We start from the raw sequence: 72,089 nt of genomic DNA, 5'->3' as shown, positions 1-72,089 counted from the left end.
AAAGGGTCATTGAAGATGGGCAGAATCAGCCGACAAAAAAATGAAAAACCAATAAAACTAAATTAAACAAATAAACAGAATAAACAAACACAAACTGGACACAAACAGGAAAAGGGAAAATACCTCAAGAACTCAGAAACTGGACGACCCTGACTTGGACTTTGACTCGGACCTTTAATTGAGGTCGAACGGACCTTAATCGAGTGTTCTCAACTGAGAACACTACGACTAAGGTCCACTAGACACCCAACTTCCTTTGATTTGGACAGATTTCAGCCTTTGGTTTTTTAGGCTTCTTGGGGGTTCGATTTGGGGTTCGAACGGTTCTGGTCAGATTCGAACCAAACCAAGTGTGTTTTGGGCATGAGGGAGGTCAGGGGTGCCAGGGTGTGAGTTCAGGGCGGATTGGGGTAGGTCCAAGCTTTGCTCGAATCTTCAAATGAAGATTCGAGAAATTTGAGGATGATTCGAAGCAAATGGGTACTGGATTTGCAACGAGGGTGGTCAGATGGATTAGGGGTGTTAATTTGGTAGTCATCAGAGGAGGTGAGGTTTTAGGCTGATTCTTCGATTGAAGATTCGAGACGTTGGGTACTGATTCGAGGGAAATCGATACAGGATTTGGAAAGAGGACGTCGTGGGGAGGCTATGGTGTGATTTTGGGGCTGTTTGGACCACCGGATCCGCCGTGAGGCGATTTCCGGTGGGCGGAGCACGGTGGTTGAAGGCGGCGGATCTGTTTGGTCTCTGAAGCTCAGAGACGAAGAGGTGGGGGGTATGGCTTTAGGGGCGTGGGGGTAAGGGATTGGACTTATATACGTATGGGGTGTTTTAATCCTGGCCGTTGGATCAAGGGTGATGGAGGGTTCATATCAACTTGGGGAAGGGAAATGGGGTCGTTTGGTTTAGTGTTGGGGTTGGATCGGTTATTGGGATGGACAGGTCGGGCTATGAGAGGGGTGGTCTGGACCGTTGGATTGGATGATTGAACGGTCGAGATTAATTGGCGATGAAACAACATCGTTTGGTATGGCCTCTTGGACTGGCTGGTTGGGCCTGGACATGGGGTGTGACTTTGGGCCTGAACATTTTTCTTTTTTAAAACTAGCCCAGTTCGGTTCCTTCTTTTTCTTTTATTTTCTTTTCCTTTTAAAAAACTAAAATTCTAAGTCAAATTAACTTATTAAAATACTAATTAGCTCTTAATAATAATTATCAAACATGATTAAGTACCAATAAAATATAAGATCACACAACTAGACCTTAAATGCCTAAAATGCAAAGTACATTAATTTTTGTGATTTTTTCATTTTTGACAAAACAATAATTTTCTGATTAACTAAACAAATGTAAAATCAAATCCTAAATGCAAATGCCATTTTTTTGGTATTTTATTCTTAATTTAACAAATAAACAGGCACGAACGAATGCAAACAATACAAACAACACAAAATTTATTTTATTTTGAATTTTCTGGGAGTAGTTCTCGTAGGGCAAACATCACGTGCTCACAATTCTCATATGGCCAAAATTTCCCTTTCACTATCAAAATTAATCCCTAAACCAGTTAGCCCATTTTGAGTTTGAATCTCATTCTCAATCTTAACATCCTTGGCCAGTAGCTCATATAACACGTTACCAAACAAACACTAATCAAAAGCAATACCAAAACCCATGAAAAATGACAGATGACATGCATCCGTTCAGTTAAAACAAGAAATTTTGCCTATTTGGTGACTGCAAAGTAAGTTAGACACGCGGACATGAGCTCTTCACTTTAAATTGATGCCTTCAGCAAATGAACTGGAAGACGCACTCTTTAAAATTGTGAGAAAAACAGTTGTAACCAAACTTAAAAGCTGTACACAAACGAGTGGTCTTTCCAATTCAAACGTGATAGGAGATTAAGATAATGAATTCGAACTGATAAAGTCAAGATGAACCAAAGGATGAACATTGAAACCTGATAGTGAATATTCAAACAAAGGACAAACATTGAAACTTTGCAACATGTAACAATATACTCAAATTCACCAAAATGACAGTTAATTCACGCCAAAGGAAAAATGACTACTGAACTTATCAATGCATATGACATGCTCGAAGAACCTAAAATCATCAAGTTCAATTAATACACAAGCTAACAGGTAGTATCAAGCTCGCCAATCACTATTTTCACGTCCAATTGCAGAAAAACACAAACAAGACCTTTTCAAAAGTATACAAATGAAGCGTCGGTCATCAGACTCAAGCATCAAACATAAAGTCAGTCAAAATCCAATCACCCCTTCAAGCATGATAAGCCACAAAGAGCACACATTATCAAGGATAACTTTGGCAATTTCAAACCAGCAGCACGTGCAAAATAGTCGTGAAATCAGAAAACATGACACTTTAGTGATTCAATGTGCAAATATCAAACTCATGTAACACTTATCATTTCATAGTTACTACATAATGTTGAAATAGTAAGAAAAAGAGAGAACACTAAATTGAACACAACTTGTATTCCAGCAAGTTTTACTCGAATTACACAGTCAACATGGTCCAGAGATATACCTGGAAAGCAAAAATAATAGAAAGTGAGAAGATCAGCAACAAGCAATAGCAGTCAACCCAGATTCAACCACTCAGCAATGAAACAGTGAAATCCACTCAGAAAACTCAATAGAGCAGTAAACCAATCAACAAACTTAAACCAGCTCTTTCAATAGCCAAGTTTAATCCATTTCAACCTCAAAGAGAATCAGAAATTGTTTCAGTAATTGAAAACCTCAAAAATCATAGAAGAAACTGAATGGAACAGTAATGTTATGAAATTTTCAGCTGTTTTTGGTTTTTCTCCATTTTCTATCTCTTAAAATCTCACTTGAGCTTGAAGAAATGGATACCTTTATAAGCAAGGCACTAGGGGAGCCTAGAAAAATCAGATTTTTCATTTTGACCCTTTTGGAATTTTGGTTTTTGCTTAGAAATCCTTAGGTTAAAATTCAGAAGTTCATTTGAGTCCCTACCCCCACCTTCTAGGCAACTATTCAGTTACAAGAGATTCTTTCACCTAGACTCCCTGAACTACCCATTAAACAACTGTTAATTACCTTAAAAAACCAAACACCGATATGGGTCAAAGTTACCCCAAGGTCGAATTAACCCGAAACCCTGCCCAATACATGAATCTGTATACTAACAGCTCAAACCTACAACTTAAAATGAATAAGGGAGAAGGAAAGCTGATTCATCAAGCCTTTTAATAAAACTAAGCACCGAACTTACATAATTTCGGCCAAAACAAAACTCAAACAAAACAAACTCGAATAGATATTAGTCCCAATCACTCAAATGAACAACTAGAACTACTGATTTTAATCAAACTGAAATTGATTCAAACACACAGAAATACAAAAATCAAAGAAAAAGAAAACAAGAAACAGATGCGAAGAATGGAATAGAGAAAGGAATGATACTGGTCTCAGCCGGAACAAATCGACGAAGGCGACGAGCTTGGCCAGGCGTCCTTGGTCTGGTATGGAACTAACGAATCTTGGAATGTACCAAAACTATCGTTAGCCGATTATTCCGAGCAAGCACAATCGTTTAACGGAAGTCCTGAGTCAAATCAAGTCTTGAGAGCGTAGGAATCAGAACTTTTCTTCTGATTTTCAGGTTCAAAATTGAGGTGAGATGTGGGGATTTTGGGGAGATTGACAACGACTTAATGTTTGAGGGTGTATGGGGAGTGGGCGGTGAGAATTTGGTGTGATTTGGAGTTGGACCGCCGGTGACAATGGCGGATTAGGTTTTTGAGATGGAGGAGACGAAGTGCAGAGGCGTTGTGAACTTAATGGTCTCTAAGGTATCTCGGACATTCTTATGTGATTATGGTTAGGCTTTGTTGGTTGTCCAATGAAGATGAATGAAAGGCTCAGATTGATTTGTCCTCAAGAAACTCAAAACGGCGTAATATTGGCCTTATACTACGTCGTTTGGATGGTCTGAGAGACTAGCTGATTTGGACCAGGTGGGAATCAATTTGGGCTTGTGTCAGCCGGTTTTAAAGGGGAAAACTAATTTGATTTTGGGTGAATTCGAATTTTGGCCCAGCATCTGACCTCTTCTATTCCTTTTTCTTTTTTTCCAAATTAATTCTTTTTCTTCTTTTTTTCAAAATTAAATTAAAATTTAAATTAAATCCTAGAACCTGAAAAACACTAATTAAACCTAAATAAAAATTATGACAATTAATTAAAAACAAATTAAAAGAGGACTACTCAAAATCAAAGTTAAAATTAAAGAGTGCAAATTAAACTATTTTTGTGATTTTTCTTTTTTATAAAATAACTAATTACTAATTAATTCTTAAAAATACAAAGTTAAATCCTAAATGCACATGTAACATATTTTTTGTATTTTTCATTAATTAAATAAAACAAACGTGCATAGACAAATGCAAACAATTGACAGAAAATGCCACAAAAATCCACAAAATTGCAAACAATGGGAAAAATTATTTTGTTTTGAATTTGTGGGAGTAATTCATATAGGGCAAAAATCTCGTATTCACAAAGGTGTTGAGAGAGAGTTGGGAAAATTTTAGGGAAGAAAATAAGAGAAATGGGGGGAGGGGAGGGGTGAAACCCGTTTTTGAGTCTGTTATTAGAAAAGCGACCAACGTTGGTTGCTATTTCTAAAAAAAAGTTAATTTTTTTTTTTTTTGGTTTTTAAATATTATAAGCTGTAAAAAAATTCTTATTAGCTATAAATATTTATTTTATTTAACTACAATTATTATAAATAATTATAAACTATAAGCATAATCTTTAAAAAAATTATATTAACTAAATAATTACTTTTAATGGATTATAATAGCATGTATGAAAGGAATTTTTTAAGTTATATTAAGTATATGAGTAATATCATACACACGCATAAACTATATTTTAATTGATGACAATCTTATACATTACTACGTACGAATAGTTACTGAATTGATAAACAAATATAATATTATTCTATTAATTAATATAATAGTATTCATTATTTGTATTATAACAGAGTTAATGAATTACATTCATTCATCACTAGGTTATAAGTCGATGAATCAATTATAACATACTTGTGAAATGAATCTTGCGTTTCGATACCTTAAAAACCTCTTTTAGCATCACCTCGATTTGCATGTGTAGTCATGGCGCGTAGCCGAAAAACCATTATGTGAAAATCTGTGAAAAATGATGAATTTTGACTTTAAAATAGATTTAAGTTGACTTCGGTCAACATTTTGGGTAAACGGATACGGACCCGTGATTTGACGGTCTCGGAGGGTCCGTAGGAAAATATGGGACTTGGGTGAATGCCCAGAATCACATTTTGAGGTCCCAAGCCCGAGAAATGAATTTTTGAAGAAAATTATTTTTTGGAATATTTATGAGTTTTTGAAAATGAAATGTGTTTAAAACTTGATGGTATCGGGCCCGTATTTTGGTTCCGATGCCCGATACAGGTCTTATATGTGATTTAAGATAAGTCTGTGAAATTTGGTAAGAAACGGACTTGAAATGACGTGAATCGGGTCGTATTTGAGGAAATTGGGAAATTTGAAGTTCTTAAGAAATTTCATGATTTTGATGCTAAATTCATAGTTGTTGATGTAATTTTAGTGATTTGAATGCACGAGCGAGTCCGTATGATATTTTTAGGTTGGTGTGCATGTTTGGTTTGGAGCCCCGAGGGCTCGGGTGAGTTTTGGATAGGCCATGAGGTGGATTTTGGACTTGAGAAATTGCAGGCTTCAACTGTTTTATTGCAGGCCTGCAGGCGAAGCCTGGCTTGCAAATGCGAGTTTGCAAATGCGAAGGCTGAGTCGTAAATGAGAAACAGCCCAGGCCAGCCCTTCCTCGCAAATGCAAGATTTTCCATCGCAAATGCGATGCCCCCCAGTTACTACCTTAGTCGCAAATGCGACTCCTGTATCGAAAATGCAACTTCGCATTTGCGAGAGGTCTGTCGCAAATGCGAAGAAGACCGGAAAATAGACTGGGTCGCAAATGCAAAGGTCTTAGAATTCTGAAGGGTTCGCAATTGCGAACCCTGTGTGTCACGACCCCAAATACTGGTCGTGATGGCGCCTATCACATTACTAGGCAAGCCAATAAATCAACTAACCACAACCCATTTCCTTTAGTAATACACCATTTTCAACATAGGTTTTAAATACCGATTTCATAATAAACGTCTAAAACGATAGAAAATATGCGGAAGTCAAAATAACAATAACCTACACAACCCAAACTGATTTGGTGTCACGAGTCTAGAGCCTCTAATACAAGTTTGAATAACTAATACATCAATAGTCTAGAAGATGCAAAAAAAAAATAATAAGATAGGAGGGATAGAACAGGGCTACTGACACCATGCAGCTACCTTGAAGTCCCCGTCAAATACTGAAATAGCTGAAAGCCGTCACTCGAACGCTCGGACATCTGGATTTGCACACAAGGTGCAGGGAGTAACGTGAGTACGTCAACTCAGTAACTAAAGTAAATAAGGGCTGAAAGCAGTGACGAGCAGTTCAAAAATACATAACTGGATAATCAACAGAATATCATGTCATCTTTCGTTATAAAATCACATTTCCAGTTTAAACATTTGGAATCAAATACTTAGCGGTATATCAAACAAAGACTTATTTAAAAGAAGAGTGACTCGACTCTCGTCACTTAGAAGGCCTCTCGGAAAAGGAATCACTCAGAATATGGCCCCTCGGGCAGCCTTTCAGTCACTCGTGACTCGACTCTCATCACACAATACTCACTCTCAGCACTCCACTCATTAGTATCTCATAATAATATAAATCATAGTACCCACTGCGACGTGCAGCCTGATCTATATATAATAGTCGACTACGCTCACTGGGGGTGTGTGCAGACTCCGGAGGGGTTCCTACAGCCCAAGCATCATATTGTTGCGGCGCACAGCCCGATCCAATATATATATCACTGCGGCGTGCAACCCGATCCATATAAGTATCGCTGCGGTATGCAGCCCGATCCATAACACTCCCTCCGTTTCAATTTATGTGAACCTATTTCCTTTTTAGTCCGTGCCAAAAAGAATGACCTCTTTCCTTATTTGGAAACAATTTACCTTTACACAATGGTTTATAACCACACAAAATATATGTGCCTCATTTTACACCACAAGATCAAAAGTCTTCTCTCTTTTCTTAAACTTCGTGCCCAGTCAAATGGGTTCACATAAATTGAGACGGAGGGAGTATATAAATATAATATCCTTACCATTAAGTTCTCAACCTCTCTCAGTCATTAACCTCACAGCCTCTCAGGGCACATCAATAGAAATTAGGCATCTCAGCCCAAACAGTCCTCACAATTAGGAGTAAAGTGATAAAACCAGTTTTAACATGTAAACAGGTAAAACATGACTGGGGATATGCTTTTAGCAAGAAAAATAGTCAAAATACCCCTAAGGGTTTCTACAGATCGACACAAGGCCCCAAATATGGCATACAGCCCATAATATAGCATAAATGATTGAAATAAGGGATAATATAAGATTTTCAAATCAAATACGTGGCTTAATAGTCGCTATGGGACGGACCAAGTCACAATCCCTATCGGTGCATGCCCACACGCTCGTCACCTAGCATGTGCGTCACCGCATTTAGCAAAAACAAGTCAAATACCGGGGTTTTATACCCTCAGTTCCAGATTTACAATGGTTACTTACTTCAAACCGATGAAAATACTACTCTACAATGTCTTTGCCCTTCGAATCGGCCTCCACTTGCATCGAATCTATTCAAAATCAGAATCACGGCATCAAAATATGCCAAGGGAACGAAGCCCAAGCGAAAGAAATCGGAAAATACTAAAAATCCCGAAATTACCAAAACCTGACCCCCGGACCCACGTCTCGAAATTCAGAAATTTTTGCATCAATAGATTTCTCATCTCCCCACGAGTTCTTACATATCAAGAACACTAAAATTGGAGTCCAAATGCCCCTCAAATCCTCAATTTAAGGCCTCTTAACCTCAAGCCTTAATCCTCCATTTTTAGCCCTTTAATTCCTTTAATTTCAGCCTTAATCCATGAAATACTACTATAGAAATGTGTTTTAGGTCCAAAAATCCTTACCTTACGAAGTTCCCTTGAAATCCCTCTTCCAAATCACCCAAAAACCTCCAAGCCGAAGTCTAAAAATGGTGAAATAACTAAATTTCGCGAAATGGAATAACTTATATGTTCTGCCCAGACATTTTTGCATCTGCGACTCTCCAACTGATTTTGCGGTACCGCATTTGCGGTCATGCCTCCGCTTCTGCGGAAATCACTTAAAGTCTAAAAATCGCATCTGCGATAGTCCATCCGCACCTGCGACTCCGCAGGTGCGGTCCCACACCGCATCTGCGGTTCCTGAAAAATTATCAACACTCTGCTTCTGCGGTTCATCTTTTGCATGTGTAGCGCCGCACCTGCGGTCCCCAAACCGCAGGTGCGAAAACACCAGAGACAACAAAGTTTCTACACTTTCACAAGTCTCAAACCTTCCCGTTAACCTTCCGAAATCACCCCGAGGCCCCCGGGACCTCAACCAAAAGCACAATCATAACCCAATACGTTATACAAACTTGTTCCAATCATCAAAACACTTCAAACAACATCAAATCAATTAAAACACCTCGGATTCAAGCCTAAGTTTCTAAAATCTTCCGAATTCCGTTTTTGATCAAAAACCCAACCAAACCACGTCTGAATGACCTGAAATTTACACACACATCCCAAATGACACAACAGAGCTATTGCAACTCTTGGAGTTCCATTCTGTCCCCTATATCAAAATCTCGCCTTTTAACCGGAAATCGCCAAAATATCAACTTCGCCAATTCAAGCTTAATTCTACTCCGTACCTCCAAAACTCATTCTGATCACACTCCTAAGTGATAAATCACCTCCCGAAGCTAACCGAACCATCGGAACTCGCATCCGAGCCCTCTAACACACAAGTCAACATCCAGTTGATTTTTCCAACTCAAACTTCCTTAAAAGAGACTAAGTGTCTCAAATCTTACCAAAATTATTCCAGACTCGATCCGACCAACCTGATACCATAAAACATGGATAACGAAGCATAAAGAAGTAGAAATGGGAGATTCGGAGTGGTAACTCATGAGATGACTGGCCGGGTCGTCACACCCTGGTCGCAATTACGACATCAGAGACCTGTAAATTTATAACTTAGATGTATTTCAACCATTTTTCACACTCTTTCAAAACCAAAATACCCTAGGGCGATTTTTCAAAGGCAACTTCTTCTCCAAATCAATTATAAGTGACTTCTAACTAGTTTTATTTAATCCTTAACATCTTTTCACATGATTTCAACTCAAAATCAATGATTTTTATGGGGGAAATTGGGTATTTTGGGTAGAACCTAGGTTTTTTCAAAAATTAGGGATTTGGACATCGATTTGAGGTCCGATTTCAAAAATATATATATATATATATATATTTGTGTCCGATTTTAAAATAAATTATATATTTGGGTTCGTGGGGGAATGGGTAATCGGGTTTTGGTTCGAACCTCAGGTTTTGACCATGTGGGCCCGGGGTCGATTTTTTACTTTTTGGGTAAAACTTTGGAAAACTTATTTGTATGCATTAGAATTGATTCATTTAGAGTCTATTGATGTAATTAAGTAACCTGTGGCTAGATACGAGCGAATTGGTGGGGGGAATCAAGAGGTAAAGCGATAGTAAAGACTTGGATTGTGTTCGTGGCATCGAGGTAAGTGTTTAGTCTAACCTTAGCTTGAGGGATTAGGAGTCGTGTCTTATTTGCTACGTGTTAATTGTGGAGTAAGACGTATAGACATGGTGTAGAGTATCTATACGTTGGTGTCAAACATGCCCGCGAGTCTTGTATTGTAATTGTTATGACTCTGTTGTGATTTATTGCGCTTCACATGTCAGTATCATTATTGTTTCCTTGACGGGATGTTATTATCGTTAATGTTCCCTTGCCGGAATATTATTATCATTATTGTTCCCTTGCCAGGATGTTATTGTCATATTATTGTTCCCTTGCCGGGATGTTTGTTTGATATTATTGATCCCTTGTCGGGACCCCTTTTTTTGATTGGTGTTGACAAAATAAATGGGAGCGGGTTGTACGCCTGCAACGGTAATATGTGAAATAGGAGTGGGTAGCATGCCTGCAACGGTAATATGTGAAATAGGAGCGGGTTGCACGCTTACAATGGTAATATGTGAAATGGGAGTGAGTTGCACGCCTGCAACGATAATATGTGAAATGGGAGCGGGTTGCACTCCTGCAATGGTAATATGAGAAATGGGAGCGGATTTCACGCCTGCAACGGTAATATGTGAATTGGGAGCGGGTTGCATGCCTGTAATTGTAATATGTGAAATAGGAGCGGCTTGCACGCCTGCAACCGTAATATGTGAAATGGGAGTGGGTTGCACGCCTGCAACGATAATATATGAAATGGGATCGGGTTGCACGCCTGGAACGGTAATATGTGAAATGAGAGCGGGTTGCACGCCTGCAAAGGTAATATGTGAAATGGGAGCGGGTTGCACGCCTGCAACGGTAATATATGAAATGGGATCGGGTTGCACGCCTGCAACGGTATTACGTGTGTGCCTGTTTCTTCTATTTCCTTATTTTTGCTGGTAATTGATTTATGACATTCCTTATGTTTCTCTACTGTCATTCTGTTGTTACTTGTTACTCCCCACAACATGTTTCCCCCACCCAATTTTAATTGTAATTATCTGCTTCTATTTCCGATGTATATGATTTAACTGCACAGATTTATTTGGTAGTTTGGTCCTAGCCTCGTCACTACTTCGCCGAGGTTAGGCTAGGCACTTACCAGCACATGAGGTCGGTTGTGCTGATACTACACACTGCTCTGCGTGCAGATACTGATATCAGAGCGCTTGGACCACAGTGAGGGTGCTGTCTTCAGTCTACACAGGCGACCCGAGGTATTCCTGCAGACGTCCGCGAGCCTTGGCGTCACCTCCTATCTTTCCTTTATCCTGTTTCCTTTACTTATTTCAGAAACAATGTATCTTTTATATTTCAGACTTTGTATATAGTATTCTTAGACCGTTTGTGAAACTGTGACACTAGTTCTGGGTAGTTGATGCTCAAACAGTTGTATTAGATACATATTCCGATAATTTATTGCTTTTCTTCTGCTTATTATAAATTCCACTGTCTACACGTTATTGCTTTATAATTGTTAAAGAATATAAAAGGGTAAAAAGGTAATTGGTTCAAATAGTCGACTTGCCTAGCTCACATTAGTAGGCGCCATCACGACTCCCGAGGGCGGAAAATCCGGGTCGTGACAAGATTAATTGATATAAGTCGAGACATTTTGTTTTTAATATTCAACGATGCATCTGAGTAGGTTATAAGTCGATGAATCAATTTACAAGTGTATCAATGCCTAAAAGAACCCGACCATGTGTTCCTAGCGCTTCATGTTCTTATATATAGACACACACACACAGACACTTCACTGTAATACTATAACGCATATATAACTTGTTATAGTATATGTTAGTGTGTGTGTGTGTGTATATAACACACACACTTCGTGCTACTTTAACTACATATATAGCATGTTATAGTATATGATATTGTATTCATTATTTGTATTATAACAGAGTTAATGAATTACATTCATTCATCACTAGGTTATAAGTCGATGAATCAATTATAACAGATTAATTGATATAAGTCGAGACGTTTTGTTTTTAATATTCAATGATGCATCTGAGTAGGTTACAAGTCGATGAATCAATTTACAAGTGTATCAATGCCTAAAAGAACCCGACCCTGTGTTCCTAGCGCTTCATGTTCTTATATATATATATATATATAACACAGACACAGACACACACAGACACTTCACTGTAATACTATAACATATATATAACTTGTTATAGTATATGTTAGTGTGTGTGTATATATATAACACACACATTTCGTGCTACTTTAACTACATATATAACATGTTATAGTATATGATATTGTATTCATTATTCGTATTATAACAGAGTTATGAATTACATTCATTCATCACTAGGTTCTTTTAGGGATAGATTGACTTGTCAAGATCCTAATTAGTATATATAATTTTTCATCAAATATATCTGTGTGTAAATTGATTCATCGACTTATAACCTACTCAGATGCATCGTTGAATATTAAAAACAAAATGTCTCGACCTATATATATATATATATAACACGCTTTATTGTACTACTTTAACTATATATATAGCATGTTAGAGTATATTTTAGTATATTCATCCTTTGTATTACAAAAGTGTTAAGGGATTACATTTATATTATTTAGATAGTAAATACAAAAGTGATTTTTAATTTTGACCAATGTTGACCTGAAAAGAGACCAACTTTGGTCGCAAATTATCCAGAATTAATAATTAGCGACCAACGTTGGTCGCCAATTTTAAATAATATTTATTTATACTTTATAAAATATTTTAAATAATAATATAATTATTAAAACGTTATAACTAGGTCCCACATTAGTGACCGAAGTTGGTCGCTAATTTCAATATTTCTTTGACCAAGCAAGTCTGACCAGCCCAGTCAACATGTTGATCATTTTACCGACTAAATAGCGACCAACCTTGGTCGGTAAATTATTTAAAATAATTATTTAATATTTTTCTCCACATTAACAACCAAAGTTGGTCGTTTTTTTTTACCAACCAACTTTGATCACAAATTTTTGATCGGTAATTCCCAAATTTCTAATAGTGCTCGGGGATTTAGCTAGTTCTAGCTCAAACCCCTCCCCTCTTTTTGTCACCCACAGCAAGGTCGTTTCTTTAATTCTGTTACTTATGCAGGTCCGACGTATCCCGTGCCTATGTCACTTTAGCTCTTTGTACTACGCACTCTTTATCTTAATATAACTAGTTCCTTTTGGACCAAAAAAAAAAAAAGAAGCTTCTAACTAATTTCGCAACCAAAACAGGAGAACCTGTAAAACGTAATACAATATTTCTGAAACACAAAACTAGAAGGTACAAAAACAATCATAAAGACCAAATTTTACTGTAAGAGCTACAGTTATTTATATGGGACAAGATTAATAAAAAAATAGATCAGGATATTTTACGTAGGTATACATGGGTGACGATTAATTTGAATACGTTAAACTATTTCAACTATGACCAATACTTCTGTATGAGATACAGAAATACTCACATGCTTTCTGATTAAAACTTTGTGTTGACCAGAACCGCATATTAAGTGATTTTCTAACAAGTTTCTGCATAATTTGATTTTCTTTTGTATAATAATCAAAAATATATATTTTCAAAATATTTGTGCGCTTAAGAATTTAAAATATTTAGATATAAAATTTTATAATAATTGACGTATATAAAATAATGTGTAATAAATATAACTTTTATATACCTGAATAATAAATAAATATTATTGCATTCTTTTAAGTGATTTTACAACTTTAATCGCATAGATCTGACTTCAGAATGTTTAGTTTCATTTTCGTTTGAGTGTGTCAAACCCTAATTTATGAGTTAGTTTGGATTACATATTACACTTTTTTTTTTTACTTTCAATAATTGATTATTGTACTTCGTACAATTTGATGGTGACAATTATTTAGAATATATGTGCATGCAGTTGAAAATTTAACATATTAGGTAGGCTTTTGTGATATGTGACGGAAAGTATTCGTGCAAAACACGAACATAGATACTAGTCTTAATGAAACAAGGAACTCTACTACATATAAGTCCTTAAATGCCTTATTGAAACTTTAATATATGTAAATGTATTTGTTTTGAAAGTCAAGGCGAACTTATCACATATTTATAATACGGGTGTACATGGACCGGGTTGGCTCCGTTTTTATCCAAACCAAACCAATTATATCGGTTTGGATTGGTTCGATTTTGTCGGATTTTTCGGGTGTTTTTTGTTACATGAATATTATTTCAATCTTACTTTGTTAAAATTATAGATAAAGCTTTGATAAGTGAATATATGTTTAATAAATATGGAAAAAAAAATTGGCAAACATATGATCTATTAAAATATTCTAATGGGAGAATTTTTTTAGTAACACATGATAGTTATTTTCTTAGTCGTCTAACAAGAATTTTTCGTTAATTTACATTTTCAAGGTTAATACATGAGAGGATCCCAAATATTTCTATATTTTCTAAAGAAAATTCATTATAAAGTCTCAAAAATATAAATAAATTTTATATATTTATATGTCGGTTTGGTTCGGGTTTTTTTACTCAATAGCAAACCAATTCAAACCAAACGTAATCAAAAATTTTAATCGGTCTGGTTTGGTTTGATTTTTCGGTTTGGTGCGGTTCTGTGATTCGGTTTGAACGCCTAGTCATAAGAGTAACTTTAGTGATTCCATGATCTTTACACTTCTTAAAAAAAATTACTCCAAAAAGCTACTTCAGTTTGAATGTCACAACTCACAAGCACATTTAACTTTAATAGGACAATATTAAAAAATATATTTGAAGAAAATAAATAAAAATGTTTTTATCAGGCAAAACATGTTCGAGCTAATTCCATAAAGCTAGAAATTGAGTAAATCTCCTATTATCTAATATCTATATAGGATATTAGCGCATAAATATAGTTACTTTTGATTGAGTTAGATATGAGGTGCGTCGTTGTAGTAACATTCCTTCTTTTTTATTAGCTGTTATCTTCCCATATGTATCATATCGTCTGAGTTTTCTTTCAGAATTTGTATCTTCTGCATATGAATGTTTGTTTCTTTGGTGGAAAGGCAATTCTTCACAATTTTATTACCGTGAGATATCAGCATTTCATACAGGAAAATACCTCAATAGACTTAAGCAGTTTATTGTTTTATTGTACTGGCAATACAAGGTAGCTAACAACTTTAGGCCAATCATTTACCTTTAATGTTGCCCCTGGATTAATCAAAAGAAGAATCAAATTTGTATACCAACTTTTAAGCATATATGATGTATATAATAAAATATACCTCTATTAAAAAAATGAAAAATAAAAAAATACCTCTATTTTGAATAATTATTTTGTGATATATGGACTTCTATAAGAGGACTTTTTGTTTTCCATGTAAAAATCTGTAAAAATACCACGGGCTGACCATTTTTCGGATTGGTCATTCAAAAATAGCAAGTATTTGCCAAGTCATTGAAATAATTACTATTTTGCTGCAACAGAGACCGGTCCAGCATAATATATTGGAGTTCGGTGCACCTGTGTATGAACTTCCAGCATATTATGCTGGAACTCCAACACACGGAAAGTTCCAGCATAATATACTGAAGATTCGAGCACTTGTGTATGAACTTCCAGCATATTATACTGAACCGGTATCTTTGCTGGAACTCCAGTATATTATGCTGGAGTTCTAGCGTACTTATGCTGGAACTCCATCATATTATGCTGGAGTTCTAGTATACTTATCCTGGAACTCCAGTATAATATGTTGGAGTTCCAGTATACTCATACTGGAACTCCAGTATAATATGCTGAAGTTCAAATATACTTATGCTGGAACTCCAACATAATATACTGGCGTATTTTTTGGGTTTTGAACAGTGTTTTCGCTCAGATTTATCTTTACATAAAAAGTGGCTAAACTTCGATTACTTTTGAAAGCGTGACTATTTTTGAATGACCACTTGTAAATCTGGTTATTTTTTAATTTCTTCCCAAAAATCTCTATCATTTTGGATGGGGAGATTTGCAGAAATAGGCTATTTCGTACCACAATTTAAATTTTAACCCCATGTCGATCAGAACTTGGCCACAAGTCCTGACGGAGCACCAGAAGTTTGATGGATAGGCAACCTTGTCACTACCCGGTTTACTAATCAAGAGCTATTTTTATTCAAAATTGGATATCTAGCTTAGTAGAACTGGATAATTTGCATTACAGGTTGGATATAGATTAGTGGCAGAGAAGAAGGGACAATGGACCTATCACTTATATGAAAGCTGATTCAAACATGGTTTTTTTATGTAATATATACTACGTAGACATGCTACTCGAAATAAATCGAGATAGGCTCGAAGTTTGCACATTTAGCCATGTAAGTTAAATCAGTATTTGAATCAAGCATAAAACAGATTTACAACAACAACAACAACAAAAAAAACCCAATAGTTTCCCACAAGTGGGGTTTAGGGAGGTAGGATGTAGTAGCCTTACCCCTACCCCGGAAGGCAGAGAAATTGTTTCCGATAAAGGTAATTGCAACAAGTAGGAATAACAGCAAGATGAAATCTGATCAAATCCAAGAATGTAGTCAAAACTCTAAATAGTAATAGTCATCTATGGATAAAAGATATCATACTAACACTAATACTAGCGAGCTGAGTAAGACAAAGAGAAACGCTCGACTACCTGCGAACCTTCTACCCTAATCTTTGACCTCCACACCCTCCTGTCTAGGGCCATGTCCTCAGTCAGCTCCAGCTGCGCCGTGTCCCGCCTAATAACCTCTCCTTAAGACTTCTTTGGTCTACCTCTACCCCTCTCCTACCCGCCGAGGCTAACCGCTCGCACCTTCTAATTAGGGCTTCTATACTTCTCCTCTTAACATGTCCGAACCATCACAACCTCGCCTCTCGCATCTTATCCTCTACAGGGGCCACTCCCAGCTTTTTTCGAATAATTTCATTCCTAATCTTATCCAACCGGGTATGTCTGCACATTCACCTCAACAACCTCATCTCAGCTACTTCTCTGATGCAGCTTCATAATGTAATTTCCTTATTTCCATAACTGAAATCAAGGTGAGACAAAATCTTGGTACTTTTTCCCTCACACTAAGTCCATGTTTGCAACAAATTAATACATGAAACCTTAATGTTAGCCTCAGATTTGCCTACTACTCCCCATTTTCCAGGAAATGCTCTAACAAAAGTTAGTTTTGCAGGTTGTTGTGTAAGTACTTCTGCCTTATAAATACCCTTGTGGTGTAACAGTATAACATCATCACTCAAATCAAAGTCTTTACTTAAAGAAATTAGCTAAAATGGTAGCTCCAAAATGGTCTTTCATTTCTTTTATGATTTTGCTAAGCTTAGCAATATGCTCTGGCCAGCCTGTTACCTTTGATGCAATTAAGGCTAAGGAAGCTGATCATGACAACCTCAAAGCTCACACTCTAAGTAATATCGACACCAAAGGCTTTGGAGGAGGCGGTGGATTTGGCATTGGTGGTGTTTGGGCCAGAGGTGGTGGTGGTGGTGGTTCTGACGCCCCTAACTACGGTTATAACCCTGGCTGCAGTATCCGTGGTTGCACTGTCCCTGGCTTTGGTTTCCTACCTAATCCTGGTTTTGGTGTTCCAGTCTATTCCCCTGGTTGTGGCTATGTGTGTCCAGCCGATATTTCTGCTGAAGGAATGACTGAATCCAAAATCACAGGAATATCAGAATCGGCTAGACCATATCGATGCAGGCCTGGGCCAAATATGTGTGGCAGTAAAGATTGTAATGAGCTTCTCCTACACTTTGTTTTCCCCATGCAAGACAAACATGAGAATAAACAAGAACATCTAAGATATGGAGGACGTCGAGGTATAGGTCTCAGTGTGAGTGAATCTAGTGGTTTTGGAATTGGTTTTGGTGCTCGGGGTGGTGGTGGTGGCGGCGGAGGAGGGGGTGATTCTAATGCCCCTGGCTTTGATATCCCCGGATTTAACCCCGGCTTTGGCTGTCCCTCGGGCTGTGGTTATGCATGTCCTGCCAACAATCCTAGTGGAGGAATAACTGAATTCCATATCTCAGGATTATCACGAAACAATGGACCTTACAGATGTAGGCCAGATATGTGTGAGAGTGAAGATTGTAATGAACTTCTACTACACTTTGTTTCTCCAAAGCAACACAAACACGAGAACCGACATGATCATACAGTAGAAAGAAATGAAGAGGAGGAAGCTCATCATCAGTCAAAGCATCATAAAGACGAAGACATCATAAACTAGGCACTCCAAAAACCAAGAAAAAGAAACTATATATGTGTAACTTCAGCCACAAAACTGTATGCACTGTCTAAGAATTTACTCACTTCCAAGGAACATAAATAAAACTAGCTTACAGTGGATTGGGATATAAGAAGTTGGACTATTTGCTAAACCTGCTCATTCACCGTAAAAATAGACTTGCTAATAGTATTTTGAATATAATGCTGAATATATTTGTTGTTACTTTGTAATGTCATTCAACACTGAGCAATTTCTCAGTAGTTAGAAAGTGGAAGGAAGAAGCAGGAACTTGGGAGGTCGCTAATCGACTGGTCATGTGGACTTACTTTGTGAAACTAACTTCTCTTCAAAAAAAATCTCACCTCTAAAATTTTCTGTTTAGCTTCACATATCTATAGCTGCTATATTTAGAAAGGAAAACAATGAACCTCTAATTTAAAGGATGAAAGAATTTAAAGATCGCGAATTTATGTCTTTAATCTTCTAAGAGGAAACTAATCTACAGGAATCCAGCATTTAATTTATCAAATTAAGGAAGCAAATTGAGAAAAAATGAGATGAATGAACATAGTGCTGAAAGATATTGATAAGATGATTGGATTAATTTGGTTGCAGCAACATATGATTTTAGATTATTTCAACAAGATGGCCATAAAGTAGCATATCATTTGTGATTTAACATTATTACACTCAACTCGGGAAGATTGTCAATTTACCCCAAAACAAAGTTTTAAGCCTTCAGTCTCCTTCAACTGCAGTGGCACCTGCCCAATTGGCAGCACTTCCTCGGCGTGGAATGCTGTGGAGTTTGGTGTACAAATCCACCTGGAAAATCACAGCATTGATGTTTCCTTCATCATCTTCGCGTGCAATTGCTTTTACTTTGTGCAATGGATGATCAAAGCTTATTAGCCCAGTGTCACTTATGAAGATACATCCTGTTCAATCAGCTTTATACATTAAACTCTGCTTTATATCCGAAAAATATTGAATCAAACTTGAGGATATGATTAAGAAACCTGGAGGAAATGGGGTATAGAATTTCCCACAAGAAGCTTGAATGAACTCTGAATCATCCGAACATACTAATGACCCATCTGCAGCGGTTCCCCAGTGTAACGGCACACATCCATCACGATCCTAGATTGTTTTAGAGCAACATTAAGTTTATCCTTAAAAAGGATTCAAGTTATATAGATTGACAGTATAAAGATTTTTTTAGTGTAGTTTAACATGTTATAGAAGGTTTGTTACCACTTTTACTTGGTTACCAACTAATGCTTATCATAGAGATTAACACGTACAACAACAACAACAACAACAAAAAACTTAGTATGGCCTCCCTATACAAAATCAGTATAATCCCACAAAGTGGGGTCTAGGAAGGGTAGAGTGTAAGGCTATTTCTATTAGACCTGGGCTCAAGGAAAAAGTGAAAAAGAAGCAGACACAACAAGTAGTAATAACAGCAAGACAAGGGTATAATGTGACAGGGTAATAGAATAATCAATGCGAAAGAACCATCATAGAGAAAAACATGTAATTACCTTATAAGTGACATGATTGCGTAAACATTTTTTATGTCATCAGGGCACAAAACTTAAATTCTTCTAAAAATACTATGTTGATCATGGCGTCTAGTTTGCTTAAACTTAAGTTTAATTAAACACACCAAGTTATCGATCATGGAAATGGTTAATATGAATGTTCAATAAGCTAAGAAAGAGATCAATTATGTGACAAGAAGCATTTGTAACTCACCCTGGCAAGAAAAAGAGTAGAAGCTTTTGAATCAAACAGAATGAAAGCAAATTTGCCTTCTAGTTCTTTGATGACTTGATCAGGAGGATATGGTGCCCGATCCCTTAAAACTTTGTAAGCTTCAACCATTATCATAGCCTCAGTAGCTTGTCTTGAAAGACCATAATGTTTTCTCAAATCAAAAGTGTTATCTAAAGCCCCAGAGAAGATGCAGAAGACATCATCCATCACAACAATAGACCTGATGTAAACAAAACAAAACAAGCTCAGACAAATTCATTTTTTAGTCACCTTTCTATTGCTTCAATCTTGAAATACAATACTAGTTTTCAAGAAAAGTTCTCCCTTTTAATCAATGTGCCCATAAAGAAAAAACAAAACATAGGTACTATTACTAGTACTAAGCATCAATACCTTGGCTGTAGAGGGTTTTCATTTCCATGAGAAAAAGCCATGAAATTCCCATTGAAAAGGTGGTAAAAAGTTGAGTCTGGCTTCCATGTTTTGAAACTTTCTGCAATCTCTTCCCTTGTTTTAGCCTCCTTTTTCTGCCTACTTGCTTGAGGAAGACTCAACTCTGGAGGTGGCTTACCAATGGATTGCTCAAACACAGCCAACATGTTTGGACAAAGTAAAAGCTAAAAACTTTTCAAGAATCCCAATCCAATTTTTTTTTCAAGAACCATAAATATCCCAGGAAAGCACATTCTAGGTACATAATATAGAAGACTTGCAGCTGACATGCTTATCCAAAGGACTGTTGTAACTGAAAACAAAGTACTGACGTGGCATCAACAATGGTGATAGTACATCTGTCACATTCTCCTTTGTTCAAGATGGTATTACTTTAATATTCTATGGGCAAATAATTACTCTGGGAATTTGTAAACTAAATATCTTTATTTCTTTCATTGATGGGATAGATGTCTTGGAACATGGTTTTGAAGTACCAGAAAATATGATATACTAGCAGATTCAGGCAGGGCCGTATGTGGGTCAAGTGCGCACATAGCTATTCGGAGAGATGCTTTGCAAGAGATCAGTCAATATTTATTTTATATTGAAATTTTTTAAATTAAAAAAGTTAACTTCACGATAATTCAAGATATTTTATCTTGAAACATTAAATTAAAAAATTGAAATTCAGGACGCACGAACTAATTCTTAAATAATAACCCTTTAGAAGTGGTTATTTGGTACCATTTCTACGCCATACGTAGTGTGTTACCAACGGATTTAATTAAAGAGAATTTTTCATAAAGCACCATCTTTTTTGTCTAATTAGTCATTTATAGATACCCTTTGCTATATTACGTGTTATAGATACCTTTTATGTTTTTATACAATGTATTTCATGTATTTAAGCTGTTGTATTTATTAATACAACAAAAAATATAGGCATAAAATCTGGAATTTCAGGTATTTGCGCTAAAAATGAAAGGAAATAAAATCACATGATATTCTCCTAATTTAACTCAACGAACTAAAACGATCCCTCATTAATCTGTATTTGAAAGATACATAATAAGATTATAGCTGAATAAAGAGAAATACATATGAATAATACAGTTGAATACAACAAAATACACCTTAATTCATCTGAATAAAATACTTGATTACAACAAAAATACAACTGAATACAGTTGAATAAACTCTTAAATGCATCAAAATACAACTAACTTCTGCTGAATAAAATAGTTGAATATAACTAACTACAACTGAATACAGTTGTATAAAACACTTGAATACAACTAACTATTGCTGAATAAAATAGTTTAATACAACTGATTAAACCTGAATACAAGTGAATACAGCTGAAGAATACATTCGAATACAACTGAATATAAACAGGCGATTTGGGCGATCTAGAGAGAGAAACAGCCTTATGGCTTCACCGGCCGGCGGCCAGCCATTAATTTCGGCTGGTCAGCCCCCTAACACATCTACAAAAATTGAAAAGGTACGTGAAAAGGAATCTTTCCATGTTATCCTCTTGGCAAAGTCTTGGGGGATGTCTCCGAACAAGACGTATTTGCCGCCGTCCGTGAAGCCTTTCGCCTCAGAGTCAATTTCTTTGATACTTCCCCGTACTCAATCTCTCTCCTTCTCCTCCTTTTCTTTGATAACAGATGCAAAGAGATATGTCACACTCACTGCATTGGACTCTTCCACATATATGTAATTGATGATTTTGATAGTTTAAAGATTGAAAATTGAGAATTTGGGTGGGAAAAGAGTTAAGAAACTAGGGTTTGTGGGAGAAGAGAGTCTGGTTGTATGCAAACAGAGAAAGATTGTATTGGTGTTTACAGATATGCGGTAATTATGTGAGAGAAAATACAAAAAGGGAGAGAGAAAAATAATATTTAGCATATATGATGCCTTAATTGTAGGATGTAACTATATTTAGATTTTTTGCTATAAAAGATAAAAGGTATTTATAGGATGTAATATTTTAAAATGGTATTTATTTAAAATGTACTAAGGTTTTCTATAGGGTGTAAAAATTACTTAATTAAATCCATAATTTTTTATACGGAGTAAAACTTTATTAAAATTGCATAAATAATGGATATAAACCCATAATCTTAAAAATATAATAGATTCAATCCTAAAATTTTTAAAAGTTGAACTTTAAACCTCAAATGTGCGTTTGATTTTAGATCATGAATATGACAGTAGAAACAAGCCAAGAAAGTTTTATCTAAATACAGAAGGCTGAAGCTAGCAGTATATGACTTTACGCACTTCGAGAAGCAGGTAATATTGGACTCTTCCAAATAATTGATCCACTCAAACCCAAAATTATTTGCCTATGCAATGGAGTCTCAGAAAGCACGTAATAATGCTATTTCAAGCTTTCAGTTCTTTCAATGATGAAACTAATTAAGCTTTTTTTCAGTGGAGGTGGACGTCAAGGTATCTTTCATATATGCATTATTTTGATGTAACTTGACTAATAGGGAAGAGATATTAAGATAATGTAATTCCTGATTGAGACATTATTTGAAAACAGCGAAATCTGTGGGACAGAACCATTAGCAGAAATGAGAAAACAATTGTTTTTTGTTTGAAAGTTGCCCCTACAAACGATTATCCATTTTAATTTTCACATTGAAAGCTGCTCAACTAACTTGTAAGCAGTCCAAAAACTAATAAACCCACACCGAGTGTTGAATTAGAAATATTCAATAGAAAAGCTTTATCCCATTATATTGGAGAAAAGAGGGCAAGCAAGTTTTGGAAATACAGCAATTGATTTAATAGGCATTGGAGTTGGACATAAAAATTGTAATTTTTGAAAAAAAAAAAATAGTATTTGATGTTAAGTTGAAAAATGGTATTTCGAATTTAAAATTATGTTTGAACATGCATTTCACTTGAAAAAATATTGCAGCTTTGTGTGTGGAGAAAAACGTTTTTCTGAAATTTTTTAAAAAGTAGTCATTTTCAAAAAAATTAAAAAAACTGCAAAATTTAATGGACAAACACATTTTTGGAAAAAACAGAATTTTTTTATGGACAAACAGGGCCTTAGAGAACACTTCCGTGTTTCTTGGTTTTTAATAAGTGAGTGAAAGAGAGAACAAGCCCAAAGGATAAGCCTTTTTACAAGAGAATTGTCAGAAAAACACTATTCAGTGTGTATATTACCTTTTACCTGGGTTTGCAAAGTGTTTCATTTGATATAAGCAACTGTACAGCCATAATTCATAGGACTTTCCTGTTCAAACTTAACAACACGAGGATGATCTCTTAGTAATTTATGTGCAGATTCTTTTACAACCCCAGTTCCCATCCCATGAATAACAAAAAGAACAGAATTAGGCGCTCTTGAGTCAATAGCCATGTTGAGCTGGTGCGAAGCATCCTCCACTCTCAGGCCACGCAAGTCTATGGTGTTTTTAGATGTCTGCAGCACAGGGCCATAAGAATCCTGCTGATTTTTGCTTGCTTTAGAGAGACCTCCAAGGTCCCTAAGACTCCTGATCCGCTGAACCTACATCATAGGTCATGATTAACTTTTCTTCATTCCCCATAATTTATAGCAAGAGAGAACCAGCCTAGCATGAGTTCGTATATCAGATATATGTGAAACGCAACCTAGCTCACACGCGAAATTCTCAAGATACTCGTCTTTACTGAAACATGAAACTCCATTCATTTTATACACTAAGGCAGGCATCGAAGCTAGGCTTATAAGTTCCAAGCTCAACAATGAATTGCCTAACTGTTATATACACTAAAAAACTAGCCTCATATGCATATAGTTGATAATCAATTTATGTTATCCCGTTTCTACCAGTCTCGTTCGAATATTTAAGATTTTAGGTTTTCTGGCACTGCCGTTCTCTATGAGGCTAAATGACTCCTGGCAGAAATTGGAGCTAAAGTAGCACACCGCCATGACTAAATCTCAATCAAAACTAATTGCTATCACCTATATGAATCTAGATCTTCCATTGTACCTTACTTTTCGCTAAGTCAACGTGGAATCCAAGAGATTGTAGGTCTATAGAGACAACTTTCTTCCCTAAGATTTTAGGTCTACCTCGTTTCTTTAAAAACTTTCAATCACCAGTCTCATAGTGGTGCCTATGTTTCCATGCATGTGAATGGTGTATTATGTAGTATATGTATTTATATTTAAAATAGAAAGAGAGAGAAGAAAGAACTCAGAGTTGGCAAACCTGGGTTTTCAGGACAGCTGCACTGGAAGAAGCATCAGCGGGAATGGGTCTTATACTACGTTTGTCCACGCGGACTCTGATTTTCCCATATTGAACAAGGATACTGTCATCATCCCCAGGTTCCTCAACTACAGTGGCTAACTTATTTCCAAAGGTCTTCACATATACTTGTTCTCCAACCTGAGGTGTGTACTGGCTCTGGCCTATTTCTCTGAAAAGAAAATCTTTACTAGGCTGATGAGCTTCAACTATCGATGCAATAGCAGATTCAGCTTTTTTCACAAGTGGATTAATCTCGTCAGCACTTGCATTTCTGAGTTGGCTCTCAAACTTCTCTACTATAGTGTGGATCTCATTTTTCACAGTCCTCACTTCCTGTTGGATTTCATGCGTTTCCTTTGCTTTGATAGCTGCTTCACGTCCCTCTAGATCTTGTGCTTCCTTGTTGATCTTCATTGCATGAAAAAGGAAAAAAGAAAATACTGAAGATTACAGGAAATTCAAAATAATGGTTAACAACAATATCTCTAAGGTTGCCCAGCAGCATCTTCCCAAAATAAATCTAATGTCTCGTGCCTATCCCTACAAAGATGATATGCAATCAACTCAACCTTGACTTTTGTAGGGCCTTTGTCACAGCCTAGATGGAAGATCAAGAAGCACCTAGATGTGATTATTACTCCCTCTGTTCCAGTTTATGTGAACCTATTTCCTTTTTGGTCCGTTCCAAAAAGAATGAACCCTTTCTAAATTTGGTAACAATTTAGCTTAAAGTTACAACTCTACCCTTAATGAAAAGCTTTTATAACCACACAAATACTCTGGGCCCCATTTGGACTTGTTTAGGACCACATATTCCAAAAGTCTTCATTGTTTTCTTAAACTCCGTGCCCAGTCAAACAGGTTCACATAAATTGGAACGGAGGGAGTATTTTTTTTGGGGGGTGGGGGGGTGGGGAGGGAATCATAGCAGCCACAAGTTTTGATCTTATACAAATTCTGATCATGGTGGTTTTTATTCGAAAAACAAAACAAAGTTCAAACATCAAATTGACCAACTCCAGGATTTAGTAATCACTTGGCATCTGCTATGAGTTCGTTGAGTTTGTACCCCACTTATATGAATGGGAGTATGAATTCAGGAAAAGCTTCTGAATATACCTCATTATAAATGTTCATAATATCTGAATGAAGAGAAGCAACTTCCATTGCTTGATATTCTAGTCTGTCCCTTTCTTCAATTAGTGAACGATAAAGTAATCCCTTCTGCTCCTGCTGCTTGTCCGGTGTCAATTTGTTCACCCATAATACTGCTTGGTCAATTATTCTTTCATCAAAGCCCATTGATTTTGCAATATTTAAGGCATTCGATTCTCCCTTGCTTCCCCAAAGAATCCGATAGGTAGGCTGTAGAGTCTCCAAGGAAAACTCTGTTGCTGCAGTTTCAAACCTATTGTCCTTTTCTTTTAAGCGAGTTAGATCTGCATAGTGGGTAGTTATAACAGCTAAATTAACCCTGTCCTTGAGATATTGCAGAATGCTTTCTGAAAGTGCTACACCTTCTGAAGGATCGGTCCCGCTTCCGATTTCATCAATAAGAACTAAAGATTCTCTAGAGGCGACTTCCAGAATCTCACGAAGCCGTGAAATGTGCCCACTAAAGGTTGACAGACTTTGTTCCAGAGACTTCAGTAGGCAAAATAAAAAAGTTCAATTTTGGCGCGAAAGAAAAAAACAAGACAATGAAGAAGGAAAGGAAATTTCAAATGGGTTAAATTGAAAAAATAATGCAGCAGAGATGGGTGATAGAGGGAAGATGGGAGTATAGCAAAACCAAGTACCTGCTGGTCTCCTATGTCTGCCAGAATGAGATCAAACCATGGAAGCCGTGGTTGATTTTGGGCAGGCAAATACATACCGGCTTTCAACATCATAGAAGCCAGTCCTAGAGTCTTCATTGAAGCCGTTTTCCCTCCAGTATTAGGGCCCGAGATGACAACAACCTTTGTTCCATGACCAACTTTAATATCGATGGGCACAGGGAAACGTGCACGAGATTTTGTTTTAAAATTCATGACACCATTTCCCTGATCCAAATCAGGCGACCTTGGGGACACATCAGTGGACAAGTTTCTCAAAGAGGACTCAAGAAGCAATGGATGCCGTATCCCTTCTACATCTATAGATAAAAGTTCAGATTGGGAATTGTTACAATTTCTTGAACTTAAAGCTGGACAGGCACCACCTATCCACTGAGCATGAGCAGCTCTTGCAAATGCAAGATCAATTTCTAATATTCTATCTAATAAGTGTTTTATTTTCATATTAGATTCAGCTATTTCAGATGTAAGCAAACTCAAAATTGTTTGCTCCTCAATCCTCTCAGAACTGGAAAGCTTAACTTCCATGTTGTTCAACTCAACTGCCTCTTTAGGTTCCATGAAGTATGTAGATCCACTACTGCTCGTATCTAGGATTACGGCATTAGGAAGCAAAGATCTATGGGAAGCTCTGACAGCAACACACATTCTTGAACGGCGCTTGGTTACTAAAGGTCTGTCAAATCCCCCACCCTGAAAAACTTGAGTTGATAATTGCTTCAACAATGATTCTAGATTTTCCATGTTCCGTTTTCTCTCAGACCTTATAATTTCCAAATCTTCACTAGCTCTGTCAAGGATTGCTGAAAAGCTGCAATCAATACAGAATTCTATTTTTTGCTCCAATTCCACAAGAAAATCACAATTGTGAAGAATTTCCTTCAGAGGAGAGTACCTGTTTGAACATAATTAGACATTCTAATGAAACTGCTCAATACTATTTAAATGGCACTTCATAGAATCCATCACTACCACATGAGACAAGCTTCGCCATTTTGAGTTAACTGCAATTGGGAGTAGGAAGGCATTCTCAGAAGGCATAGAAATAAAGGGCAAGCACACTCTAGGTGAATTCATCTTTGGATTTAACTTTATTAGAACTCATATTCATAATCAAGAAATTTTTGGGTTTCAAACATCATTTAAAAAAAAGGAAAAAAATGAACCACCAATACAAAAGGAAAGAACTTTTCGTTTACTTTAATATCCGAAATTCAATGGTCCGACTAATTCGAATTTTCATTAAGGAGGAGTGAAACACTCCTTCCAAAAAGATTCTCAATTTTCAGACGAGACTTTTAATTAAGAGCGAAAAGATATCATGCAATGATGTAAGAAAAATGAGCCAAAAAAATCAAAAAAAAAAAAATCCGTATGTCAATAGTTAAGTGGAGTATCAAATACAGCAATACACCTGTCAGAAAAATCATTCAGCGAAGCAATTTCCTCCAACTGTTGGAGCAAAAACCTCGCCGCTCCCAAGGTCCGTTTCACAGAGCAAAGCTCACGAATTGAGAGTACTCCGCCGGCAATGGAAGCATTAACAATAGGGGAAACATCCTCAATTCCGGAGAAATCCAACGGCCGAGGAACTGCCACGGCGGCGGAGGTCTGAGAGAGGAGTTTCCCGCTCTCTTCAGGAGTTTTACCCACCGGAATCACAGCAGATTGTGCGGCAGCGAAGCCCATGGATGTGGAAGTGAAGGCGGAGAGCTGGCGACAGACGGCGGGCCATTCTAGAAGCTTCAGGGTCTCGGATTGGAGTGACTCGGCGAGTTTGACTCTGTGAGTTGACTCGGATGAGAAGCGGACGGAGGACCGAGTTGCACGAGGGTTGTAGAGCGAGGTGTGACGTGGAGGAAGATGATTGGTGAAGAGAGTTTTGTTGAATTTGCAGTTGAAGAGGTTCATTGAAGATTGAGTTCTGAATTATTTTTTTCGCTGAGTTGTGTGTGTTGTGTTATCCAGTTACTCTAAAATGGAGGGAAGGGTGGGTTTGGATCTTCTGTGTTTGGATACACAACGGTACTGTGAGTTGTCAATTTTTCTTTTTTCCCGTAGACTTCTTATTTCTTTTTTTGTTTTTCTTTTTAATATCTTGTGTACAAGTTGGCGCATGAATGGAAAAACACCTAGGGGTCTTTTTGGTAGGGTTTACAGAATAATGCTGAATAAGGTATATTAGTAATGCAATGATTAGTAATATATGAGTTAGTAATGCAAGCATTAGTTATGCAGAGATTATTTCTTATCACTGTTTGGTATGGTGTACTGAAAATTAAAATGCATTGTATAATATTTAAGAAAATTAGTTGTTTGCAAAAATGTCCTCCATATTATTTAGCTTTAAGAGACTTTAAGGACAATTTTGTCTTTAACCATGCTAATGCATGCATTAATAGTCTTGGTATTGCTAATACTATCGTTTTGTTATGTATTAATTATACATAGGATAATACCAAATAAGTTGTATAACTAATACTTGCATTAGTTATACATAAATTAAAAAAATATACCAAACAAGGGATTAATAATACCGAAAGTTAATGCATGCATTATTTTCTCTAATGCACCCTACCAAATGACCCCTTATTCAACTTAGTTGTTTACATTAAATTATATGTCTGTGTTGATACTAAGTCTAAGAAGAAATGAAATAAGAAATAAACACAATAAGTGTAAGGAATCACCAATTGTTTGCTAGATCACAAGTTTTTTTCTTTGCCTACTTTGCTTTCAGTTAGCTAGCCTGCTATGTCAAGTGACTTTGATTTTCTTTGCTCTGCTAGGAATCTTTATTGAGAATATGCCAACAAAAATTTTTGCTGTTCTGTTGGTTCTGAAATAAAGCACTGAAAGGTCTTTCTTTCGGTTTGTAAATGTATTATGATCAAAATTTTGATTACATCTTCTACTTATCGAGTTGCTACGCTTCTAACAAAACTCATGTGGTCGCTAAAATTGCAAAAATGTGTGGAATTTTGGATCGTGACATTATCTCTGCCGTTAGTGCTTTCCAACAACATAAGGCAGTCTCTTGATCGTGCATGATAGGGAATGCCAAAATAATAATAATAATAATAATAATAATAATATACGAGGAACGTCCCTATGGGACAAGTGATTCACCATAATATGTTTTTCTATTTCCTAGCATGACAGTTGCTATTATAATTCTATCATGGATGATAACGCCAACGGTAAGAATGCAAGATATTTCCTTAGACAATGTAGCATTATTTGGACTATGGTTATCAGCAAATATTGTCACGTTAATACCATTCTGAATCGCAACCAAAGCACCAGTAGAAATATATATAATCATCATAAAAGAATTTCACATTAGTAAATAATTAGTTATCTCTGTCAAGTGACTTTGATTTTCTTTCCTATTTAATTGGAATCTACTAAACTAAATTTTATAGTAGCATTATGCACATATTATCATTACAAAAATAATTTACGCAAAAATAATACATTACCCTAGCAGTGCTTTCACATGGAAAAATATGCACATAACATGCACATGACTCACTTGTTAACTTCTTTAAGGACTAAAATCTCATATTTACATTATAGTTGTGTAAAAACCCCATCAAGTAACATTAATCTCTCTAGTATGCATCTAAATTCTCTTATTTAAATATTCGTAATAAGATTATTTACTTTGAAATATATCCATGCCTTGTTCGTGGAGGATGAGTTAATGTATGTTTAATTTTTTTTTAGCTTGTGCTAAATTAGTTGCTGGAAAATATAAGTGTTCAAGGTTAGTATTATCCAACTAACCATTATTAGCATTTGCTATGTTGTGAAATAGGAAATATCAGAATATATAGTTTTAAATCTTTTGTGCTTCATATTGCATGAAACACTTAAACAAGTTACAATCTTGCAGGTGACTGCCATTATATTAAGTGAGATAAATGTTGGAAAGGCACCAAAGTGGATTTCCTTTGCTTATAATTCCATGGTGCTACGGGGAAATGCTAGTACGAAAGCAGTAGACATGACAGAATCTCACAACTTCCGTTATAGTTGGAGATGGTCCTTTGCCAGCAGTGGGTTCCTGGCTTTGCCACTTCTTGTACTGTCTTTCTTTCTTTCTTAGTGAAACCCCGAGGTTTATCATTAAGAAAGGGAGTATGGAAAAGGCAAAAGCATCTCTTAAGATGTTGAGAAAATGTGGAGCAGAAGTAAAGTTGCAGATATTGGCAGTCATGATGGAAAATGAAGGCAAGAGGAAAAGGAAGAAACTGTCACACTTACCCCTTTAACTGCTTAATATAATGGCTCAAAATTTTTCAGAAAGTGTTTGGCTTAGACTCAATACTATTCTCAGGACCATTATTTCTGCAGTCAACTAGATACACCTATAATGCCTCCTTCATCGCTTCGCTCATTGTAGGAGTTATTCGAGCTGGAGTTGTTGGACTCACTTATCCGAGTTACAACTTTTTCAGCTGACGGAAGATTCTAGTCTCGGCATGTTTAGGTGTGATTTTAGCATATGTACTTCTTCATTTCTTTCTTATTTAGGTTTTCTTTATATAGATCAATTTTAATTAACTGAAATAAAGCATACGTAACTTGATATCACTCTTCTCGGATTTTTTTAGGTTTCCTTGTTGGGTCTCTTCATTTTGGTAGGAGACCATATCTTTCAACTGAGCCAAAAGAGTGCCTATGTTGGAATGTCATTTGTCTTCCCTTCATAGGCTGCTATTCAATGTTCTCGGGGCCTTCTAAGTGGACTGAATAATCTTACGTCGAAAAGATTAAAGCGTTAGGCGTATGCAGGGAGACGAGCATATCTTTGTTCATGTCCCTAATCATGAATCCATCCATTTGGTGCACCTTCTTGCTCTCAAAGCTTGGATATACATATTATTTGCTGCTCTGACATTGGGAATGTGCTTCTTAATTTATAAATTTTTGCCCGAGATAAAAAAGAAAGATGGAGAAGGAGTTGAGGAAGATCTCTTCAAACAACATTAGTTTTGGAAGAGGTTTCTTCCAAAAGATGTCAAAGATGAAGCCATGTAGCTGTGAGTTATTATTTTTTATAAAACTATAATTTACATTGATTGTTCTTATGTATTCTTGAGATTTTGGGTATATGTTCTTTTCTATGATGGCAGCAGCACTCTACCTATGTGGCAGATCATGAGCTTAATTCTGCAAATTAACGAACTGATGGGTTTAGGGAGGTTTTAGGTAACACATTGCTATGGGAAAGAAAAGTTTTAGTTGATTATCTTGCTAATGTAGGCGTAGTTGAAAGACATGAGATACTTCATCACTGAGGCTCTCTCTCTTTGCCAGTGCAAGCCAAAGCTTTACTGAAAAATGATAGAAATAGTTATCAAGTGACTTTGATTTTCTTTCCTATTTAATTGAATCTACTAAATTAAATTTTATACTAGCATTATGCACATATTATTGTTATTAAAATAATTTACACAAAAATAATACCTCACCGTAGCAATGCTTTCACATGAAAAAAGATGCACGCAACATGCACATGACTCATTTGTCAACTTCTTTAAGGACTAAAATCTCATATTTACTTTATTGTTGTGAAAAAGCTCATCAAGTAACATTAAACTCTCTAATATGCACATAAATTTTCTTATTATAATATTCGTAATAAGATTTATTTGCTTAAAATATATCTATGCCTTGATCGTGGAGGATGAGTTAATATAGGTTTAATCTTTTCTCCTTTGGCTTGTGCCAAATTAGTTGCTGTAAATATGAGTGTTCAAGGTTAGTATTATCCAACTAACCATTACTATCATTTGCAATGTTGTGAAATAGGAAATATCAAAATATATAGTTTGTGCTTCATATTGCATGACACACTTAAATAAGTTTTAATTTTGCAGGTGATTTCCATTATATGGAGTGAGATCAAAGTTGGAATAGCACCAAAGTGGATTTTCTTTACTTATAACTCCACTGTGCTATGGTAAAGTACTAGCACTAAAGTAGTGGACATGGCACAACCTCACAACTTCCGTTATGGTTGGAGTGGTCCTTTGCTAGTAGTGGATTTTTGGCTTTGCCACTTCTTGTATTATGTTTCTTTTTTTAGTAAGACCCCAAGGTTTCTCATTAAGAAAGGGAGTATGGAGGAGGCAAAAGCATCTCTTAAGATGTTGTGGAAATGTGGAGCAGAAGTAAAGCTGCAGATGTTGGCAGACATGATAGAAAATGAAGGCAAGAGGAAAAGGAAAAAACGGTCGCACTCGCCCTTTTACTTCTTAATATAGTGGTGCAAATTTTCCAGCAAGTGATGGGCTTAGACTCAATACTATTCTTTGGACCATTACTTCTGCAGTCAGCTACATACACCTATAATGCCTCCATCGTCGCTCCGCTTATTGCCGGAGTTGTTCGAGCTGGAGTTGTTGGGCTCATTTATCCAAGTTACAACTTCTTCGACCGACGGAGGACTCTAGTCTCGGCATGTTTAGGCATGATTTTAGCACAGGTACTTCTTCATTTCCTTCTTATTTAGTTTTTTTATATAGATAAAGTTTAGTTAACTGAAATATAGCATACGTAACTTGATATCACTCTTCTCGAATTTTTTCAGGTTTCCTTGTTAGGTCTCTTCCATTTGGTAGGAGACCATATCTTTCAACTGAGCCAAAAGAGTGCCTATGTTGGCATGGCATTTGTCATCCCCCTCATAGGCTGCTATTCAATGTTCTTGAGGCCTTCTTAGTGGACTGAAAAATCTTACGCCAAAGAGATTGAATTGTTAGGTGCATGCTGGGAGACGAGCATATCTTTGCTCATGTCCCTAATCATGTATCCATCCGTTTCGATGCACCTTCTTGTTCTCAAGGCTTGGATATACATGATATTTGCTGCTCTGACATTGGGAATGTGTTTCTCAATTTATAAATTTTTGTCCGAAAGAGAAAGAAAGATGGCGAAGGAGTTAAGGAAGATCTCTTCAAACGACATTGGTTTTGGATTTCTTCCAAAAGATGGCAATGTTGAAGCCGTGTAGCTGTAAGTTATTTTATTACTGTAAAAAACTATAATTTACATTGGTTGTTCTTATGTATTCTTGAGATTTTGGGTATATATGTTTTTCTAGGATAGTAGCAGCACTCTACCTATGTGGTAGATTATGAGCTTAACTCTGCAAATTGATCAACGGATGAGTTTAGGGAGGTTTCAAGTAACACATTGCTATGGGGAAGCAAATTATTAGTTGATTACCTTGCTAATGTAGGCGTAGTTGAAAGACATGAGATATTTCTTCACTGAGTCTCTCTCTCTCTTTGCCAGTGCAAGCCAAAGCCTTACTGAAAAAAGATAGAAATAGCTATCAAGTGACTTTGATTTTCTTTCCTATTTAATTGAATCTACTAAACTAAATTTTATACTAGCATTATGCACATATTATTGTTACTAAAATAATTTACACAAAAATAATATCTCACCCTAGCAATGCTTTCACATGAAAAAGATGCACATAACATGCACATGACTCATTTGTCAACTTCTTTAAGGACTAAAATCTCATATTTACTTTATTGTTGTGAAAAAAGCTCATCAAGTAACATTAATCTCTCTGGTATGCATATAAATTCTCTTATTACAATATTCGTAATAAGATTTATTTATATTAAATATATCCATACCTTGATCGTGGAGGATGAGTTAATGTAGGTTTAATCTTTTCTCCTTTGGCTTGTGCCAAATTAGTTGTTGTAAATATGAGTGTTCAAGGTTAGTATTATCCAATTAACCGTTACTATCAGTTGCAATGTTGTGAAATAGGAAAATTCAAAATATATTTTTAAATCTTTTGTGCTTCATATTGCATGAAACACTTAAATAAGTTTTAATCTTGGAGGTGATTCACATTATATGGAGTGAGATCAATGTTTGAAAGGCACAAAAGTGGATTTTCTTTGCCTATAACTCCACGGTGCTATGGGAAAATACTAGCACAAAAGCAGTGGACATGGCAGAACCTCACAACTTCTGTTATGGTTGGAGTGGTCCTTTGGAGGTAGTGGTTTTTTGGCTTTTCCACTTTTTGTATTGTGTTTCTTTTTTAGTGAGACCCCAAGGTCTCTCATTAAAAAAAGGCATATGGAGGAGGCAAAAGCATCCCTTAAGATGTTGAGGAAATGTGGAGCAGAAGTAAAGCTGCAGACGTTGGCAGGCATGATGGAAAATGAAGGCAAGAGGAAAAGGAAGAAACTGTCGCATTCGCCCCTTTTACTTCTTAATATAGTGGAGAAACTTTTCCAGGAAGTGTTGGACTTAGAATCAATACTATTCTTTGAACCATTACTTCTGTAGTCAGCTAGATACACCTATAATGCCTCCTTTGTCTCTTCGCTTATTGCCGGAGTTGTTCGAGCTGGAGTTGTTGGGCTCATTTATTCGACATACAACTTCTTCGACCGATGGAGGACTCTAGTCTCGGCATGTTTAGGAGTGATTTTAGCTTAGGTACTTCTTCATTTCCTTCTTATTTAGGTTTTTTTTATATTAATAAATTTTAATTAACTGAAATGTAGCATATGTAACTTGATATCACTCTTCTCGGATTTTTTCAAGTTTCCTTGTTGGATATCTTCCTTTTTGTAGGAGACCATATCTTTCAACTGAATCAAAAGAGTGCCTATGTTGGCATGGAATTTTTCATCCCCCTCATAGGCTGCTATTCAATGTTCTCGAGGCCTTCTAAGTGGACTGAAGAATCTTACGCCGAAGAGATTGAAGTGTTAGGCGCATGCTGGGAGACGAGTATATCTTTGCTCATGTCCCTTCATGTATCCATCTATTTCGATGCACCTTCTTGCTCTCAAGGTTTGGATATACATGATATTTGCTGCTCTGACATTGGGAATGTGCTTCTCAATTTATAAATTTTTGCCCGAGAGAGAAAGAAATATGGCGAAGGAGTTAAGGAAGATCTCTTCAAACAACATTGGTTTTGGATTTCTTCCAAAAGATGACAATATTGAAGCCGTGTAGCTGTAAGTTATTTTATTACTATAAAAAAACTATAATTTACATTGGTTGTTCTTATGTATTCTTTAGATTTTGGGTATATGTTTTTTTTTCTAGGATGGCAGCAGCATACTACCTATGTGGCAGATTATGAGCTTAACTCTACAAATTAACCAACTGATGAGTTTAGGGAGGTTTCAGGTAACACATTGCTATGGGGTAGCAATTTTTTAGTTGATTATCTTGCTAATGTAGGTGTAGTTGAAAGACATGAGATATTTCTTCACTGAGGATCTCTCTCTTTGTCAGTGCAAGCCAAAGCCTTACTGAAAAATGATAGAAATAGCTATCAAGTGACTTTGATTTTCTTTCATATTTAATTTAATCTACTAAATTAAATTTTGTACTAGAATTATGCACATATTATAATTACTAAAATAATTTACACAAAAACAATACCTCACCCTAGCAATTCTTTCACATGGAAAAAGATGCACGTAACATGCACATGACTCATTTGTCAACTTCATTAGGGACTAAAATCTCATATTTATTTTATTGTTGTGAAAAAACTCATCAAGTAACATTAATCTCTCTCGTATGCACATAAATTTTCTTATTATAATATTCGTAATAAGATTTATTTATTTTAAATATATCCATACCTTGATCGTGGAGGATGAGTTAATGTAGGTTTAATCTTTTCTCCTTTGGCTTGTGCCAAATTAGTTGCTGTAAATATGAGTGTTCAAGTTTAGTATTATACAATTAACCATTACTATCAGTTGCAATGTTGTGAAATAGAAAATATCAAAATATATAGTTTTAAATCTTTTGTGCTTCATATTGCATGAAACACTTAAATAAGTTTTAATCTGGGAGGTGATTCCCATTATATGGAGTGAGATCAATGTTGGAAAGGCACCAAAGTGGATTTCCTTTACTTATAACTCCACGGTGCTATGGGAAAGTACTAGCACAAAAGCAGCGGACATGGCAGAACCTCACAACTTCCGTTATGGTTGGAGTGGTCCTTTGCAGGTAGTGGGTATTTGGCTTTGCCACTTTTTGTATTGTGTTTCTTTTTTTAGTGAGACCCCAAGGTTTCTCATTAAGAAAGAGTGTATGGAGGAGGCAAAAGCATCCCTTAAGATGTTGAGGAAATGTGGAGCAGAAGCAAAGCTATAGATGTTGGCAGGCATGATAAAATATGAAGGCAAGAGAAAAAGGAAGAAACTGTCATACTCGCTCTTTTTATTTCTTAATATAGTGGCTCAAATTTTTTAGAAAGTGTTGGTCTTAGTCTCAATACTATTCTTTGGACCATTACTTCTGCAGTCAGCTGGATACACCTATAATGCCTCCTTCGTCGCTCCGCTTATTGCCGGAGTTGTTCGAGCTGGAGTTGTTGGGCTCGCTTATCCGAGTTACAATTTCTTCGACCGATGGAGGACTCTAGTCTCGGCATGTTTAGGCATGATTTTAGCACAAGTACTTATTTATTTCTTTTTTATTTAGGTTTTCTTTATATAGATCAATTTTAATTAACTGAAATATAGCATACGTAACTTGATATCACTCTTCTCGGATTTTTCGAGGTTTCCTTGTTGGGTCTCTTCCTTTTGGTAGGAGACCATATCTTTCAACTAAGCCAAAAGAGTACTTATGTTGGCATGACATTTTTCATCTCCGTCATAGGCTGCTATTTAATGTTCTCGGGGCTTTCTAAATTGACTGAAGAATTTTACGCCGAAGAGATTAAAGTGTTAGGCGCATACCGGGAGGCGAGCATATCTTTGCTCATGTCCCTAATCATGTATCCATCTGTTTCGATGCACCTTCTTGCTCTCAAGGCTTGGATATACATGTTATTTGCTGCTTTGACATTGGGAATGTGCTTTTCAATTTATAAATTTTTGCCCGAGAGAAAAAAGAAAGATGGAGAAGGAGTTTAGGAAGATCTCTTCAAACAACATTGGTTTTGGAAGAGGTTTTTTCCAAAAGATGGGAAAGATGAAGCCGTGTAGCTGTAAATAGTTCTTTTTTATAAAACTATAATTTACATTGATTGTTCTTATGTATTCCTGAGATTTTGGGTATATGTTCTTTTCTAGGATGGCAGCAACACTTTACCTATGTGGCATATTGATAACTAGGGATTTTGACGTGTTTCATGCTCCTTCTTGCTTACGTTTTGATTATAAATTCTTACAAAATAGTCCCAAAAGGCTCATAAGTTGTGCTTGATTGCAGTTTTAATCAACAAAGTGATGAAACGTCAAAGATCGGCTCAAAAGGAGTGAAACCTGCACAAGTACCAAAGACAAGACAACTCAGAACAAATAGACCTAGTGCGGTCGCACTACACTTTGTGCGGTTCGCATTAGGGAGATTCAGAGAGCTGGATTTGATGGCATCAAAGCAGTGCGGCTGCAGTACATATTGTGTGGTCCGCACTGAAGACACCGCGGCCGCACTACCATTTTATGCGGTCCGCGGAAGCAAACTTCAGAGAGATGTCAAGTGCCAAGGTTCAAGCCTGTGTGGTCCGCAGTCCAGTCTGCGCGGACCGCATTGGAAGCCTCCGCGGCCGCGGTCCATTTTGCGCGGTTCGCGAAGCCAAGGTTCAGAGAGTTGAAATTTCAGAGTCAAGAGCCTAGTGCGGCCGCACACCATTTTGTGCGGTCCGCACTGACCCCGCAGGGGCATTTTTGTCCAGTTTTTCCAGCTTAGTATAAATAGAACTTTTTTCCATTTGTTAGGGGATCAACTATTTTCTGAACTGAACTGCGCTCGTGAGAAGACCATTTGTAGCCATTTTGGGCATTTTTACTTAGTTTTTATCATTGAATCTTTGTATTTACCTTAGCAATTAATTAATATGTCTTTATCTTCATCGATTTCTCTATTTTTCTCTTCAAGCATGAGTAGCTAGACCCATTAGCTAGGGTTGTGGCTCAACCCTAGTGTGGGTGATTGATGGGTATTGTGATTTAGGGCTAGATTGACTATGAGTGTTTGTTATTTGGGTCAATTTTATGGTTTAATTTATGAATTGGTGGTTGCAAACATTGGTTTATGCTAAGTTCACTTGGCACGTCTTGAGAAAGAGAGCCTAAGTCTCCAAAGTTGACCCAACAAGGAATTGGGATGGACTCAAGAGAATTGATAGTCCCAATTAAAGGGTTAAACCTCGAGAGAGTAATTACCCGACTTGAACCCTAGTTGCTTGAGCAAATTTGCCAACCCATTTGGTCTTGAGAAAGTCAATTGGGCAAAACCACTCTCTCTACCGAGAGGTGTGAGAGAGGGTAAAATCGTACAGCAGTTATAGCATATTTCCCCAATCATGTCAATAGTGCCTTAGAAGCAATTACCCGTCAATTGGACACCTAGGAGGATGCCACTACCCTAGTGCCTTTTTATCCATTAGATACAACTTTTAGCAATTCTCGTTTAGCATAATCTAGTTGCATTTATAATTAGTAGTTGATAATAGTAGTTTGTTAAAGAAAAACCAAAAATGATTGGAAGTGATATTTGGAACAACTACACAATCTCAATCTAAATAGATACTCAACTTCATTCCTAGCTCCCTATGAAAATCGATCCCGACCCACAAATCGGGTAAAAGCTATTGCGACCCTGTCTTTATACTTTTTAGTAGTGCGGAGTAGGCAGCGATCACATATCAGGAGATTAATTCTGCAGATTAACCAACTGATGGGTTTAGAGAGGTTTCAAGTAACACATTGATACGGGGAAGAAAATTTTTAGTTGATTACTTTGCTAATGTAGGCGTAATTGAAAGACATGAGATATTCTTCACTGAGGCTCTCTTTCTTTGCTAGTGCAAGCCAAAGCCTTACTGAAAAATGATAGAAATAGCTATCAAGTGACTTTGATTTTCTTTCCTATTTAATTGAATCTACTAAACTAAATTTTATACTAGCATTATGCACATATTTATTTTACTAAAATAATTTACACAAAAATAATATCTCACCCTAGCAATGCTTTCACATGGAAAAAGATGCACGTAACATGTACATGGCTCATTTATTAACTTCTTTAAGGACTAATATCTCATATTTACTTTATTGTTGTGAAAAAACTCATCAAGTAACATTAATCTCTCTGGTATGCATATAAATTCTCTTATTATAATATTCGTAATAGATTTATTTGTTTTAAATATATCCATGCCTTGATCGTGGAGGATGAGTTAATGTAGTGTTGATACCCAATTTTTTCTTATATATTTTCATATGTAAAATACCTTTTAAAATAATATATATATATATATATATATATATATATAGGCATATATAAGCATATCCCAAGGTCCTATTATTTTTCTCAATTTTTTTTAAAGATTTTTAAATCAATTTTATTGCCCTATTTTATCAAGAAAAACCAATAAGTGTTCCAAAATTGTCATTTTTGTAAATCATTTATTGGATTCTCTTGTTTATACCAAAATATAGCTAAGGTAATTTTCGCACATTTTTACAAATTTATTTAGTATTTTTAAGCTAAATTGCACATAATTGCAATATTAGCCTACTTTAAGATTTAATTGCGTTTATAATTACAAAATTGGCTCCAGTATTTTTAGTATAATATTTATATATTATTAATTAATTTAGTACCTTTAATTTGTTTCCAGAAATTATTTTACTATTTTTATAAAATAAATAAGGGAAAAAGTGGCTATTTAAATACTAGCCCTACCTATTTCAATTTTAGCCTTAAATTAGCCCCTAATTGAACCCAATTGAACCCCAACCCAATTCCTAAAAATTACCTGCCTCTGACCCGATCAAATCCAACCCGCCCGGCTCCCCGTCTAATCCACGGCCGCATTCTCTCCTTTCCTTTTTTAATTTACCAACACTCTCAAACCTAATCATTTTGTCACCGGTAGCTGCCTCTGATTCCTCCACTCTCTCAAACTCTCTCGAATCTTCTCAAACCCTATCCACCTCCTACCACGTCCGCCTCGAAAGCCACCAGAATCCATGGCTTCCAAGGCTATGAGGGTCCTGCACCGGCCTCCTATGGCACCCACATGCCTGATTTCTGAAGATTTAAGGCCTGAACACGAAGAAGCTTGGTCCAGGCTCCGTTTGATTCAAGATCTATGGCCATCTTCGGTCTGCTCCGGCGAGCCATGCCTGCTTCGAGCCTAGTTTTGACTTCTCCTGCTCAGATCAGTGACCTTTTCAAAGTCTTTCTCATTTCTAGGGTTCTTCTGAAACCCTAACCCTTCGAGGTTTTTCCGATTCCCTTAGATCTATTCCAGATCCATGCTTTCCTTAAGATCTTAAACGTTTTCCTAACTTTTCTTTCAAAAAACTACTTTCAAAATATTTCTTTTCCGATCTAGGATTTTCTGAAAGTATTTAAATGCTTTCTAACTTTCTTTTTCCTTTTATGTGTATTTTCTTCTACTGGGTTCTTGTATTTTTTCTTCTACCATGTTCTTGTATGTTTTTCCTACTGTATTCTCGTATTTTCCTCTACTGTGTTCTTGTATTTTATTCTACCATGTTCTTGTATGCATCTCTTACTGTGTTTTCCTATACTATGTTTTCGTATGATTTTCTTCTATGTTCTGGTATTTTCTTCTACCATGTTCTGGTATGTTCTCCTACTATATTTTTTTTCTATTGTGTTCTTACTATTTTCCTTCTAGTGAGCTCTGTTTAAGTTTCTTCTAAAAGATCTTCTTAAGCATGCTTCTTCCACCGTTCTTATCAGTCTTTTCTCATTATGCTTCAAATTAGTTTCTTCACTCTGTTTTCTTTGAGCCCTTCTACTGTATTTGCATGTTACTTATGAGTTCTGTTGCTAAAAGAAGCATGTTGGAAGTTTCAGTTCTTTTCTGAAACCTCTAAACATGTTTCGATTCAATTGCTTGACCTCTCATCTCTGCTTTGTGGTTTGCTTGAACTAGGGTTTTATTTCAAAAAATCCCTAATTCTTTCAGACTAACTTTGAGTCTCTGAACTGAGTTTGGACATCTTTGTTTTCATAAAATTCTGGCTTTTTACTAAACTTTTCTTCACTAGATTCTTCTACTGATTTTACAATGACACCACAGTCTTTTTCATGCTTAACATGCTCGTATACTCCTTATATATGACGAGTTTCCCTCTAAAATAGTTTTCAAATTTTCAATTAGTTCAAACTTCCTTCTGAATATGGCTTGATTGATTTCTTTCCATTGTTTGTTGATTTTCTCTATGACTCGGCCTAAGTTAAAACCCTTCTTCATCTTTTCTGACTCGGTTCATTCATGCAAATCTAAGACCCTTTTGATTTACTGCTTGTTAATTGATTTGCTTACCTTATTTGCACAAACCGTGTATTTAAAAACCTTGTCCTTAAGTAACCTTTTATGTACTTGCCCCTAATTGCATGCTTTACACAAAGTGTTTATTCAATTTTTTTTCCTTAAGTGACTTCTACCCGTTTGAATCAGAATCCCTTAATTAAAGGAAGTCATGTGTAATTGATTGACAATCAGCTCCTTAACTATTTTCTTACCTTATTTCGTCATGATTTTCATACTATAAAAGGCACGACCCTTTTTCACAAATGACAACACTACACAATTTACAATCTCTTCTGAATTCTTACTTACACACAATAGTATTTTCTCTTCTTGTCTGCACTGTGGCTTTTACAAGACTACTGCATTTTCTCTATTTGTTTCTTTAAAACTAGTATGTCCTAATTTAAGGTTCAGCATCATCACAATGTGTTCATTTACAACTTTTATATACATGTCTACTTTATTGTTTCTGTAAAGTTCAATATTCAAGTTAGTATGCTCATATCTTTCAGCCTATTTCTGCTGTGAATCCTTGCTCCCTATCCCTATTACCCCTATATGTTTGAGAGTTGTGACTTAAGGCATGACAATGTGAGTTGTTTCCCATGAATTAAGTTTGAACCAATGGAGTCTTAACCTCTAAGAAAACAGGTTGGAGGGTGTGCCAGCATCTCCCAATGCTGGGTGTGCCCATCAGCTTGCTTTTCTTTAGCTCTTTCAAATTCCCCCATTTCCCTACACCCTTATGTGTATTGATTTTAAGTTATTCCCCTTTCAGAATGCTACTTTCACACTTGCACTCTCTCTTAGTTCCTAAGTTCTGCCCCCCTCTTGTGAGCCTTGCTTTGGGACTTTGAGTTCCCTCCAAACTTGGACACCTGAGGGTTGGCCCTTCCACACTGCACTATAGCTTAATCTGGTGATACATTTGGGTGTAAGCACTGTCTGGAGTTCTTATGAAACTCTTAGGTAACTTTGACACACCCCAAATTGGAGAAAGGCTTTGAAATATGATCTCTTGGAGTTGGTTTACTTCATACTTCAGATAGGAAGTCTGAATCAGACTCTCCTTGGTTGTATTTTTAGTTTCTTATGTATTTTTTTTTACTTTATTTTTTGGGCTGTAATAACTTTGTAATAAATCTCTCGGGGATGGCTAGTAAGAAGGGAAGGGTAACTATGTATGCGAAAAAGGTAGATAACCTGCCTATAGGAGTTTATGAATTCTTGCATTCTCATATAAACATCATGTCTATAGGGATCTTGCATTCTCATATAGATACCATGTCTCTAAGAATTTCTGCATTCTCATGTAAAGATACCATGTTTATAGGAATCTTGCATTCCCATATTGATACCATGCCTATAGGTTATTTATGAATTTATGCATATCATATAGATATTTGCCTATTGGAATTTCAGAATTTTCTGCGTATCATATAGATATCCTGCCTATAGGTTTGTTCTGAATCTTGCATATGCATTCCTCATTAGGCAAACATGTTTATAGGTCTTATATAATCAACCGCAATTAGATATCATGTTCATAGGCTTTAAACAAAATTTAGCATCTAGATGCCATGCCTATAGGATTTCTGCATTTTTACCATGTTTATAAAAGTGTCCAAAATCGACAACACATAGAAACCATGCCTATTAGAGCTTCAATCGAATCTGAACCGCTTCACTCGCTTATAAGTCTAAAACTAGTAACAGTGACACATGCTCTTTTGCTAAAACTCGCCTTTCTTTAATAACAGACGATTTTTTTCTTAAATCAGTATTTATTCATGTTTACTTCATTGTTTCTGGAATCAGTAGATATCATGCCTATAGGGTATTGGTCTAACACTTAGGCAAGCCATATGGTGAATGTTTATAAACTGAATCAGACTTTTTATCAGCTACAACCAGCAGGCAGGCCTGATTCGGGCTTCTTATCTGAACTATGTAATAAATCAATCTGCCTCCACCTTTTAAGTTTTAATCAGACCCTAAATAGTACATGCAAGTCATGCTACATTATGTGCTTTCTTTGGTTTAAAGGAGGTTTGTTCGAGCCCTTTTATTTGTTTATATGCTTCCCCAAACTTGTTATATATATTTTGTTTGTCGCCTTAATATTTTACCTTTTGAAACCACAAATAAGCCCAATACCTCCTCCCTCTAGTACTAGTAGTCCCAAGTGCCTCAGGGGCTGATAGGATTGGGGCGGGTAATAGCATGCAATAAGTAAACGAGACCATTCCGCGCTTTAATACCTTAGCGGGGTGGGAAAGGGTAGATAAGGATATGATGACCATGCGATAACATCACGTGTAGCCCCTCACGGAGGAGTGATTACCGAATGTTGTGTGAGGTGATCCATATTATTAATAAACCTAGGACCCCCCTTCCCTTTGTTTTTTTTGTTTCTTTTAAGAAAATCAACTCTTTTTAGTTCCTTTTTCTTACTTTTGTTTATTTGCAACCATTACGTGAAAATTACCTCTTATTTGAAGCCTTTATTTGCCTATGTGTTATTTGCACTTAAGTCACAACAATAGTTTGGCCGGAAACCACACTAGTGGATCCTGAGGGGTGCCTAACACCTTCCCCTTGGGATAATTTCAAGCCCTTACCCAATCTCTGGTTACTCAAAACAAACCCCTCCTAGTGTCCTAATGTACTTTAATCATTAGGTGGCGACTCTTCAATTCAAAACCCAATTCTCGAAAGGGAACTAGTTGTCCTCCCAAATGTCGCAAACCTGATTTCGCGAGAAAAAAGGGGCGCGACATGTAGGTTTAATCTTTTCTCCTTTGGCTTGTGCCAAATTAGTTGCTGGAAATATGAATGTTCAAGGTTAGTATTATCCAACTAACCATTATAATCATTTGCAATGTTGTGAAATAGGAAATATCAGAATATATAGTTTTAAATCTTTTGTGCTTCATATTGCATGAAATACTTAAATAAGTTTTAATCTTGCAGGTGATTCCCATTATATTGAGTGAGATCAATGTTGGAAAGGCACCAAAGTTGCTTTCCTTTGCTTATAACACCACGGTGCTATGGGAAAGTACTAGCACAAAAGCAGTGGACATGGCAGAATCTCACAACTTCCGTTATGGTTGGAGTGGTCCTTTGCCAGTAGTGGATTTTTGGCTTTGCCACTTCTTATATTGTGTTTATTTTTTAGTGAGACCCAAAGGTTTCTCATTAATAAAGGGCGTATGAAGGAGGCAAAAACGTCCCTTAAGATGTTGAGGAAATGTTGAGCTGAAGCAAAGCTCTAGATGTTGGCAGGCATGATAGAAAATGAAGCAAGAGGAAAAGGAAGAAATTGTTACACTCGCCCCTTTTACTTCTTAATATAGTGGATCAATATTTTCCAGCAAGTGTTGGGCTTAGACCGAATGTTATTCTTTGGACCATTAGTTCCGCAGTCAGCTGGATACACCTATAATGCATCCTTCGTCGCTCCGCTTATTTCCGGAGTTGTTCGAGCTGGAGTTGTTTGGCTCACTTATCCGAGTTTCAGCTTCTTCGACTGACGGACGACTCTAGTCTCGGCATGTTTAGACATGATTTTAGCATAGGTACTTCTTTATTTCTTTCTTATTTAGATTTTCTTTATATAGATCAATTTTAATTAACTGAAGTATAGCATACGTAACTTGTATCACTCTACTCAGATTTTTCCAGGTTTCCTTGTTGGGTCTCTTCCTTTTGGTAGGAGACCATATCTTTCAACTGAGCCAAAAGAGTGCATATGTTGGCATGACATTTGTCATTCCCCTCATAGGCTGGTATTCAATGTTCTCGGGGCCTTCTAAGTGGACTGAAGAATCTTACACCGAAGAGATTAAAGCGTTAGGCGCATACTGGAGACGAACATATCTTTGCTAATGTCCCTAATCATGTATCTATCCGTTTCGATGCACCTTCTTGCTCTCAAGGCTTGGATATACATACTATTTTCTGCTCTGACATTGGGAATGTGCTTCTCAATTTATAATTTTTTTTCCGAGAGAGAAAGAAAGATGGAGAAGGAGATAAGGAAGATCTCTTCAATCAACATTGGTTTTGGATTTATTCCAAAAGATGGAAATGTTGAACCCGTATAGCTGTAAGTTATTTTATTACTGTAAAAAAACTATAATTTATATTGGTTGTTCTTATGTATTTTTGAGATTTTGGGTACATGTTTTTTTCTAGGATGACAACAGCTCTCTACCTATGTGGCAGATCATGAGCTTAATTCTGCAAATTAACCAACTGATGGGTTTAAGGAAGTTTTAGGTAACACATTGCTACAGGGAAATTTTTTTTTAGTTGATTACCTTGCTAATGTAGGCTTAGTTAAAAGACATGAGATATTTTTCACTGAGCCTCTCTCTCTTTGCCAGTGCAAGCCAAAGCCTTAATGAAAAATGATAGAAATAGTTATCAAGTGACTTTGATTTTCTTTACTATTTAATTAAATCTACTAAACTAAATTTTATACTATCATTATGCACATATTATTGTTACTAAAATAATTTTCACAAAACAATACCTCACCCTAGCAATGCTTCCACATGAAAAAAGATGCACGTAACATTTTTAGTTTGCTAATATTGTTTGACTAAAAAGATATTGGAACCTTTTATACAAATCAATTAAAGAAAATGAAGGGATAAATCTTAGTCAAACATAATAAATTCCAGATCAATGAGCTAAATGAAAAAGTAGTACATGGGATGAAATAGAGGTAATCAATCTTATTGGAATTCCTCATTGTGGCTCCCATTAATCAATGGGGAGGTTGTTTTACATGTTTTTCTGGAGAATGTTTCATTCTTCTTTTCATTATGAAAATTACAGAAGAGAGAACAGGAGAGAGGAAGAAGTCCCTTTAACCGAAGGTTTTCCCCTTCTATATATAGTCGTGGGACCTTTGCTATTTACTTGGTCCAACGCTCTGTTACATTATGTCTATCTTGGTCGTCCTCTAAACGTCGTTTCTTCTGACTCGACGGGTATTGAGAATGCTGGATGTGGAATAAACCATGTCATCTTTCGCTGCCTTGCCGCCTGGACAGGATGTTGGTCAGCATGACGGCAGCGGTCAGATTTTGACCAATACAGTTATTCCCTCCGTCTGTCGGGGTCATCCCCTGTCGGACCAGGCAGACGGATCATGATTGCTACGAATTCGAGAGAAATCTGACTGCTTATTCCTCGGTTATGATTTTTAGGTTTCAAGTGAGATGACAGCGCTCTTTCGATATCCTTGGACCGTTGTGGCTGTTTCGGAACCGAAACATCATTTGGCATTGAAGCGTTGTTTCGTGGTTGTCGCCATTATGTCACACGTTCCTAGGAAAACCGAAATGTTTCGTGCCCTATCAGATTCGATTGGCGACTCTTGGGTTTCATGCTTGGGGGATTTATGTCTCTTATAAATAGAAGAAACACATCATTCGATTGACATAATTCTTTGCCCTTTGCTTGAAAAAGTTTTGCGAATATACTTTCTTCCCGATACTCCAAATTTTCATTCGCCCCCAGTTGATTGAAAACTTTCACCCTTTCTTTCCATTGTCTTTTTGCCACACCATCGTGACAAAATGGTTGGTGATTCTTCTCGCACTAATCTCCCTATCAAAATTCCGACACCGAAAAATGTTGCTCCGGCCACTGGAGGGGCAAAAATGGTGGAAGATGAGGAGGTCCCCTCGGTAGATGAGATCTTGCCTCGTCCTGGGAGAGAATGGACCGACTTCTGCGGTCGCGCCGGGGTGGAGCCGGAACCTGTTCCCTCCATTATGAAAGAAGAAGTCATTGCAGAGTTGAAACCTAAGTGGGGAATCCCCGGTTACGTTGACATTGTTGATACCCAATTTTTTCTGTATATTTTTTATATACAAAATATTTTTAAAATAGCACATGTATGCATATATCAGTATTTACAAATATTTTTATTATTTTTCCTTAATTTTAAAGGCTTTTAAAATCAATTTTATTGCCTTATTTTATCAAGAAAAACCCAATAAGTGTTCCCAAAATTGACATTTTGATAATTCATTTATTGAATTCTCATATTTATACTAAAATATAGCTAAGGTAATTTTCGTACATTTCTTACAAATTTATTTAGTATTTCAAAACTAAATTGCATATAATTGCAATATTAACCTATTTTAGATTTAGTTGCGTTTATAATTATAAAATTGATTCCAGTATTTTTACTTTAATTTTTATATATTATTAATTAATTTAGTACCTTTAATTTGTTTCCAAAAATTAATTTTCTATTTTTTATAAAATAAATAGGGAAAAGTGGCTATTTAAAACCTAGCCAGATTTCATTTTCAATTTCAGCCTAATTTGCACCCCTAATCCAACCCAATTTCAATTCTCAAATCACCCAGCCCAATTCCTAAAACTACCCGGCCCAACCCGGATCAGATCTTGGCCGTTGATCAATTTTGATCAACGGTCTAGATCCGCCCTTACCTTTTTTAATCTAACGACCCCCCAATACCCCTCATTTCCCCTCACTCGTCTCTATCTCTCTAACCCCTGGTTCTCTCTAGAACCTTCCCCCATCCCCTCCTCTCCGATGATCTTTTTCAGCTTCTCCGGCCACCCTCTAACCTAAATCCATGGTGGTTTCACCACCCACCAAGCCACCTATGGCTCCTTACGCCTGATTAACTGAAGCTCCATGACTCGACCATGAAGGGTTGTGTCCAGACCTCTGTCGATTCGAGTTCCACGGTCATCTCCGGCCTTGCTCTGGTCGTACCATGGTTGTGTGAGCCTGATTCTAACCTCTCCGACTCAGATCGGTGACTTTTCAAAGCCTTTCTCATTTTTAGGGTTCTTCTGAAACCCTAACCATTTGAGGTTTCTCCGATTCCTTTAAATCTGTTGTGTATCTATGCTTTCCTTGAGTTTTCAAACAATTTTCCTGACTCTTCTTTAAAAAAACTACTTTTAAAATCTTTCTTTTCCAATCTAGGGTTTTTCTGAAAGTGTTTTAAGTGTTTTTCGGACTTTCTTTGTCTTTCATGTGTATTTGCCTCATACTGTGTTCTTGAATTTTCTTCTACCATGTTCTTATATGCATATCTTACTGTGTTTTCCTATACTATGTTTTTGTATGCTTTTCTACTGTGTTCTGATATTTTCTTCTACCATGTTCTGGTATGTTCTCCTACTATATTTTTCTACTGTGTTCTTAAGTGTTCTTACTACTTTCCTTCTACTGAGCTCTGTTTAAGTTTCTTCTAAAAGATCTTCTTAAGCATGCTTCTTCTACTGTGGCCTGTTTTACACTTTCAGAATCCTTTTGAAGACCTATTCTCTCATAATAATATTCTCTTCTTGTCTGCACTGTGGCCTGTTTTACAAGACCTATTGCTTTTCTTTGCTGTTTCCCTAAAAACTGTTATGTCCAGGTTTAATTCTTAGCATCATCACAATGTGTTCATTTACAGCTTTTATATCCATGTCTACTGTACTGTTTCTGTAAAGTTCAATATTTAAGTTAGTATGCTCATATCTTTCTACTTGTTTTTGCTGTGAATCCTTGCTCTCTACCCCTATTACCCCTATGTGTTTGAGAGTTGTGACTTAAGGCATGACAATATGAGTTGTTACCCATGAATTAAGTTTGAACCAATGGGGTCTTAACCTCTAAGTAAACAGGCTGGATGGTGTGCCAGCATCTCTCATTGCTGGGTGTGCCCATCAGCCTGCTTTTCTTTTGTTCTTGCAAATTCCCCCATTCCCCTACACCCTTATGTGTAATGATTTTTAAGTTATTCCCCTTTTTCCTTTCCCCTTTCAGAATTCTACTTTTGCACTTGCACTCTCTCTTAGTTCATAAGTTCTGCCCCCCTCTGGTGAGCCTTTCCTTGGGACATTGAGTTCCCTCTGAACTTGGACACCTGAGGACTGGCCCTTCCACACTGCACTATGTCCTAATCTGGTGATACATTTGGGTGTAAGCACTGCCCGGAGTTCTTATGAAATTCTTAGGGAACTCTAACACATCCAAAATGGGAGAAAGGCTTTAAGATATGATCTCTTGGAGTTGGTTTACTTCATATTTCAGACAAGAAGTTTGAATCAGGCTCTCCTTGGTTGTACCTTTTAATTTCTGATGTATTTTTCTCTTTCTGGGCTGTAATAATTTTGTAATAAATTCTTGGGGATGGCTAGTGAAAAGGGAGGGATAACTATGTGAAGGGTAGATATCCTGTCTATAGGTGTATTTATGAATTTCTGCACTCTCATATAGATATCCTGCCTATAGGTTATTTCTGAATTTATGCACTCTCATATAGATATCCTGCCTATAGGTCATTTCTGAATTTATGCGTTCTCATATAGATATCCTGCCTATAGGTTACTTCTTGAATTCTACATTTCTCATATAGATACCATGTCTGTAAGAATTCTGCATTCTCTCATATAGATACCATGTCTATAATTACCTGGAAATCTGAATCCTACATATGCATATAGAAAATATGCCTATATGTCTTTCTGAATCTTGCATATACATTCTTCATTAGGAAATCATGTTTATAGGTCTTAATCAATCAGCCGCAATTAGATATCATGTTCATAGGCCTTAAATGAAATTCAACACCTAGATATCATATTTATAGGGTTTCCGCATTTTACCATGTCTGTTAAAAGGGGTTTAAAATCAACAACGCGTAGAAAGCATGCCTATAGGAGCTATTAATCAAGTCTGAATCGTTTCACTCGCTTTTAAGTCTAAAACCAGTAACGGTGACACATCCACTTTTGCTAAAACTCGCCTCTCTTTAATAACAGACGATTTTTCTTAAACTAGTATGTATTCATGTTTACTTCATTGTTTCTGGAATCAGTAGATATCACGCCTATAGGTCTTCGTCCAGCACTTAGGCAAGCCATATGGTTAACTTATAAACTGAATCAGACTTTTTATCAGCTACAACCAGCAGGCAGGCCTGATTCGGGCTTCTTATCTGAACTATGTAATAAATCAGTCTGCCTCAACCCTTTAAGTATTAATCAGACCTTAAACAGTACATGCAAGTCATGCTACATTATGTGCTTTCTTTGGTTTAAATGAGGTCTGTTTGAGCCCTTTTATTTGTTTATATGCTTCCCCAAACTTCCTATATCTGTTTCGTTTGCCGCCTTAGTATTTTACCTTTTTAAACCACAAATAAGCCCAATACCTCTTCCTTTTAGGATTAGTAGTCCCAAGTACCTCTGGGGCTGATAGGATTAGGGCGGGTAATAGCATGCAATAAGTAAACGAGACCATTCCGCATTTTAATACCTTAACGGGGTGGGAAAGGGTAGATATGGATATGATGACCATGCAATAACATCACGTGTAGCCCCTCACTGAGGAGTGGTTACCGGATGTTGTGTGGGGTGATCCATATTATTAATAAACCTAGGACCCCCCTTTCCTTTGTTTTCTTTGTTTCTTTTAAATCTTTTTAAGTCGTTTCTTTCAAGAAAATCAACTCTTTTTAGTTCTTTTTTCTTACTTCGTTTTATTTGTAACCATTACGTGAAAATCCCCTCTTATCTGAAGCCTTTATTTGCCTATGTGCATTTAAGTCACAACAATAGTTTGATCGGGAACCACACTAGTGGATCCTGAGGGGTGTCTAACACCTTCCCCTTGGGATAATTTCAAGCCCTTACCCAATCTCTGGTTACTCAAAACAAACTCATCCTAGTGTCCTAATGCACTTTAATCATTAGGTGATGACTCTTTAATTCAAATCCAATTCCCAAAAGGGAACGAGTTGTCCTCCCAAATGTCATAAACCCGATTTCGCGAGAAAAAGGGGGCGCGACAGCGTGACGACTCTGCTAGGGAAATTCTTTTAGGCTTTTACCAATTTAATTCCCTCTTCTACTGCAAAAACTGACTTGTCTCTTGTTTCTTTCCCTTATTTCTTTACTGCACTCATTTATTACTGTTTTAAATTATTGTAATTATTACTTTTTGAACGTGCAAATACGTTACACCTTATTTTAATTATCGCAACTGTATGTTTTCAACATCATATTCTACTCGTGCCAAACAAAATACCATAGCAACACTTATAATGAGTGGTTGCGCTCTTCCAATATTATCATCCCCTAAATTCGGAAAAAGCGTATTTGCGGTAAAACCAGTTGATCAACAGTGTAGTCGACGGTTCCGTGCCTTTCCCCCTTGAGTTGTCTGCTCAAGGGTACCAGTCTAAAACCCCATAGAAACCTTACTCTGTTTTAATTGTGCATGTATTATGGTCAAACCTAGTCGAGTCAATTATGTTGTCTGCATAATGGCTCTTTAAGATAGCCTTGTCCAAAGTCCATTGGGTTTCCCTAAAACCCAAACAGACATCACCACGTTCTGTGCATTTATTTGGAGAACTAAATGCTTCATGCTAATTGTTGATGTTTAATAGTCGAGTCTGGTGGGGGTAAGGGCCTAACCCTTTTGTCTTGTAGAAATATGAGGCACGAAGTCCCCAAATTCGGCATGGTCATCAACATCCACCAAAATTGCTAAGCTGGTGGGAGGATCTTCATTCCAGTGATCAGACTCTTGTCCGAAAAACCTAGGAAATCTACCTTCCCTCCTGGAGGTCCAACCTAACAACAAGATCATAGAAGTTGCTACTCTGTTTTGGGATTGTGATAGGTCCGTATTCCGCTTCGAGGACATCGAGATGACACCCCTGCTGGAGGAAATAGGAGGATTAGCTGGTATACCATGGGAAACTCCGGGTCTGTTAGTGCCAGAAAATCGCAAGGGTAGAGGTTTTCTCAAAATGATGGGCCTAAAGAAGAATCCAGACTTGACATTTGAAGGAGTCCTACATTCCCTTTGATTATTTGTACGAGAGGTACGGTCACGGCAAATCCTACCATACTTATTCGGATAAGTTCGCAATTAGATCGTTGGGGCATATTCACCGAAGGGTCTTTGTCTTCATGTTCTACTTCTTGGGGATGATAGTGTTTCCAATGAACAAAGCAAAGATCCACACCAGGCTAGCTATGGTAACCAAAACTCTAATGGAGGGAATTGGGGGGCAACCATTCAACATTGTGCCCATGAATATTGTGGAGATATACCGAGCCTTGGAAAAGTGTCAACGAGGAGCCAAATGCTTCGCAGGCTGCAATTTGCTACTTCAGCTTTGGCTCATGGAGCATCTCCAAAGGGGTGAATACTGACAGGAAATTCAACGAAAAGGCTGGGACGATCATATTGCCTTCCATCATCCGAAACGAATGAACTACATGCCCAACATGTTCGCCCAGCCAGAAGACGCCAAGGGATGGTTAGAGCTGTTTGAAAATATAACTGAGGATCAAGTACAATGGATATTCGAGTGGTTCCCTACTGAGGAGTTCATCGTCCGATCCAGGGATGCGCCGTTTATAATACTAATCGGTCTGAGAGGAACCTACCCTTATGTCCCTCTCAGAGTTATGAGACAAGCTAGTAGGAAGCAAGTTATACCAATGGTGGACAAGATGAGTCACTTCCGGGCTGACTTACAAACTGATGACAGTCCTTATAAGTGCCAAGCTCAGCATATTGGCATTGCAAGATCATAATGGGAAGAGACACTATCGAACCAGACAGATACCATGCTGGTTTTACTCCATACTATTCAGGCTGGTTGGAATCTAATCATGATGGTCTGGGTCAGGCAGGACTTACTAGGGGACACATGATCATAGATGAAAGGGCCGAGGCACAAGTCAAAGACAATCAACTGCGCAAGAGGATCCGGGTGAGCATCGTGTCATACAATAAGCCAACCAAAAACTGACCGAGGAGTGGAAAGACATGGCTGTCAGTGCTAAAGCGTCTGGGACATTTGGAGCGAGGCATAGTGGAGCTAGAAAGGAAATTTCTCAAGAGGATCGAGGATTGCCAAAATACTAAGGGAAATAAGGGTGGACATCTAGCCAGAGCCTACCTATTGCTGGAACTTCGCTAGCTGGAAAAGCTGTTCGACGATGCCGAGTCTGGGGAAGGCCCTTCTGGGACCAAATAGATAGGAACTTTTTCTTTTTGCTTTAAAAAATGTAATAAGGCCAATGGCCACTAGTGACATTTTATTCCTTGTTATTTAGTGTCATTTTGGGATTCGTCTACTTTTATCAATAAAATGAGGCATTTAGCATTCTAAGTTCTCCAAATCAATTTGTCGCTAGGTCTACCTTGGGCACAACGAGGCTCTCAAATTAGGACACAATTTACATTCTTGCACTATGTGTTTAAATATCGCAACATCTTTTCCTTATAATCCTCACTAACTTGCTACCTCTTGTTTTATTTTTTATTTTTATTCCCCTCCCCAAAGGTTAGTTCATGCACTCTGGCATCGTCATCATATTCCACAAGATCAAAGGGCCCTCCACCCACTCCTTCTGCTAGTCCTATCAGAAGCAGGAACAAAGTAAAGATGGAATATTTGAACAACACCAGAAAGGAAAACTCAACTAAATGGGTAGAGGTCACTCATGGTACTCAGGTCTCCAAAGAAAGTGTGTCCCAATTTGAGCAAAAGTTGTTGAAATTTCAAAAGGAATTTGACCAAGTCCGGAACTTGGCAAATCTGTCATTTTCCCTCACTACCCCAGATATCAACCCCACACCTCCACAAAATACCCCAAAATCAAAAAACAACCCCGCTCCTCACCACCACTGCAGTACTTGCCATACATCCAACAAACTCCACTACTTATCCCTGAACCTTTGAATTCCACAAATGACCATTTCCACGCCCACCATAACACCCCCATCTATGTGGAGACCATGCCACACTCCACCCAACCCATCTCAAGCACACCCGAGTCTGATGATAAAGACTCACTCATCAGGAACCTGGCTAAAGAACTCAAGAAATTGACTAGCCAAATTCAGGGCGTCGAAGGAAGTAAGAGGATTGAAGGGTTGAACTACGAAGATCTTTGCATACAACCGGATGTCGAACTGCCTGAGGGGTACAAGCCTCCTAAGTTCGAGATATTTGATGGTACAGGGGATCCGAGAGTCCACTTGAGGACATACTACGACAAGCTGGTCGGAGTAGGGAAGGATGAAAGGATTCGCATGAATCTTTTTATGAGGAGTCTAAGAGGAGATGCTCTGTCTTGGTACAATTGCCAAGACCCGAAAAAATGGTCGAATTGGGTAAGTATGATGTCTGACTTTATGGACAGGTTCAGGTTCAACACATAAAATGCACCAGATGTGTTCTACATCCAGAATTTAAAGAAGAAGCCCACAGAAACATTCCGCGAGTATGCTACTCGTTGGAGATCAGAAGCCGCTAAGGTCAGACCAGTTTTAGAAGAAGAACAAATGAACAAGTTTTTCGTCCAGGCTCAAGACCCGCAGTACTATAAAAGGCTGATGTTGATTGAGAGCCAAAAAATTTCCGACATCATCAAGTTAGGGGAAAGGATCAAGGAAGGCATAAAAAGTGGTATGGTTACAAACTTTGAAGCTTTGCAAGCTACCAATAAAGCTTTACAGTCTGGTAGTACATCCAAGAAAAGGGACGTAGGTGCCATAATAGTTTCACAAAGAGCCAAATCCCCTATCAAATACCAAGCCTATATGATATCTCCACTCACAAATCAGCCTACCCCGAATTACCAAGCACCATCACCCTCTTACCAAACTCCACCACCTACTTACCAATCACACCCACCTCCTATATATCAACCTACTTCACCCAAATATTCCCAACCTGTACATGTCTATCAAGCCTACAATGCTTAGCCATCCCACTATCAATCACCTCTCATATGTCAAAACTTTCCTAGACCTCGACCAAATTTCGATCACAGACCCCCCAAACAATATACCGCCATTGCTGAGCCGATTGACCAGCTATACGAAAGGCTCAAAGCTGCTGGTTATGTCACCCCTATCCCTACTATAACCCCTGAAAACCCTTCTCAATGGGTCAGTCCAAATAAATTATGTGCATACCATTCTGGCATGAAAGGGCATATCATTGATGAATGCCGCTCTCTGAAAGACAAGATCCAGACTTTGATTGATAACAAGATCATTGCGGCAAAGGATCCTACTTCGAATGTCCGCAACAACCCTCTGCCGAACCATAAGGGTGTATGTGTTCACATGATTGAAATAGAGGATGAATGGGATCCCAAAAGATCGATCAATTGAATCACAGAAGGTGACGAACCAAAAAAGCCAATAGTCACCCTTAATCCGAGTCCAGACTCAGCCTTCTGGGGATGCCGAGGTAAATATGTCTATACCACTTGGGTTTGAAGCACCAACCCCTGTAAAGATGCCAACACCAATTGAGGTCGATTTTGGGTCTCCAGCAAACGCACCCGCACCATTTGAAGTTGTGGTTTTACCCTCCAAAATACATGCTTTGTTCGGAGTAAAGGTGCCCATTCCAGTAGCAATGTCAGTCGTAACACCATTCCATACAAATGCCATACCTTGGGATTACACAGCCGAGGCGAGAAGGAAAGGGAAAGCCAAGTTCGGGGAAATAGTTGCGGCACAGGATATGATAAGAACCGGTAGGGTTTATACTCCAGAACATTTAGCTGAGTCAAGTAAGCAGGCCTTTCGTCGGCCGACCATCACTGAGACCGGGCCCGATGATCTCTGGAGAAAGATACAAGCCAAGGAATACTCAGTCATTGATCAGCTGAACAAAACACCGACACAGATTTCTATCCTAGCTTTGCTGCAAAGTTCCGATGCACATAAGAATGCCTTGTTGAAGGTGCTAAGTGAGGCATATGTACCAAGAAACATCACCGGAGGAGAAATGGAAAACATGGTAGGGCATGTATTGGAAAGTCACAAGATCACTTTTCATGAAGATGAGCTGCCACTAGAAGGGTTAAGTCACAACAAAGCGTTGCACATCACCGTGCAATGCGAAGATTATTTTATCACTAGGATCCTGATTGATGGAGGGTCCAGCCTCAATATTTGTCCGTTGGTAACACTCAGTACATTGGGAAAGGGGCTGCATGAGATCAAGGACGGGGCCATCAACGTCAAAGCTTTCTATGGTTCCCAAAGGTCCACTATTGGGGAAATTAGTTTGTGCTTGCAAATGGGGCCTAGTTGGTTCGATGTCGATTTTCAAGTAATAGATGTGTCGGCATCTTACAACTTGCTATTGAGACAACCGTGGATTTATGCCGTTGGGGCTGTAGCATCAACACTACATCAGGCAACGAAGTTTGAGTGGAATCACCAAGATGTGATCATTCACGGCGACGGTAGCAATCCCATATACAGTCGCCAAACCATCCCAGCGATCGGAGGAAGAAGAAAGATAGGTGGGGAAACCTATCACCACATCGAGCGAGTCAATACCGTTGACAAAGACAAATGGTGGGACAACAAAATTGAAAGCATATTGAACTGGAGCGGATATGAACCTGGCAAGAGACTTGGCAAGAACCTCCAAGGAATCGCCAAGCCTATCAAACTGAAGAAACATGGCACCACCTTTGGTTTGGGATATGAGTAAACTTGGGAAGAATTCAACAACTAGTCGCCACCATGGAGTGGTCCATACTACCCGATGGTGCAGCCAATACCACATTTTGAGCAGACTTTCCAGCCAGCTGATGTTATCTATGGGTTGGAAGAAGAGGAAGCACTGGCAGTAGTGAGGAATTTGTTCCTAGAAGATGATAACATGGATTACTGTGTCATCTTCAAGGAGGAGGGAGAGGAAGGCCCTTCCATACAGGTCGTAAGCCGAGGAACATGCCTCAACAATTGAACCATCAGAACCACCAAAACCCGGAAAGCCTCGGGGTAGCAAGGCTGAACAAAGCATCATGCACTATCTTTTATTTTTACTAAATGATTTTCCTTTCGCATTTTGAATTTTCGCAATAAGATCTTCCAATGTTCAAAACAATTATGAAATTTATCAAAGCATTTCGATTTCCTTACAAATCTTACTTTTATTATTTTCTCTCATTACTTTATTTATACAATATTACTATTACCTATCTTGATGAACCAATGACTGTGACATGCAATGAGACAACGTAACAAACGGACATAGATTCAGAGGAAGATGACATACTGGAAGAAATTGTTAAAGAAGTTGAGAATTTTGAGAACAGGCTGAAGTCCAACTTGGACGAGACTGAGATTGTTAACCTGGGAGATGCATAAAATGTCAAGGAAACACAAATCAGCGTTCACTTATCACCATTAAAAAAGGAAGGGTACACAGAATTTCTAGGAGAATACGAGGACATATTCGCCTGGTTATATGATGACATGACTGGTCTGAGCACATCTATTGTGGCCTACAAACTGCCAACTGATCCGACATGTCCAGCGGTGAAGCAGAAGCTCAAAAAGTTCAAGCCTGATATGAGTCTGAAGATCAAAGAAGAAGTCACTAAGTAGGTCAAAGCTAAGGTTCTCAAGGTAGTAGAATATCCGACATGGTTAGCCAATATTGTGCTGGTGCCGAAGAAGGATGGGAAGGTCAGAGTCTTTGTTGACTACCGAGATCTCAACCGGGCCAGTCCAAAAGACGACTTTCCCTTGCCGAACATACACATTTTGATTGACAATTACGCCAAGCACGAGTTGCAATCATTTGTAGATTGTTTCGCTGGTTATCATCAGATCTGGATGGATAAAGAAGATGCTGAGAAAATGGCTTTCATTACACCATGGGGGATGTACTGCTACAAGATGATGCCATTCGGGTTGAAGAATGCAGGGGCCACCTACATGAAGGCCAAGACTACTATTTTCCATGATATGATACACAAGGAGATTGAGGTGTATATAGATGATGTCATCATAAAGTCCAAGAAACCACTAATAACATAGATGATTTGAGGAAGTTCATCAACAGACTAAGAAGGTACAACCTGAAACTGAATCCCGCGAAATGTGCATTTGGGGTTCCTGCCGAAAAACTACTTGGGTTCATTGTGAGTCACCGAGGGATAGAACTGGATCCATCAAAGGTCAAAGCTATTCAAGAACTGCCACCGCCAAAGAACAAGAAAGACATAATGAGTTTCCTAGGGAGACTCAACTACATCAGCCGGTTCATAGCACAATCTACTATCATCTTTGAGCTAATCTTTAAGATGTTGAAAAAGGATGCCGCTACCGAATGGACTGATGAATGTCAAAAGGATTTCAACAGAATCAAGAAGTACCTGTCAACACCACCAATTTTGGTCCCGCCCGAGCCGGGTAAACCTCTATTACTCTACCTCACAGTATTGGATGGAGCGTTCGATTGCGTTCTGGGTCCGCATGATGAAACATGGAGGAAGGAGTAGGTCATCTACTACCTCAGTAGGAAGTTCACCCCGTACGAGGTTCGGTATTCTCTGTTAGAGCGCACCTATTGTGCTTTGACTTGGATAGCTCAGAAGTTGAGGCACTACTTCTGTGCCTATACTACATATCTCATATCAATGATGGATCCTTTGAAGTACATCTTTCAGAAACCCATGCCCACTGGCAAGCTAGCCAAGTGGCAAATCCTGTTGAGTGAATTTGACATTGTCTACGTGACTCAGAAGGCGATCAAGGGACAGTCACTAGTAGATCACCTCGCTGAAAATCCCGTGGACGGAAAATACGAACCCTTGAAAACGTATTTTCCCGACGAAGAGGTATTATTCATAGGAGAAGACATTGCAGAATCCTATGATGGTTGGAGGATTTTTTTGATGGAGCAGTAAATTTCAAAGGAGTTGGCATAGGAGTAGTCCTGGTATCGGAAATCAGTCAGCATTATCCGGTCTCTGCCAAACTCAGATTCCTGTGTACCAACAATATGGCCGAATACGAAGCCTGCATCTTAGGGCTCAAGATGGCTATTGACATGAACATTCAAGAGTTTCTAGTGATTGGGGATTCAGATTTGCTTATACATCAGGTCCGAGAAGAATGGGCAACCAAGAACTCCAAAATACTCCCTTATCTGCATCACGTACAGGAATTAAGAAAGAGGTTCACAAAGACAGAGTTCCAGCATGTTCCTAGAGTCCAGAATGAATTCACTGATACACTGGCTACCCTATCATCCATGATACAACATCTAGACAAGAATTTCATTAATCTCATACCGGTAAATATCCATGATCAGCCAGCTTACTGTGCTCATGTCAAAGAAGAAGCAAATAAAAAGCCTTGGTTTCATGATATCAAGGAATACTTGGCAAAAGGAGAATACCCAGAACTCGCAAATGCTACTCAAAAGCGCACACTTCGGAGGTTATCCAATAATTTCTTTCACAACAGAGGAATCTTGTACAGGAGGACTCCTGATTTGGGATTACTAAGGTGTGTCGACGCAAAGGAAGCATCAAGGCTATTAGAGGAAATCCATGTTGGTTACTTTTGGATGACTGTGGAGACAGACTGCATCCAGTATGTCCGAAAGTGTCACCGCTGCCAGATACACATAGACATGATAAAGGTGCCTCCAAACGAGCTTAATGCGAGAAGCTTACCGTGGCCGTTTGCCGCATGGGGAATGGATGTTATTGGACCAATCAAACCTGCCGCATCAAACGGGCACAGGTTCATCCTAGTAATAATTTATTATTTCACCAAATAGGTTGAAGCAACATCTTACAGAGCAGTGACTAAGAAAGTCATGACAGACTTCGTCCGCGATCGTATCATTTGTCGACTCGGGATCCTGGAGTCAATTGTCATTGATAAAGGTTCCAACCTTAATAGTGACCTGATGAAATCCATGTGTGAAACCTTCAAGATCAAACACAAGAATTCTACAGCCTACAGACCTCAGATGAATGGAGTCGTAGAGGCCGCCAACAAGAATATCAAGAAGATACTAAGGAAAATGATAACGAAGCATAAGCAGTGGCACGAGAAGCTATCATTTGCTTTATTGGGGTACCGCACCACAATCCACACATCAATTGGGGAAACCCCCTACATGTTGGTTTATGGTACGAAAGCAGTCATTCTCGCCGAAGTAGAAATCCCTTCCTTGAGGATCACACAGGAAGCAGAACTCGACGATGCAGAGTGTGTGAAGAGTTGTTACGAGCAGCTGGCTCTTATAGATGGCAAGAGAATGAATGCAGTTTGCCATAGTCAGCTTTATCAGAACAGAATGTCCAAAGACTTCAACAAAAGAGTCAAGCCAAGACAATTCACACCAGGGCAGCTGGTATTAAAGAAATTTTTCCCGCATCAAGATGAAGCCAAAGGGAAATTATCTCCCAACTGGAAGGGTCCGTATATGGTTCACCGGATTCTAACAGGAGGAGACCTCATACTTGTAGAAATGGACGGGGAAGTTTGGCAAAAATCGATCAATTCAGGCGTAGTCAAGCGATACTATGTGTAACCTTTATGCTTTCTTTCATGATGTAATTTGAACTACGCCTGACCTGATTCCCATTTAATAGGGGATATGTAGGCAGCCCTATGGGTTCAGTCACAATTCAATAAAATTTTCATTTCCCCCTGCAATTGGAAACTGGGGCAGAATTTTGAGGAGGACAGAAAAAATTCCAGTTTTCTGAAGTGATTTCAGCCATTCACCGCAAGCAGCCGTCAGAAGCAGCAGCCCAGTAAACTGGGGCAGAATTTTGAGGGGAGCAAGAGAAGTTGCAATGTCTTGAACCACATCGCAGTCGTCGGTTCTTCTAAAGAAAACTATTCTTAATTATGTATTTATGTTACATTTTCTTTACTAAAATCATGCATGTTTATTTTTGAAATCACTCTGTTTAGCAATGCTACCCCAATAATACATGCAGTATCGCCAGATCAAAATCGAGCAGGTCAAGCAAAGCCAGCGGGGATACGAACTAACCTCCCCCTTTACAAAACTCACGATTTTCTTTGGATGTAGGAACTTGAGTTGCAAAATCATCAAATATACCATACGCTCACTCATAAAGTTCAGGAATACAACTCTCTGAACCATTGCACTTTCTCGCGACTATTATCCGCACACAACAGTGTCCCCAGCAGGCACGATATCCCCAACAATCACGATACCGCAATTCGCTATCAGCTAAGAAAACTCTATTGTCGTTTGCCCTTTTTACTTCCTGCATAAGGCTACCATTTTGCCTTCCGAGACTAAGAACTGTTTCCATCTACATTTCTGCATTGCATAAGGCTACCATTCTACCTTCCGAGACTAAGCACTGTCTCTATCTGCATTTCTGCATTGCATAAGGTTACCATTCTGCCTTCCGAGACTAAGCTCTGTCTCCATCTGCATTTTCTGCATTGCATAAGGCTACCATTTTGTCTTCCGAGACTAAGCTATGTCTCTATCTGCATTGCATAAGGCTACCATTCTGCCTTCTAAGACTAAGCACTATCTCCATCTGCATTTTTGCATTGCATAAGGCTACCATTCTGCCTTCCGAGACTAAGCTCTGTCTCCATCTGCATTCTCTGCATTGCATAAGGCTACCATTCTACCTTCCGAGGTTAAGCTCTACCTCCATCTGCATGGCTGAAAGATCGCCACCTTTACATCTCATCGGCTGAAAGATCGCCACCTTCTGCATCTCATTGGCTGAAAGATTGCCACCTTATTTACATTTGCATGGCTGAAAGATCGCAACTTTTACATCCTGCATGGCTGAAAGATCGCCACCTTCATTTATATTTTGCATCGGCTGAAAGATTGCCACCTTCTGCATCTCATGGGCCGAAATATCACCACTTCATTTACATCTTGCATCGGCTGAAAGATAGCCACTTTATTTACATCTTGCATCGGTTGAAAGATCACCACCGTCTGTATCTCATGGGCTGAAAGATCGCCAATCTATCCAAAGGTGTCATTGTTCGGAGGCACCATTTTCATAGCCCGAGAACGCCATGCCATGGCCTGAGGACCCCTTTTAACTTTTGTATATCATTATTCAAAGGCGTCATAGTTCGGAGGCATCATTCTCATAGCCCGAGAGCATCATTTCATGGCCTGCGAATCTCTTATCATACGCTTCATGGCCCAGGACATCATGCTCTGAGGACGTTATCCTAACCGTCCAAAGACAACATTCATGGTCCGACGGGAATTTGCATCATGTTTAAATTTCCGCACAATATAAACTTGTATTGCTTATTTGCAGGTAAACCGGCGAGCAATGGCCGTCTCAGCAGAAGCAGTCCCGCTCCAATTCCTGCAAGCCCTATTAGACCTTAACCACTCATCCCATTGTGTCCGTTCTTGGAAAACCTCCATCGGCATACCTCACCGACGGATCCTGAACTACATATGGCATGATTCATGTAAGACTAGGGATAGTAGGTAGCTCAGGAACCAGAGCATGGTCAACCTCTTCAAACCATTTCGTTCGGTAAAAATTGGCCATCATATCTTTACCCGACAACTCTTTCATCCTTCCCGGGTAAAGAAGGGCAGCTGTTGATACCCAATTTTTTCTTGTATATTTTCTATATGCAAAATACTTACAAAATAGCACATGTATGCAAATATAAATATTTACAAATATTTTTATTATTTTTCCTTAATTTTAAAGACTTGTAAAATCAATTTTATTGCCTTATTTTATCAAGAAAAACCCAATAAGTGTTCCCAAAATTGACATTTTGGTAATTCATTTATTGAATTCTCATATTTATACTAAAATATAGCTAAGGTAATTTTCGCATATTTTTTACAAATTTATTTATTATTTTAAAGCTAAATTGCATATATATATATATATATATATATATATATATATATATATATATATATATATATATATATATATTATCCAACTAACCATTACTATCATTTGCAATGTTGTGAAATAGGAAATATTAAAATATATAGTTTTAAATCTTCTGTACTTCATATTGCATGAAACACTTAAATAAGTTTTAATCTTGCAGATGATTCCCATTATATTGAGTGAGATCAATGTTGGAAAGGCACCAAAGTGGATTTCCTTTGCTTATAACTCCATGGTGCTATGGGAAAGTACTAGCACGAAAGTAGTGGACATGGCAGAACCTCACAACTTCCATTATGGTTGGAGTGGTCGTTTGCCAGTAGTGGATTTTTAGCTTTGCCACTTCTTGCATTATGTTCCTTTTTTAGTGAGACCCCAAGGTTTCTCATTAAGAAAGGGCGTATGGAGGAGGCAAAAGCGTCTCTTAAGATGTTGAGGAAATGTGGAGCAGAAGTAAAGCTACAGATATTGGCAGACATGATGGAAAATGAAGGCAAGAGGAAAAGGAAGAAACTGTCGCACTCGCCCCTTCTACTTCTTAATATAGTGGCACAAATTTTCCAGCAAGTGTCGGGCTTAGACTCAATACTATTCTTTGGACCATTTGTCACGACCCAAACTCTCACCCGTCGTGATGGTGCCTGCATTGGTACAAGGCAAGCCTCAACTCAACATCTCAACACAGTAGAACTCTGAAATAAGGGCAGAAGCAGTTAATATTGAATAAAACCTTTTAGAATAGAATATAATTCCAAAAGTACTAAATAATCCATCCCCAAAATTCGGTGTCACTGAGTGCATGAGCATCTAAATGATAACAACATCTGATTGATAAAACACTGTCTGAAAATATAGAACAGTAGAATATGAAAGGAAAGGAGAGTCAAGGTCAGCGAACGCTATGCAGCTACCTCAATAGTCTCCTGAGTCTGACTCCTCAATCAGCAACCGCCGTGACCAAAAGTGTCTAGATCTGTACACGAGGTACAGGGGGTAACGTGAGTACACTAACTCAGTAAGTAACAGAAATAAATAAGGAATTGAGAAGTAGTGACGAGCTATGCAAATACTGTTATCTCAATAACTTTTAAATAAGAGTAGTCATACATTCAATTTAACAGTTTAAGTCACATCGGTACTGTTACACCCCGCAATATTACGTATTATGTCCTGCAGTATTAAGTTACGACAGTGTTCTACCGAGCAGTATTACATTATGGAGATGTTACGCTTCGCAGTAATAAATCACGATAGTATTGAACCCGTATTACATTACGGTGATGTTGCGCTTTGCAGTAATAAGTTACGACAGTGTTGCACCTACAGTATTTTACGTTGAGTTTGTCGTAAGGTAATTGACATCAGTCCAAGGAAAAGATTATTTGGGTATTATAAGGATTTTGAAATTTCATAAGTGATTAGTAAATTCATGAAGGTGAAGAGGGGAGCAAGTCAAAGAAAGTGAATTTTGTCCAAGTTTGACATTTTGGGGTAAAATACGACCCGAGCTAAAATACCCCAGTATTTATGGACCAGTACCATACAAAGTACCACATGACCATAATAGTAAGGGGTATAAGGTATGTGAAAAGTGAGTAATATTTCAAGTAAGTGAGAATAATTCTTAATTTTACGGGTAATTAATTAATTATCGGGTAACAGGACATTATCCAGTTAACTAATAAGTGGATAATTTTTTTGGATAAAGATGAGAAAACCAACGTGGCAGCAAGCCACTCTTTGCCCAAATGACTCTTGGTCAATTTTAGTTTAGGTGGCAACTTAGCATATTAAGTACAAGACACAACATGCCTTGTTTACACGTGAAATGTTCCTTGGAATTTGGTTTCTTTAGTAGTAACATAACTTGGAAAATAAACCAACCATATTATGGCATAACTTGGAGATTTAGTGGTAATATAACTTGGTTTGGATGATGAGTCTTGCCACTTTATAACTAGACCAGCAAGTTGGACGCTAAGTTTGCTAATGGATGGAGATCAATAGCTCGTTTGAAGCTTCATAATGCGATAAAGCGTGAAATTTGTAATTCTAAGGGAGTACGGTGCAATCTTTCCCAAGAATATCATATGGATTTTTCCCTACTCCAATTATGTTAAGGCTATCCCTTCTTTCTTTTGGCATGATCCATACGATACGAACAAAACGTGCAAATGCAAAAATTCCATGAATGACTCTATTCATAGAAGTATTAGAGATATCTATGTTCTTGAATTTACATGTGTCGTAATATTTTATCATATGTTCATGGGTCTCAGAAAAATACGAAAGTTGAAAAGATGTTACTTTATGATATTATTAAAAGGCAAAGTGGTCTTATGACAATTCCGAAAGATTTTATTAACGTACTTTTCATGCATTGCATACATGTACATTGACCCATGAATCAGACGGCATTATATACGCGTATATATGTATTATATGTATATGGGATATGGGAAAAGGTTACGACGTTATATACGCACCACCACCTGATCAGCTGGTATATGATGATGATGTTGCCCACAGTGGTTGAAATATAATTCAAACGGCATTATATACGCATATATGGGTATGTATTCAAATGGCGTTATATACGCATATATATGTATGTATTCAAACGGCGTTATATACGCGTATATATGTATGTATATATATGTATATGGGATATGGGAAAGGTTATGGCGTTATATACGCACCACCACCTGATCAGCTGGTATACGATAATGATTTTGCCCATAGTGGCCGATATGATATGATGGGATGCCCTCAGAGGCTGATGATGTTATGAAACATGTACCTATGCACGACATGAAATTCATACGCATATGCATGACGCTAAAAGTAATTTATGATTTACGAAGTTATTCAGACTTGCAGGATGAGTCATGTACACTATATTTCTTCCATGTCTCTTATGTACTTATTTATATGCCTTACATACTCGGTACATTATTCGTACTGGCGTCCCTTTTGCCTGGGGACGCTGCGTTTCATGCCCGCAGGTCCTGATAGACAGGTCGAGAGCCCTCCAAGTAGGCTATCAGCTCAGCGGAAGATGTTGGTGCGCTTCATTTGCTTCGGAGTTGCGTATTTGGTTAGTATGATTTAGACGTCTATTGTTTGGTATGGCGGGACTCTGTCCTGACCTTTGTGACACTTATGTACTCTTAGAGGCTTGTAGACATATTTCATGTATGTGAAAGATTTTACGGCCCTGTCGGCCTATGTTTGAGTTTATAAATGATTATGTTAGCCTATTAGGCCCATATGTCATATGTATATAATGATGTAATAAGAAAGGTACATTACGTCGGTACTCGGTCAAGTAAGGTACTGGGTGCCCGTCGCGGCCCATCGGTTTGGGTCGTGACAGGTACGTACTCAATAAACCAGATATCAAATTTACTGAGTAATAAATAATATCTTTCAATAATTTTCAAAACAGTGATATGACATCTACGATGCAACAATAATGAAGTAAATGTATTTTCTCAGAATAACAGTCACTCTGTCCTCCCATTCACTCCAACCTCACAATCATTCATTCCTCACATTCACTCATTCCTCCCAGTCGCTCAGCACTCGGCACTCGCACTCAGCACTCGCATTCAGTAGGTACCTGCGCTCACTAGGGGTGTGTACAGCCTCCGGAGGTGTTCCTTCAGCCCAAATGCTATAACAAGCCACCTCGTGGCATAAATCACTCAGACCCTTGGCCTCACTCAATCATAAATCAGTAACAACATGCTGCAGCGTACAACCCGATCCCATAAATATCCTCACAAATCAAGTCCTCGGCCTTACAGAGGTAATGCCATCAATCTCTCCAGTCTCTTAGGCTCTCAAAAATCATATAAACAGCCCAAACAGAGGTAATGCCATGTATCAACAATGAACAACAAGAGACGGAGGTATAATAAGCAAGAAAAGCTATGACTGAGTACAAAACAACAATTAACAACTAATTCAGTAAGTACACGACCTCGCAGGTCTCAACAGTGATCACGTAATGCCTAAACATAATTTCTAACATGAAGTACAGTCAATTTCTATGAAAACAGAGGGAACATGTATTAAACAGTAGGCCAATTAATTCCACAGTCTCGCGGGACGGACCAAGTCACAATCCCTACGGTGCACGCCCACATGCTCGTCACCTAGAATGCGTCACCTCCAAAATAGTCATACGAAACAATGTCCGGGGGTTCATACCCTTAGGACCAGATTTATAACCGTTACTTACCTCAATTCGAGCAATAATCCTACTCTGAAATGTCTTTACCTCTCAAATCGACCTCTGAATGCAATCTAGCCACAATAATTCGATTCAGTCAATAAAAAAAATATAGGATATAATTCCACATGGAATTCTATATTTTCCATTAAAATCCAAAATTTCACTAAAAATTTGCCCGTGGGTCCCATGTCTCGAAATTCGAGGAAAGTTGCAAAATATGAAACCTCATCCAACCTTGAGTCTAACCATACCAAAATTACTAAATTTCGATAATATTTTGACTCTCAAATCCTCAAATCTATCCGAGAGGGTTTTCAAACTCTTCTAACTAAATTCACAGATTTAATGCCAAAACTCAAACACATAATGTAACTTATCTCTTTCTTTGCACATCTCAATATCCCAAATTTTTCTAACCCCCAAATTTTTCAAAAATTTTGGCAGAGTCTCCCCTGTAATTGGGCCTATCCACCTGCCAGAGTAACACCAAAAGAACTCCTAACAACATGTCCACAACCCAACAAAGCACCACAAAGTATATGTTAATAACACTAATCTCCGCATTACAAGCACAACATTATCACAATGATATCTTGACATGAAACACATCATATGTATGACCATAACCACATCTCTGGTCTTAATGGTTGTTCATAAAAGATTACAACATCGCCAATTAACCTCATGTTAACAAAATCTTGTTTTAAACCTCCAGTTTACTAACAATAAGGCATGAAGATCTCATAATTACTTACCCGAATTAACGAGTAACAATTTACATCCTCGGGCACTCACCTCGTAGTCTAAAACTCAATAATTACAATACAAACCTGGCAAATTATGCACAAAGATATTCATACAAAATTTTTTTTTCCAGATAAGTCTAATAGGTATGACTCCCTATAAGTAATATAGTACAAATTTTAATTTCACAAAGGGAGCTTTTAAACACATAATTTATTTTCACCACAAAGACATCGTCCTTATATAACATCTACCGTAGCTTGTAGCCCGGTTTAAATATTTCACATTATATAAAACACAAGGATCTCATCCTCAACTCTGTACCACAAGTAATATGCACATCTTGCCAAATTGGAACATTCCATTTTCTTCTTTTTAATAATTTTCTGTTTAACATAATCACAACACATAATGATAGATATAGCTATCTCAATCGAATCTCCCAACAGGAGTATTCACATAAGAAGATTTCAGAATTACGAAGCTCACTCATAAGTGGAGCACAATAGGAGGACTTGCCTCGATACTCAGAACCGAATCAAGTTAACTAAATTGTTACTTTATAATACATCGAGATCGTATTTGTAATGATACCATCTGGTGTTGCGACCTCAGCCATACCATAGAAAATATATCAACGGCTCGGTCTCCACCTCTAGAGTCTCACCTCCATCTCTAACATCCTGACCCCTACCTCTGGTTTGTCATGTAAGTGGAGTAGTAACTGTAATGGGGCACGTAGCCTGATTGCTTTTAAAAAATATGTTTCTCCCAAGTCTAGGACAATTTTCCCATGATATGCGTAGTACTGCCACATTCATAATAATCCCTTTGAGGGTTCAGCTGCTCATACTGAGTCTATGCTAGATAATTAGAATAACCATTATATGAACCTCGTGTCGGTAGTGCATTAAAAGAACTTACTAGAACACCCCCGGGTAATCAGATATATTGACTGGGCTGGCCGGCTGCCCAAGCCCCTGTCATAATGATTTGTAGTTTTAGAGTAGAATCCGCTGAATTCTTTAAAACCTCGAGACCTCTTGGTCTTCTTAGCTTCCTTTTTTTTCTCATCCAGAACACATTCTAACATTTTGGCAATTTCTACCATTAGCCGAAGTGAAGCATCAACCTATAGCTTCCCGGGTTTTACTAATGTCACGACCCTAACCCTGAACCCGATCGTGATGGTGCTTCTCGTGAAGATGAGGCCAGCCAGTCTGACCCAAAATCATATTTTACATAGTTAATCAACACAATTATAGTCTAAACATGGTTTAAATAATACTGAATAACGGAAATATAGATAACAATGCAGAAATCTAGCCCGACACAGCCCTAACCAGGGTGTCAGTCATGAGCATCTATGAGTCATAATACAAGTCAGCTAGATCCAATAACTAGTACAGTATTCGATAGGAATAGAAATGACAAGATAATGGAGACATGGGGCTACGGACGTCAACAGTTACATCGTAATCCCTGAAAGCCACCTGGAACTGGAGGAATCCACACTCAGGAGCGGAACCAGCAATGCTTGAATCTGCACACATGATGCAGAGAGTAATGTGAGTACTCCGACCCAGTGAGTAACAAATATAAATAATGATTGAAAGTAAGAAATCACGTAAAACACAAGGCATTCCATACTGAAGCAGTAAAATCACTTAAAATAGTAAAACAGTGAAAATTCAATTGAAAATCCCTTTCTCAACAAGTAAAACAAGTAACTGACAGGTAAGTAAACAAATAGAAATTTGCCCCTCGGGCACAGTATCAACAAATCCGCCCCTCGGGCAACATCTCAGAACAGTACCAGTCCCTTGGGCTCAAATCTCAGAACAATACCAGCTCCTCAAGCTCAATCTCACATCACAATGGGTACCCGCGCTTACTGGGGGTGTATAGACTTCTGGAGGGGCCCCTTACGGCCCAGCGTAATAACAAGCCATCTCGTGACATCACATCTAGGCCCTCAGCCTCATATCAATCAAGCCACCACGTGGCGTATATGTATCTCAGGCCCTTGGTCTCAAATCAGTATTAGTGTATCCTCACAACTAGGCCTTCGGCCTTACTCAGTCCAAAAAAAAAATCATCACAAGCCCCTCGGGCATTAGTAAAATAGTATTTCTCAGCCCAAAACATCATTTAAAATATCATTTAAATCTCAAAATGTGGGTAGAAATGGTTGAGTAGTAAACAGTGGAAAATAACATAACTGAGTTCAAGTAGCAAACCAAAATAGTGAGGAAATATCAAATAAAAGCCCCAAAGGGTTCAAATAGTTGGCACGAAGCCCAAATATAGCATTCAGCCCAATAAATGATGATAGCAAATAGTTTTAAATCAAATATGCGATAAAACCATCAATCAGGACGGACCAATTCACAATCCCCAATAGTGCACGACCCCACGCTCATCATCAAGCGTGTGCCTCACCTCAATATAGCACTACGATGTGTGATCCGGGGTTTCAAACCCTCAGGACATCATTTACAATCATTACGCACCTCAAACCGGCTAAATCTCTAGCTCGCGACGCTTTTGCCCCTCAAATCGGCCTCCATGCGCATCGAATCTATCCAAAATCATAATGTGGACGTCAAAATATTCTAAGGGAACAAAGACCAAGCGAAAACAATCAAAATATGACACAATTCTCGAAATTACCAAAACCCGAGCCCTAGGCCCACGTATCGGAATCGGGTAAAATTTACATTTTCAAAATCCTCATACCCTCACGAGTCTAACCATACCAAAATTATCCAATTCCAGTACCATTTGGTTCTTCAAATCATCATTTTATATTTTTTGGAAGACTCCACAAAATTTCTTCACAAATTCCATCCCAAATCATGAATTAAATGATGAATTCAATGATAGATTCATGTACTCTAGCCAAATCTAAGTTAGAATCACTTACCCCGATAAATTTCTTGAAAAACCTTCGAAACATCGCCAAAATCCGAGTTCTCTAGGTCAAAATAATAAATAAAACCCAAAATCCCGTATTTATAGAGTATCCCGCGGATTTCCACCTCTGCGGACCGCACAAAAATGACCGCGGTCCACACAAAAATGACTGCGGCCGCACATGTTTTTATCTGCAGTGACAGGCTTTAGTATTTTGGCCATAGCTTTCGCTACAGATGTCCAAATTGCGATATCTTTACCTTTCTGGAAACTAGACATGAAGGAATACAACTTTCTTTTTTGAATCATCTCAAAATTCCTTGTAGATAAAAGATATTAGCTTCCGAAGTAGGACCAGTGAATAGTTCCCCACCGCGGCCGCACTGCATTTTGTGCGGTCCCGCAACACCTATCGCGGATGCACTTCATTTTGTGCGGACCGCGCTGGTGGGTTCCGAGGTCTGCACCCTTCTAGACCTGCTACAGCTGTGATTTTTGGCTTAAAACATCCCGGAACCTACCCGGAACTTCAAACCAATTATACCAACACATCCCATGACATCGTTCAAACTTGTTCAAAACTTCGGAACGCTCACAACAACATCAAATCATCAATTTAACATAAGATTCAAGCCTAAGAACTCCAAGAACTCTTAAATTATGCTTTCGATCAAAA

The 72,089-nt window shown here is 37.8% G+C and overlaps 4 protein-coding genes across 4 annotated transcripts; 2 read left to right on the top strand and 2 right to left on the bottom strand.

Annotated features, from left to right (window-relative positions):
* Positions 1 to 17,128: 17,128 nt before the first annotated feature.
* Positions 17,129 to 18,085, top strand: LOC104241780 (anther-specific protein TA-29-like). Its single transcript, XM_009796720.1, has one exon. The coding sequence runs from the start codon at positions 17,129 to 17,131 to the stop codon at positions 18,083 to 18,085; it is 957 nt and encodes a 318-aa protein (XP_009795022.1).
* A 581-nt stretch (positions 18,086 to 18,666) lies between these two features.
* Positions 18,667 to 20,865, bottom strand: LOC104241778 (stem-specific protein TSJT1). The gene is made up of 4 exons (XM_009796718.2): positions 20,261 to 20,865; positions 19,847 to 20,087; positions 19,105 to 19,225; positions 18,667 to 19,023 (listed from the first exon to the last, which is right to left on the bottom strand). The coding sequence occupies exons 1-4, from the start codon at positions 20,464 to 20,466 to the stop codon at positions 18,824 to 18,826; spliced, it is 768 nt and encodes a 255-aa protein (XP_009795020.1). The 5' UTR covers positions 20,467 to 20,865; the 3' UTR covers positions 18,667 to 18,823.
* Positions 20,866 to 23,466: 2,601 nt separating this feature from the next.
* On the bottom strand, positions 23,467 to 28,435 carry LOC104241779 (uncharacterized). The gene is made up of 5 exons (XM_009796719.2): positions 27,832 to 28,435; positions 26,379 to 27,312; positions 25,699 to 26,223; positions 24,538 to 24,987; positions 23,467 to 23,846 (listed from the first exon to the last, which is right to left on the bottom strand). Exons 1-5 carry the CDS (start codon positions 28,326 to 28,328, stop codon positions 23,526 to 23,528), a joined length of 2,727 nt encoding a protein of 908 aa, XP_009795021.1. The 5' UTR covers positions 28,329 to 28,435; the 3' UTR covers positions 23,467 to 23,525.
* A 31,204-nt stretch (positions 28,436 to 59,639) lies between these two features.
* LOC138884147 (uncharacterized) lies at positions 59,640 to 60,417 on the top strand. Its single transcript, XM_070165067.1, has 2 exons — positions 59,640 to 60,112; positions 60,390 to 60,417. The coding sequence occupies exons 1-2, from the start codon at positions 59,640 to 59,642 to the stop codon at positions 60,415 to 60,417; spliced, it is 501 nt and encodes a 166-aa protein (XP_070021168.1).
* The last annotated feature ends 11,672 nt before the right edge of the window (positions 60,418 to 72,089 follow it).

The sequence above is a fragment of the Nicotiana sylvestris genome, chromosome 2, assembly GCF_000393655.2.
Source record: "Nicotiana sylvestris chromosome 2, ASM39365v2, whole genome shotgun sequence".
Classification (NCBI taxonomy): Eukaryota; Viridiplantae; Streptophyta; class Magnoliopsida; order Solanales; family Solanaceae; genus Nicotiana; species Nicotiana sylvestris.
This window is presented reverse-complemented; position numbering and strand designations above follow the sequence as displayed.

Excerpts from the sequence above, each read along its gene's own strand:
- LOC138884147 (XM_070165067.1), top strand. The coding sequence starts at position 59,640 with ATGGCTATTGACATGAACATTCAAGAGTTTCTAGTGATTGGGGATTCA. Across the intron at positions 60,113-60,389 it reads CCTGATTTGGGATTACTAAG|GTTGAAGCAACATCTTACAG; the intron begins GTGTGTCGACGC and ends TTCACCAAATAG.
- LOC104241779 (XM_009796719.2), bottom strand. The coding sequence starts at position 28,328 with ATGAACCTCTTCAACTGCAAATTCAACAAAACTCTCTTCACCAATCAT. Across the intron at positions 27,313-27,831 it reads CTGAATGATTTTTCTGACAG|GTACTCTCCTCTGAAGGAAA; the intron begins GTGTATTGCTGT and ends ATGTTCAAACAG. Across the intron at positions 24,988-25,698 it reads TTATGAACATTTATAATGAG|ATCAACAAGGAAGCACAAGA; the intron begins GTATATTCAGAA and ends CATGCAATGAAG.
- LOC104241780 (XM_009796720.1), top strand. The coding sequence starts at position 17,129 with ATGGTAGCTCCAAAATGGTCTTTCATTTCTTTTATGATTTTGCTAAGC.
- LOC104241778 (XM_009796718.2), bottom strand. The coding sequence starts at position 20,466 with ATGTTGGCTGTGTTTGAGCAATCCATTGGTAAGCCACCTCCAGAGTTG. Across the intron at positions 20,088-20,260 it reads GAAAACCCTCTACAGCCAAG|GTCTATTGTTGTGATGGATG; the intron begins GTATTGATGCTT and ends TGTTTACATCAG. Across the intron at positions 19,024-19,104 it reads CTATACCCCATTTCCTCCAG|GATGTATCTTCATAAGTGAC; the intron begins GTTTCTTAATCA and ends CTGATTGAACAG.